The sequence below is a fragment of the Leptinotarsa decemlineata genome, unplaced genomic scaffold, assembly GCF_025532065.1.
Source record: "Leptinotarsa decemlineata unplaced genomic scaffold, Ldec_3_MD MMD2_tig00000199_RagTag_RagTag, whole genome shotgun sequence".
Classification (NCBI taxonomy): Eukaryota; Metazoa; Arthropoda; class Insecta; order Coleoptera; family Chrysomelidae; genus Leptinotarsa; species Leptinotarsa decemlineata.
Window position 1 is genome coordinate 18,093,754 of NW_027412544.1, and position 72,089 is coordinate 18,165,842.

The following is a 72,089-nucleotide window of genomic DNA, read 5'->3' on the forward strand; positions in this document are numbered from 1 at the left end:
ATTTTTCAGTGGGCATGATAATTTGATAATCTTTGACTTTAAGAGAGTTATTGATTGATACGATTTTTTTATTACATTATTATTATGTTTTTGGTGTAGTTCCTGGTAAGTTATTATATACTGCTGAGATTATTAATGTCAGTTTTATTATTCATACAATCAGAAGAGTTATCAATTTCAACCATTTCAAGAAAAAGGCGTTTGGAAATATCGTATCAAGCAATAACTCTATTTAAAGTCAGATTATCAAATCATCATGCCCATTGAAAAATGACATCTATGTGAAGGTATGACATTTGTCAAATCAAAAAAATCGTATACATGTTTCAATTTCTTTCATCAATTTATATAATCAATCCATTGTTTTTCACTCCTTTTTAAAATAAGTAATTCAATGACGAAAAAATCCACAATTTAATAAATTATAGGCCCTCAAGAAAACATTTGAAAGATTTTTACAATTTTAAAATTACTTCACTGGCCATGCTTGGTAACTATATGGTTGCTACTATATATATATATAACTATATATATATATATATATATATATATATATATATATATATATATATAGGTTTTGATAAATGCCTGCCGGAAAACAACGGTGGATTTTGAATTATATTCAACAGACATGTATGTAAGATACCTCACAGAGGTTAGTATCGCAGATGTTTCTCGATCGTCCAGCAGCAGAGGACCATGCTAAAGTCATTCGAGTAGATCACCTACAACAGCACAGCGTTATCTGTTCTATTCTAATTATGATCTAGTAGTTTTGCTGTTTATCAAAAATTTCAATAATATTTCAATGTGTTATATTTTCAATTACATTAATGCACACTTTTTTCACAGTGTTGACAATCAATCCGGAAAAGAGCTTCGACAGTATTTAACGCATCTGAGCGAACAGGCAGCTGCTGGTGATAACAGTGTCTTACCATGTGTTGTAGTCTTAGATAACCTTCACAAAGCAGGAACTCTGGCAGATGCTCTTGGATCGCTTCCACGAAACCTACCTTGTCTTTTGGGAACTATGGCCCAAAGTGCATGCTCAGCAACTAGCTTGCAGCTTCAACATGGATTCAGATGGGTGCTCGTAGCCCCACATATGGAACCAGCAAGAGGACTACTGGGTAGGGTATTAAGAAGAAGGCTTGCAACACTAGAATTGGAACAAGGTCCTCAACCAGAACTTGCAGCTATTTTAGGGTGGTTACCTAGAGTATGGCAACATCTTAATGCCTTTTTGGAAACACATAGCAGTGGAGATGTGGCAATCGGTCCCAGATTGTTCCTTAGTGAGTATTTATGAAAAATATCCAGTTCAAAAGTGGAGAATATATCATCATCATATGACATAAATATTTTATCCTATTATCTATATAAGCTAGTGTCAGAATGTCTTATTAGACGAATAGATGATGATAAACTTACCTAAAGTCTGAAAAATAAAATTATTCAAAATGTGATACCTAAGTGGAAAATTAGAAATTTTCATTTGCTTTTTAGAACTAAACCTATTTTCAAAAATGATGACACAATTAGTAGAAATAGGTAAGATAATTTCATAACATTGAGTCCTACCCAATTCAGTCCTACTTCAAGTGATATGGGATTTTTTGCCATAAAATGAGTTCAATAACACGAATTAGACTATGGAAAAGTTATAATTCTAGAGAAAAATTACATGTTATAAAAATGTAAAAATAAATAAAACTGATGAATAAAAAATTGTCACTATCAATGACAGTAATAAGAATTTTCGAGCATAAGTTTCCCGATATTGATTTCAGAAAATAATCTCGCGTTTCAATAATGGTTTCATTGATTTTCCTTTCTGTTTCGTATGTATAAACAATAACTAATGCTAAGTTTTGCTGTCCGCTTTACTCAAATGTCAAAGGGACAAAAAGTTTATCAAAATAATGAAAACAAAATATTAAAGAAATTCATTACTTTTTATGAATGAATGAATTTAGCAATGAATACAATTCTGTTATTGCAATTTTCACCATCATGTTATTTTACCTATCTAGGCTGTCCACTTGAACTTGATGCAGCAAGAGCATGGTTCGCGAATGTATGGAACTACTCCCTTGCACCCTACCTTCGAGAAGCTGCAAGAGAAGGACTTCAATTATACGGGAGGCGAGCTCCTTGGACGGACCCAACCCAATTCATTTTGGAAACGTATCCGTGGCCTGGCGCAGCTCCGCAAGGTCTCACCACAATATCGGCCAAAGATGTAGGATTAGAAGTGGGTCCTACAGCCCAGGCAGACAATGAGGGTGATCCTCTCTTAAACATGTTGATGAGATTACAAGAAGCAGCAAACTATTCAAGTCCACATTCAAATGATTCGGATTGTAATAGTTTGGATTCAAATGTGACCCACGGAAGTAACGTTGGAGCAGAAAGTGTGTCATGAAATGAAATTACCAATATATTACCAAATATTGGGTAGAAATTATGAGCCTTACTGATTTTGAAGAAATGTTACTATACTATTGACAATATATAAACGTTTGCATATACCACCAATCGATACAATGCTTATACAGGCATTTGGTTGACAGATTTTTAAATTACTTTTTCATGTCAGACATTAACTCATTCAGCTGCTTCAAAACAAATCCTATGTGAATTTATTCATCCTTATCATTTCAATACACCTTATTACTCGCCTATTCATGTTAAATATGTTATTGAATTGCATTGTACAGTAAAATAATATATGAAAAATCATCTGAAATTTTAAAAAATGTGACTTCAAATTTAACGGTACAGACGATAATCAAAGCTGTAGTAAAATTGAAATATATAAATATGACTATAACAAAGTGCTTGCTACTAGTAGTAGGGTCGATATTATTTATTATTTATTTTTGAGAAATATACGATTTTGAAATTGTGCATGTAATTTTTGCTAAGTAGGAATGAATCTTGTGAAATTTCAGAGTGTCAAATCGACATGATATTTTAGAAAAGACTAAATCTAGTCAAGAATCAGTCGCCGTCACAATTTCTGGTATGTGTATTTCTCAGTTTTTCTGTGTTTTTACATGATTTTTTCTGGTCAAAGACAGCCATTTATGTACATATGTTATTTATTTATAAAAAATAAATGTTCTCTATAATTTGTTTATTGAATTTGTATTAACACTGTAAATGTTTATAATAACTTTTATACCAAACGTATAAAACTGCCATAAATTATTATTATAAAAAGGATGCTGGTTTGAATTATACCCCAACCATTCCTTTTCAGTCGTTTACATAATTATAGGTTAGCATCACAAAAATATTCAGTGTATTAAAAGATTTTAACGTTTTTCGTAAATATTTCCTCAACAGTTGACTTGACAGGAAAAATATATACCTTTTTTCTAAATATTGTCGAGACTTATTCATTCGTCATGAAATTCTTCACATTTTTATTCATTACCCGAGATATTCAAAGAGTAACATCAAATTTTACATTTATTTTTTCAAATATTTCCTAAACTATCAATTGCAACAGAAAAAAATATTTTCTTAGTAGACATTTCTTCCAAAGTAATTTTCGATACCTACAGTTGTTTCATAGTTATAAATGAAACTATGTTGTTTTCTGAACTATTAAAGTTACAGAATAATTGTAAACTCAGCACTTCGATGGCTCTTGAACTTCAGAACACTAGAAGGACAAATAGATAGGTGGATCGAAAAGTTACAAACTTATGATTTTGAAATTCAACGTCGGAAAGGAAATAGTCACGGAAACGCAGATAGGACAAGGGTACCCAGCTACCAGAAGAATAACTTCACACCAGACGTGATAAGGTAGCGAGCAGAGACTCCTTTATGGACAGCTCGGGTTCCTTCTGACCCGGAGGGTAGCAAGCTGTAAGGGTCCCTTGTCCAGGGTTACGGACGAACAATTTGAGGAATCACCTTACCACGGTGTAGTAAGGTGACGAGGCAAGACATTATCGTACCGCAGAAGGAGGATCCCATCTTGGAAACTGTGCGAGACTGGATTGCCAAAGGAGTGAGGCCGGAATGGCAAGAGATTTCCAAGCAGAGCCAGCAGGAAAACGGTCACTGGGATACCATGAGCATTTGAGATTATCTACTCACTCTGAAATGAGAAAGCCCGAATGGAAGAACCAAGAAATTCCAGATAATCCTTCATAAGACGTGTATCCCGAGTATCCTCTAACAGCTTCACGATGGTCGCACTGGAGGGCATTTCGGAGTGAATAGAACTCTAGCGAGAGGTACTATTGGGTCAATTGCCATCGAGACGTGGAAGAGTGGTGCAAGCGCTGTGACCTGTGCTCTTCGAGAAAGGGTCCAAAGACAAGGCAAAGAGGAAAGTTGAAGTAGTACCTAAGTGGGTGCTGTTGAGAGAGAATCGCAGTTAACATTTGACCACATCCGGTAACAAGTACCTTGTGGTTGTGATGGACTACTTTTCCAAATGACCTGAAGTAGTAGTCTTACCTTGAGAAGTGAAAGAAATCGTGTCCCACGATTTAGAAACCGCTGCTTTCATGGCAAAAATGGAAGATCATGTCAATAGGGTATGAGATTAGAAGGACGAAATGCCAAAAAAGAAGGGCGCGAGAGTAAGGGAAAATGTGTTGATGAGGGAAAGGTCGCGAAAGGGTCTGAACTCCCGATATTGGATATCACGAAAAAAGGATCTACCGTATATATGGGTAGGCAGGATCATATTCGTATATAAACATTTTTGGTGGTCATAAAGTCTGCCTGAGTCGCTTAGATTAGTGTATTGAAATTATGCGTACTATGATTTCCTTGTTTGGCTGGACAATTGATTGATAGGAATTTGATTACATAGAATTGGCTAATTGGTTGTCATATGATGCAGTTCATGCAGGATCAAAGAAGCAGCATGGAAATCGTGAAATTGGAGATATGGTGCGAATTCGAGAAAGGTTATACATCAAACTTCACAACTGAACTATTCAGTTGTAAAAGTAAATAGAACAGAACCTATAACGTATGCCCTCGAAGATGTGAATGGACAGCCGATCAAAGGATCCTTATATGAGATGGAATTGAATAAAACCAATGATCCCAATACATATTTGGAGAGTAGATGAACAACCAACCAGGGCTTTGGAACGGAAGTGGCTTATCAGTCGTGTTTCAAAACACATCAATCAAATGTTGTACTGGGTGTACACAGCGTCAAAGAAAAAACATGGCTGCCAGTGTTAAAGAGAAAAACATGGCTGCCATCGCGGTATAGAGGGTGTGTGCAGCATTATAGAAAAAAACATGGCTGTCAGCGTTAAAGAAAAAAAAACATGGCTGTGTGTTTGTAGCGTTAAAGAACAGTTGCCATGGATATACGGGTGTGCCAGCGTTAAAGAAAAAAACATGGCTGTTATGGAGGTGTAACGGGTGTGTTTGCAGCGTTGAAGGACAGTTGCCATGGAGGTATACAGGGTGTGCCAGCGTTAACGAAAAAACATAGCTGCCAGCGTTAAAGAAAAAACATGGCTGCTATAGAGGTATACAGGGTGTGTTTGCAGCGTTGAAGAAAAGTTACCATGGAGGTGTGCAAGGTGTGTAGTGATAAAGAAAAAACTTGGCTCCAGCGGTAAAGAAAAAACATGAATGCCATCGCAGTATATACATGTTGTGTGCAGCGTTAAAGAAAAAAAACATGATTGCTGACGTAACGTAATGATGATGGTGACCAAAATATGAATTAACATAGTTTCGGATCTTTACGATTCATCGAAAAATAAACACTTCCGGTTTATAAAAATTGAGATAGAAAGTAATGATGAATTCGCCCATATGGAGGAGAGTCCAAATCTACAATAATATGGTCATTTCCTATTTTCACATACGGCCGTCCGATTTCGATAATTTTGACATCAATGGATTCGTCTCGATTTATAGAAACATATTTGAGCATTTTCAGAAGTGTATGTAGCTTGCATTTTATTCATTTTGGTGGTATATAAAACCATTTTATATGAAATATCAACATTATTGAGACTGCAGGGAACGGACGTCTTTTGGAATGATGCATAGAGACGGTGTTGTTTCAAAACACGCCAATCAAATAGTATACAGGGCGTGTAGCATTAAAGAGAAAAAAATTGTTGCCAACGTTGAAGAATAAAACATGGCGTTAATGTGTATATGGTACAATAAAGTATAAGTTTGAAAATATCCGTATAGGACGAAACTGCAGTAACGTTAGTTACAAATAAAAGTGGTAAAAGCATAAAAAGATTCATTTCTCTTTCCTTCATTAGCAACTTTTTCTTTTTTTTTTCGAAATAGTTAGCTGACTCTATTCGCAATCAGTAAAAGCATGAACGAATAAAATTAAATTGTTTAAACGTTGGTTCTCGTGGCTATGATAAATTTTATCTGGTTATTTTGTTGAAGCACGTGGCTTCCACATCGTTATATTTAAATCGTCAAGTGTTAAAGCAATCATCAATGCTGCTAGATCAATGTCAATTCCAATGACAACTTTTTTATCCGGATTTTTTGTGCAAGATCTATAACTGTTTGAATAGTTAGTGTATCTGCATCTTTTTTAGCTTGCGAAATCGTTAAAATGGTGTCTGCTATGAGAGTTCTTAATTTAGTTATAAAACGGGACTTGTTTTTCACGTTCGATAAAAATAAGTATTTTTTTCTCTGTTAACTTCATATCCAATTCAAATGTGATTTCGAGAGCAACTTTTTTGAAAATTCATCTGTATCAATCATACGACTTAAACTCTTCTTCATAACCATTGAAAATGATAGAAGTTGTGTTCGAATAATGATTGAATATGTAACTCTTGTAATCAGCTATTATATCAGCAAACATTTTCTTCTCTTTCCATAAGACTTTATACAGAAGGAATCCTTCGTTAACTCTGATAAATTAAATAGCGAAACAGTCAGTGTATCCTATAACTCTAACTTTTTTGATTCACGCATGATACCAATATCGTCAAATAGAGCCATTGGAAACGGAGCTAGCTCAAACTACAGAGCTTTCTTAATTATCGATGAATTGTTCATTATTACAGCAGCAATCTGTTGAAATAGTAAAGACGTGTTTATGGCTTTTTTCTCCATCTAATTCTACTGTAGGTACGGTTTAAATCAACGTTTGGACAGCATTATACTTTGAATATTCATAGTTTTCAGCATTGAATCCTACCATACTTGCCATACTCGTCAATCCTTCAAGTATAGCTTTGTAACAATCAGTATTCGCGTCCCCTACTAATCCAGTCAATGAACTTTGTAGTTTTGGTGAATTAATGAATAGATTATGGCATTTGTTTGAAATCTTATTTGTTTATTACTTAAAGGAAAATTGAAGTGACTGTGTCCTATATCCATTGGTTTGTGATTTATTTTAATAACAATGATTGAGAACCATGAGGATCTGCCAAACGCAAAAATTTTAAATTATGAAAAAAATTGTGAAAAAATAAAGGAAATGTTTTTCACACAAAAAGTTACACATGATTGTTTTTGTTTTTTTTGGTAGTATTAAAAAATATATCGTGAAAATTGATTTGTTTAAAACAAATTGTTTAATAAATAAATGAAGAAAATATATACCTACATATATACATTTGTTATCAACAATTTATTAAACAAATAGAGCTAAAATTTATGAAAAATAATTTTTATATAACTTTAAATACCTAATAAGAATACGAATAAATTTGAATATTAAAAAAAATCAATTGCTTTTATTGAATTTTTCACTTTTTAACGTCTTTGATTATTAATAACAAATGGAAATTTTTTAATTTTTTCAACGGGAATCTTTTTTGAATGCTTTCAAGAAAAGTTCCGAGAAGTGAACAAAATTTTAGTTTTAAAATTATCAGGGTTTTTATGTAAATTTAGAACTTGTAAAAATTAGCAAAGGTCCGTATGGGTCAGTACGTGCGGGACACGCATCGCCCGCTTTTAGCGCTATTTTCGCCTCTAAATTAAAATTATAAATATTGGTGATAGAGTTCCGGGAGGTGAGACTTTTTTTTCAGATAATTTACTCGTCTCTAAGGATTTTTTTTCAAATTTCGTATATCTTTAATATTTTCCGAAATATTTGCAAAAAACTAAACTCCCTTTTTTTCACTACATGGTTTATAACTTTCGCAATTATTCATTCCAGTAAAGATAATGATATTGCAGAAGGTTACTCAAAGTCAAACTGAAAACGCACCCCAAAAGCCTCTTCGTCCATGCAGCTGAAGGTCTTTCAAAATTGAATCCTCCAAAATACTACCTCAAAGTCACCTTGCCTGCTTCGTGTGACGTAGGTCAGGTTCGTTCAAGGTCAAACTGAAAACAATCGTTCAAAGTCGCCTTGGTTGCGTTGGATCATGTAGGTCCAAAACTGGCTCGAGTTCATTCGAAATCAAAGTCACCTTGTCAAAGGTTGTTCAAAGTCAAACTCAAAACACCGTCTCAAAGTCGCCATAGCTACTTTGTGTGACGTATGTAGAGGTCATTTAAAGGTTAAAAGTGGTGGGGGAGATTCCGAAATCGACATAAACCATTTACTGATATGATATCAGAAAGAATGAATAAAATCCAAAATTAAAATGAATATATGAAAAAAACAATTAGGTATATTAATATTTTCTGAAATATTTGCATAAAACTAAACCCCCCCTTTTTTCACTACATGGTTTATAACTTTTGCAAATTTCCATACGACAAAGAACTGACCAATTGAGTTTGTCACAATGCTTGGATTCCTTCTCAAGAGAGAAAACTCTGGATGGAGATGAAAAACGAACGTGTTCGAGGGGCAAGGAAAGGAGAAAATGCATAAAGTCCCTATCAATCCATAAATTTCCCTGTATTTTAGTAATCCATTTAAAAAGATTCTCTTCAACAGAAAGATTCAGAGACAAATTGAATGTTGTCCTCGACTTTTCTTTTGAAGGATTAGATATGAGCAATTATGCAGCAGACAATGTGGCCCCTTGTCGTTATAATCTATCTGCACTTTCGACTCACAGTGGGACTACTTACAACGGGCATTACACAGCATATTGCAGACACCCATATAGTGGCGCGTGGCATGAATACAACGATTCACATGTGTCCCCAATTTCACCTAATTCGCTTGTGAGTGAGGAGGAGAGAACGAAGCAGCACTTTTGAGGTGTTTTTTTTCTCTTTTCTCTTAAATTCTGTTAATTTTCAATTGTTAATAAAATTCCCTGTAATTAAATTATATTAACAAAAAAACCTGAAATGAACTTACAATAAAATAAAAAATTGAGCGAAAAATTGAAAAATGAACAATTGGAAATAAATAAAAATCAAAACATTTTAGGCCAAGTTACTTCACGACGTTTTGATTGTTAGTATCCACAATCGTCTTCGGATGATGACTGGTCTATTCCTTCAAGAGATGACTATTTATAGGGGATTCAAATGCTTTCTCCTATCCCCTCTTTCCTTTCTCCGCCTCGCCGGTTTGGCAGGAGATGAAAGTTTGGCGGGAGTTGACCAATTGGCGGGAGTTGAGCGTTTTCCCCTTGATTATGGGTTTCCATATGTTGAGTATATCTAAGCTAGCTTGGCTGAATGCGTTATTGGACAACATATATCCGGCTTCTTTGAACTTCCTCTCAAACCAGTGTTCTTCCCTCTGGATGATTTCAGCTTGGGACTACTTGATGTTATCATGCTCTGTTATTCCCGATTTGCTGGTTTGCGTTTGGTGGCCTCGTTTTCATGAGGTTGTTATGGATAGTGTTTTCGGATTTGAAGCAGGTTCTGATGTTATACTTGGACCCACTTCTTCTTCTTGTTTTCGACAATCCTCAGATGTTGGGAAGTGCAAACACTGGTTGTTACAGCTTCTCTTCGTTGTGAGGCCCTTCCTGTGTTCTAGCCAAATTATGTCCACCATCACTTTGGAGTAACCATTCCGTTGATTTTTTTTGATGATGTCAACTTCCTTCTCGAGACCTTCCTAGCCAAATTCTGTTCCGTCATCACTTCGGAGTAACCATTTGTATTACAGAGCCCGAAAGCACGTTCTACTAGAGCAGTATTTCCCAAAGTTGGAGATAACGGCCCTATGTGGCCCTGGAGGCCTAGAGGGGGCGGTAAAGGTCCCAGATGTGATTCAAGGGGGTGATTGATGATTTGTAACTCAGCTACCTACTTCATATTTCAAAATTCATTGAAATTAAAATCCTCTTACTACACATCTGTTTATCAGTTCATATTTGTATCCTATTTTATTGTATAAACATAAAACAAAAATACATTGAATATTTATTATTTTTAATGTGTTCACTGTTCTATTCATATCTCAAGATATTCAGTAGGAGGCATCAAACACTGAAAAATATTCGTGTCTTCAAGTATCGCCGGTGAGCTCCCCACCTCCGAAGACACGTATTAAAAAATTGGTGTATCTATTGTTGCGGCTAAGCTGAGCACTTGCCGAACGCGGGATTTTTAATGTACCTAATCTAGTAAAAATAAAATTGAATATAGAAGGTTCAATTATAATTCACGTTTGGCGCGAACAAATATTGTACGATTTATTTATGCAATCCTGTATTATAGTTCGTCAACGTTCGTGCGGTGCGTGTTTGCGGAGTGGCACAGTAGAATAATACAACCATTCTCTCTCTCTTACCAAGTGATCCGCTCGAGTTGCCGGGGACCTTCAACCGCGGGCGCGAACTGCACGACATTGACATTTGTTCTTACTTGCTCAGTGCGATTGATCGTTAAATGAGATAAACGAGTTTGTGCATGTTTCTCTTATTCCCGCCGGTTCGTAATATATTTCAATGCGACCACGCCGCGTACCCCGCTTCGTAATTTTTCTTTTATTTCCATCAGTGGTTTCGCGCAGTCATTAAGCCAGTATGTACTCAAGCTCAACAATTTTCTAACGTAACTATGTCGCAAGCAAAAAAAAAGAGACGGCAATATAGCGCGGAATATATTAAATACGGATTTATTGAAAATGCCGCGAACCCTTCTTCATCTTTGTATCTTCTTTACCAAAAATCTTTTTTGAATGAAGCCAATTTTCAAGAGTTGGTGAAGAACCACAATGCTCAGTCAAGTGTGTCAAATCTTTTTTCGGTGGCTGCTAAGCAAGACGATGAAGGACTACGAGCTTCTTACAATATCTCTTTGTCAATTACTGAAACAGGTAAACCGCACACCATTGAACAATTTTTACCGGCAATAAAATGATTAATGACTACTGTACTCCATAAACCGACACCAGATCTGTATCTGTATCTGTGGCTGAGGCTGAGTGTAAGCCCACGCACTTAGGCCACATGTGACCCATTGTACATCCTCCCGAGGAGTTGTCCTCCTAGGTCGTCGTCCATCCTGTCCTTTCCAGGAAGGTGGACAGGTCACTGAGAGACATCTCCTTTATATCGGCAGGTGTAGGCCAAGACTCGCCGAACACACACTCTCTTATTGACGATAACTCCGCGGGCACTCGCACAGGACATGCCTGGCAGTCTCATCTTCCTGTTCACGCATCCTGCATAGAGGTGTGTCCACTAGCCCCATATTATGTAGGTGTTTCCTTAGCTGACAGTGGCCAGTCAGAAATCCTACTGTAAGGCGTAGATTTTTCCTGGTCATCGCCAGATATTTCTTCGGCGCCAGCTTCCCAGGGTCGCCCAAGGTGATCCTGGCAAGATTACATCCTTTGATTTCATCCCATCTCTTTAAAAATTGAGCATGGGTGTAACATTTGACTATTTCCGCAATTGTCGAAGTCATCAGGCCGTGGGTGCCACTTGGTCCTAAAATTCTTAGTCCAGCCGCTTCCTTGGCTAAAGAGTCGGCAATGCGATTACCTTTACTCCTGTCGTGCCCTTTAACCCACCTCAGGATAATGTTATTATCTACCGAGGTTTTGGCTAAATCTTGGTGGCACTCTAGTACTAGCCCTGAGGTAACACGGTGATTAATGACTACTGTACTCCATAAACCGACAGCAGATATTATCCGAAAATTCCCTTTGAGCAACAATATTGAGGAGTGGTTGTGCAATCATCTAAAGACTTGTACATTCTCAATTCACTTAGATGAGTCCACTTTACCAACTAATGAATAATTGTTGCTGTCTTCGTGGGGTTTATTAAAGACGAGAAAATGTATCAAGAACTATTATTTGCTAAAAATTTAGAAACAGACATAAAAGGAGAAACCATATTCAATACACTGAAAAAATGTGGTAATGAAAAAGAAATTCTCTTTAACAATATTATATCAGCTGCTACGATTGAGCTCCGGCTATGACTGGTTTTCGTGAAGGCTTCATTGAGTACTTAAAAAACAAAATTCCAGGCGTGCTGGCAATAGGTACACTGCGTCATTCATTGACAACATTTAGTCTTTATTCGCTAGAAATTTAAGTCAATCAAATCCGAAACGGTTCTTCAAAATGACAGACTATTTAATTAGCTTTGTGTTGCTAATGATGAAAATTTTACCCGATTGCTGTTTCACACAGAAATGCGTCTTTTTGACTCTGTGATAAGGTCTTGGAAAACAAAGACATTGTATAGAACTGCGTAACAAAACATCATCAAAGAACGATATCGCGTACCTACTTGACAGGCTTATACAGGTCATTTAACGATATAAATCACCAACTTCAAGGTGATGACTTGAACTTAATTAAAACAAAAAATGAAAAAACTTCCTATGTTTTTTACCATTTTTATCTGTAACTAATGTTACTGCAGTTTCGTCCTATAAGAATTTGAAAACAATTACAATAAACTAAAAATAAATCATTATGTTATCCCTTACATACCTACTGTACCTGAAATTTGTTTACCTACCTGTGGCAATGATGGATACGCTAATTTGATCATTTAGATCGATTTCATTATCATTTGATCATTTAGGAGATAACATACTTATGCTTGCCAATTTCTAAGAACTCCAAATAATTGAGTTTCCATCCTTTGTTTGCATAGTGCAAAATATTCGTATCGTTTAGATTCGGGCGAACTTGTGGTTGCATTCCAAGGAGTGGTTTGAAAACGTCGAATCATTTATACCTTGTCTGAACGACCTTTCATGTTCAGCATACTGTTTTGAGAAATTTCGCCCACATTTTTACACATTTTTATTTTATTGTAAGTTCATTTCGGGTTTTTTCGCTAAATATAATTGTTATTTTCGGCTATTCATTTTAATTTCCAATTTTATTTGTTCTTTCAGGGATTTTTAATCATATAATATCATATTAGTTGTTGCCTACGGCTTCGCCGGCGTTTAATATGGTTTGTCACATTAAGTTTCGTGACAGACCATTATAAACAATTAGTTACAATTTTTTTTTCCCAACCCAGCCCAAACCTTAAGGTTTCCAACTTCAAAACTGACGAAATTCAATACAACCCCTAGTTTTTCTCCTTGGGTGATGGCAATTTCTGATTCTCTTTCTTGATGCTCATTTACGCTATACAAAGAACCTTCCTGCATATTTCAAGATTCTTGTTTCAGTAGCTTCGGCTGTATGTTAATATAAGAGCGGGCAAGAGCTAGTAATTTATATTTTATATTTTAAGATATAGTAACTGAAAAAATATGCCCTCACGCATCTGCTCGCATTCGGGTCACGTTCTCGGCGATGGCGCTGCATTGCTTAGACCGCCCGTCTACCTCCGAAACACGTGCCTATTTTTGCACCGTCGATATCCGTCATATGTCCTCCATATCGAATTCCTTCTAATAGGTAATGAAACGCACTTTTGTCCATTTTTATATGATCAAAAAAAATTGCTGGTTGTTTCAGTAATTGCCGAAAGTATGATTCAACAAATTTTATTCGGTAGCAAAAAATATAGTTTGTGTGATATTTCTTCTTTTTCATCAATAATATCTGCAGATAAAAAAGTAAATTAATTCTGGTACAAACCCAAAATAACGTAACTGTCGAGTAGAGAGATTTATCTACAGCAAAACTCTTCAAATGTTCCCCTCGATAACGGCGCCATAGAGACTATATTTTTCAGCCGAATACGATACCGAATTGTTCTGTGGTGCCCCATGGAGTCTCTTTTCCTGCAAGAAGTTACAAACATATTTTTTCGAGAAATACTTTTCTCATTCAGAGTGTTTGAGAATTAGAAGAAATCAATATTTATTTTGTTCCTTTTTTTAATGTTTTTTGTAACGCCAATCTTTATTGAAATAATTGAAAAAACGACACGTAATTGTCAAACAATTATTTTCGAATTGTACAACATTTACGAAATAACAACAGTTTTAGAAGCTATAAGCAGCCCAGTTTCTTAGTAGAACAACGTAAGCGGTTCAGACTTTAGTTTCAATAACATAATTTGGTAGCAGAGTGGTTACCACCATAAAAAACAACACAGAATTACCTTGTTTTCTCCACATTGACGTAAGGAAAACAATAATACTTTATTAATTTTGACATTTAGACAGTTTAAAGTATTCAGTAAAAACATATAATTTATATACATTATATAAAACTATATCCATCAAGAATAAATATATTTTTGTCAGAAACTAGTGAAATCTTCTGTTTGTTTTTGTTCCGTGAGTGAACTTATCGGTTATTTTTCCGTCATCAGAAAATATGCCAACCTGGGCATCAAATTTGTCAAAATCTTGTCTTCATCTAAAAAAGTAAAAATCGGGCTACCCTTTCGATGTGTATAATCGCTGTCAGCGCCATCCGTGTTGCTTGTTTCAAGCTTTTTGATTAGGTTAGATTTAATTTAGAGTCATAGTCACAGTTAAATGAGTTGTCAGGTTCGTGTTTGAAATGTAATTTCAAAAGGAAATTATAAGAAAAATGGTATGTTGATATTATTTGGTAGAATAAATGCATAGCTATTATTATTATTGATGTTTTAGTCAGCCCTCTTCAATTTCCAAAGTTTACTGACAGTGACATTATTGTTGATTTGTACTTGTGCTTATTTGAGGGGTCTGTTTCCAAGTATAATGGACAGGAACAAGGTTGGGTATGTTTGTTACCACAAATAAAGACTGCAGAGATAAGTAAATTATTATATTTTACAGGTTAACGGGAACTTTTTGGAAGTGTGCAAGAATTGGCGAAAGAATGTCCCCTTTTATTGGAACTTTTTGTATAGTAATGGCTGTTTCTATATTATTTTTCAATTAGTGTAAAGTTAATTTTTCAATAACTTTTTTATTACAATCAATACATAAGTAAAAAATAATCCCTAAATTTCATTTATGGACAAGTTTTGAAAGAAATGTGGACACTACAGGATATTTATTAAGATATCAATCAATTATCACTATCTTTATGAAAATTAAAACTCCATGACTTCTAATGTAGCTTAATATTGGGTCCTTTGTATAGCACACTAGCAATATATTCAACACCTACCTACCAAAAGACAACCTGTACAGTTAACTTCCTGCTATTAATATCATTCACCTTACCATACCTCTTATGGCTCAACAAAATGTTCAGATGTTGAAAAACCTAGGCAACTAATAAATCCAAATGAAAGAATGAAACAAAGATTTGTATTATGGTAATATATTTAATAACTGTCAAAAAGCTTGGCATTTGAGACAACACCAACATTTTTTAGTTTTTGATGTATGTGAAATTTTATAATGACTCTTTTATATATGATGTTGTGTAGCATTCCTGTGAATTCTATTTGTTTCAATTCCAAAACTAATACTTGAAGTATGAAAGGTCACGGTAAAGATGGCCTTTCAATTTTTTTAAAAAATGAAGAATGAATAATGTTATTTTCATGAATTCCAGCCCAAATATTAACTTTTCTGTGAATTCTATTTGTTTCAATTCCAAAACTAATACTTGAAGTATGAAAGGTCACGGTAAAGTTCATGAATTCCAGCCCAAATATTAACTTTTCTAGCCTTTGTACATGCCTTTCTCAAATCCTATGTGGTCTTCTGCCACTCTTGTCACTGTTTAGTTACTTTGCCATTCAGAAAAAATTAACATTTATCATTGAAACAGATATTGTTATATATTCTGGTATTGTTTGAAAGGAACTGGTTGCCTCTGCCAAGAACATATTTGTGGCTTACATTAAACTTTATTTTTCTTTCATTAACAAATAAGGAATACCCTTCAAGTGCACATTTCAACCTCTCCACAGAAGACACATTTTGTTGGATTCTAGGTCGAGTTGAACTAGGATTAAAATGAACTTGTGATCCAACACCAGACCCGCCAGGGCTCATATGTAGTGCTAGGATGAACCACCGATGTGTTCTGAAAAAACACCTGAATGTGAAAGCGATGACATCTTCTACAAAAATGCCATCTATGGGATCGACAAAAGACTCAATTTTTGAATACCAAAGATAAATGAGGCTCCCCAAAGCCAGCGACAAACGAGGTTAATCCTGTCTTCTCCTGCAAGGTAGCCTGTGGTCCAACACCAGATAACGCTGTTTTGACCTGCCAAGTCTCCATCTGAAGATGGCGTCTTCGTAGATGGCATCTAAAGATGACGTATTCGTAGGGGAATGTGTCATGGCCTTTACATTCAAGTTTGTTCTGTTCAGAACAGTTCAGGGGTTCAGCCCAGCACAACTGACGAGACCTGGTGGGTCAAAACAGTGCTGTCTGGTGTTGGATCATTGCTGTTATGCAGTGGAAGACAAATCCTGTTTGGCGGTCGATGTCGAATCATGGCTTTGCAACTGATCGCCTTTGGGAGCCTTGTTTATCTTTGATATTCTATGATTGAGTATTCAATCTCGATCCCTTAGATAGCGTTTTCATAGATGTCATCCCTTCACATTTAGAATTAAAATGAGGGAATCATTAGACCACTAGATCTGCAAAATCTTTTCAAAAAATCAAAAAGCCAAATTTGATTACATGAATAAAATTTTAATATAAAAGTACATATCAAGGGATATACAATCTACAATTGGGATATAGATATATATATATATATATATATATATATATATATATATATATATATATATATATATATATATATAATATATATGTATGTATATAATCAAAAAATTGCAGTAGGTTAATAAACTCAAACAATTGAATTATGCCATTCTAATGTGAATAATTTATCGTTTTCATAATGCTACCTCCTTATATCATAGAAATTTTCTGGAGTAAACATAGATTACAATCAAAGAATATAGTGAATTTAAAATAATCGAAATTGCCATAGACAATGACCCATACAATAATTTATATTTGAAATTAAATATCAATTTCAACATTTTAGTTTCATTTTCTTCAAATACAAACCTAATTCTCAGTAAATCACACCTCAAAGTTTGTAATAATGACAAGTAAAATCTCAATTGATTAACCACTATAAAAGTTATGAGTATATAAATTTCATTATAAATTATTCAACGAAAATGGTATGCCATCCATTAGAACAAGAAGAACAAAACAGGCTGCATTTCTAAATATGAATTTCTTCTTTACTCTCTAAAAATATTAGAAACCCCTAATAGTAGGAAACTTAACTCCACTGATATAAAAATATTACAATAGGCTGATATATTTGAAGATAGTAAAATAAGAAAACGTACATTCTTCTAGATTTTTCCATAACTACACAAACTACACAACAACTATACTGACAGTCTTTAAATAAAGTCCAAATCATTCTGTTTGAAATTACAATGTTTGTAAACTCAATTTGTAAATGTTGAATCAAAATTGATAATAACCAACTTCTGTTCATTACAAAGTGGTGTACTGTTTGTAAATAATATTTCTTGGTTGAGAAGGATGGCTAACTTTATTATTGATCCTTATTTAATATCTGATATATGCAGAATATCAACCTAACTGAAAAGTTAACAGAGTATGTTTCATCACTTCTCGTATCATTGTTAAAAAGATTTGGTACAACTGCTTAAAACAAAGATCAGTCTTTTCAGTTACTACTTTATGAATTTAAAATTAAATATAGAGGGTGATTTGAAAAAGTGGAGATCTCAATATTTCATTAATGATTATACTACCTATCCAAAATAAGGAGGACCAGGAAGAGAAAATCTTAAACCAATGGAGATACAAAGTTGGTTCAATTAGGTTCAAAAGTACTTGTTGATTTATTTTTCCGTTATTTAATAAGGAGATATTAAAAACATAAAAAAAAATTTTATTGACCCTATTCAGGCTGTACAAGATTTTTTTATTTGATGTTTCATCTCTGAAAAATTATCACATACATAATCGAAATTTCCTAACTTTTGTGTTGCTTACACTTTCCGATTTTCTCATTGGGCCCTCCTTATCTAGGACACACTGCATATTCCAATCATCCAAGCGTTTGGCAAACTATTATAAAAATAGTTTTCTCAGCAAATCTATGTATTTTTTGGGGTTCTATTTTGTCACACGTCAGCTTCATATTGAAAATAATAAAAAACCTAAAAATATCAGTTTTTCAACTATAACTGAAAAACCAACTGTAGAGCGAAATTTTATTGAAATATTCAATATTTGTTGGTCATTTTTAAGGAATTGGCATAAGTTAATGAAGCTGATTGTCGATAGACCTGCTTGTTCAAAGGAAATCTGCCAAATTACTCTCTCCTCATTTCAAGAGATAGTGTCTCAACACTTTCGAAAAATGATAACAATCTGACTGAGTTATCGAACGTCAGTAAATACATCAAGAGCTGACAAATCATGTACTGATTCTACAAGGTGATACCGCGCCCCTAGACATCATTACACACTACTGTTGACATCATTACGTTTTTTGCTACTGCTAATTTCATCACTTGTTATATAGCATTTATGATGGAATCAGCTGATACTTGATGAAAATTCATGACTTATTCAAAAAACACTTCATTGTGAGATTTTCACATAACAGTTTTACAAAAACGGAACACGTTTCCCTGTACAATGGCTTCTTCAGGCGTGTCTTTACAGACTGCCATACAATGGCTGAAGAAGCCATTGTATGGCAAAACGTATGGCATTTTTGTAAAACTATTTAATGAAAATCTCACAATGAAGATTTTTTTTGAATATTATACAGGATTGTTTCTACCTGGTCTACCCAATAACTGAAATCAAGCCAGCGAACACAAGTAGGTGGCCTTGAGAAGATACCCTAAGGGGAGAAAAAGGAGCACAACAAAGGAATGTCGGATTATGGGTGGTTAGGAGTTTGACAGAAATTTAATTTATAAACTGAAATATGAATTCTTCATCGACATACAAGTTGAATCTGGAATTTAAGAACATTTGAAATCTTTAAAAAATGGAAACAAATCAAATTTTGCAATAACACACATATAGTTTCAACCTTAAGAACAATGCAGAGACCATTCAGAAGTGTTTATATGAATATAAATTGAATTAAGTCCATTTTACAAAAAGGATTAGAAAACTAGGGTGACACAATAAACAAAGTTATACAAACTATTGACAGCCACCTTTCTCATTTCCATTGGTTTTATTATTGGAAATATAATTCACTTCATTCAAAATAATCAGATACTTTTAGTTATATCGGGAAGAATAGTTGAACCAATTTCTTTTAAACTAGCGCCTTTGTCGATCATGAGCCTCATTAGTTCTCACCAATTATCCAATAATGACCTAGGTATAATAGGAATTCAAATAAAATATGATTTCATTTATATAAGTACACCACTGCAGAGTGGCTTCTTTTTCTTTTTCCCCCAAGAGCCAAATGAGGCTTCTATCAGTGCGCTCTGGCGGAGTCAAATAATATCTAAATTTTAAAGTTGATACATGCATTTAATAAGAAATTATATCTGCCTAAATTTTGTATGCAATGAGTTCCTTCAAAAAACGTTTAGTTTTTGAATTATGGTGTAAAAACAAATTGAAAAGTGACAAAATTTTAGATATTTTTTTCAACTTCGGATGATTGGACTAATATAGAATTTGAGTATAATATTTGTACAGCTATATTATTGAGTGAATGAGTGAGGTAATGGCACTAATAATTCATGTTTACACAATGCAGAACGTATGAAATGAATGTTTTCATTGGTCGATCTTTCCAATAAATATTATAGAAAGCTATTTCAATATTTCCAACAGAAAATACAATCTTATCACAATTCTCAACTGATACTTCCCAAAATAGCAAATGTTCACAAGAATTTCTAAGGCGACTAGGTTTGCTGTTGAAACACTCCTGTAAACACTTGTTTATATTGCCGCACCAAATAAACCGAGATAAGTTTAATAAAATAAGAATAATTTGGAAATGGTGAACAAGCTGATTTATCACACTGAGCACATACTTTACAAAATGTTCATAAACTAGTCTCAAATCAAAAAAACAACAATAAAATAAAGTTGAAATTGAGTGGTTAGTACATTTCCAATTAATAAAGAACATGTTGAAATCTGATTATTACAATGGTGAATTTGAAGACAAGAATTATTTGGGAAGCCCAGTAAGTCAGATAACTGTTACACATATTGAAAAAAGTCTACTCATTTTAAATAATCTCTGAAATAATAATGAATTTTAAGGAAAAAAATCAAATTTCATATAGGATAATTGTAAGTCACAATGAGAGTTCTTTTCGTATAATTGTGAATTAATTGTGATCCAATAAATAAATTGGAATCTCAACCAAAAGTATAACATATTAATGACAAAAAGGTAATTTCAAAAGGTTTTTTTTTTTCACTTTCTCCATTTCAGTATAAAGGACAGTACATTACCCAAAAAACTAACTAATTAAATAATTCTTTTCTCCACTAGACAGTAACATTCCAAAACGAATGATTCGTTAAATTAGAGATCACTTTGAAGATAGATATATATTAAAAAAAATGAAAAAATCCTACTATACATTTTAAATTCGCAACTTGGCCATCTGAAAGTTGGCAGAGTAGAATACACATTAAATTGAAGTTAACAGCGATACTGCAACTAAACAATTTTGAAATGTTAAATGAAATATTGAAAATGATGTGCAAGCTACTCTTCATAAAATAAGCATTGAATATGATCATAATTTTGAAAGTCTGATTCAAAACAGTATAAAGGAACATTTGGAGATCAATCAGATTGAACACAAGGCCTAATGAACAGATGTGGTTCAAAAAAATATAAAAATCAAAATCAGCCTAAATCCATTATATAAAAAACCCTGCATAATAAAATAAAACTACTGACTTTGCTTCTATTCCTGAAAGCTGGGATACATTTCTCTTCTAAACTATTATCTAATCATTTCCAAATATTTCTGTTTGTGCTTGGCCAACATATCAGCTACAGTGACTAAAGTTTTTATGTTTGAATTGATTTTAGCCACTGCTTGGAGCTCTGTAAGATGAGCAACACAGATGTGATGTAGTGTAGCAAGTTCTTTGGCAGTGTCTAGTTTAGAAGTGATTCTTGATTCACCTGGATCTCCGGCCATAGATAATTGATCAAGAAACACAACCATCCTCTCTTTATTTTTCAGAATGAACGGATTAACTACTTCCATATATGGTTCCTGAAAGATAACATATGTTCATAAAAGGTCATTTGTTCTGAAATCAAAATATATTATTTAATCTATAATAAGATTTTAATCATTTGGTTTGTTAATGTAAAATTAATTAATGGGAATACTAGGAGGATCTATTTTAGGACTAGTTATTCTTTCTGCATAGAAATGACAAACTCAACGTCGAGACATGACAGATTTAAACAGGATCTTATACAGTGTGGAATGGTGAAATGGAATCAATTCATTATTTAAATTAATATGCATATTTATGAAAAATCCTGAAACACGTCAATTTTCGCTTTTAAAATTTTTCCTATTACTCAAATGGAATGAAGGTTCAATTCAATACACCTCGAAGTACTTCTCTTTCATTTGCAGAATGGTGTACAGAATGAGTACAGTGCTTGAACATATCTGCTTAAAAATAATACAGTATCAGTGAATATCTCAAATATTGGTGGTACCTGATACTTCTCAATAAATCAATGTAAACTGTCTGAAAAATTTCAATCATCTCCTGATAATGCTAATTTTGTTAGCTATACGCCCGTCGAGAGACAGTATTGTAGTTTTGTGAGAAAAGTGTTTCCATTAGATGCCTTATAATCCAGCCATTTTAGGTTTTTTAAACCTCAATCTGCGGAAAAATTTCTACTGAACTGAATTTTGGTATACACCTTCATTATGGCGTTTTAATGAAGATGTGAAAAATCGACATTGATATCGTGCCGGCTAAAAAAGTTATAAGGGTCAAAAGGTCACAAAAATCAGTTTTTCGCGAATATCTCTTATGGCTCGGAGGTCAATAAAGGTCACTATAAAAATTATTCCTCATACGATTCTCTACAAAAATATCACTTGCATGTTTCTGTAAAGTCAACCGTTTTCGGACTAGAGCGCTGAGAAAGAGAGTAGAATGCACTCACATATGCACACATATGGCGTCAACTCTATTGCTTTTTATGAATGTATTTAAGTTTTCTTAAAACTTCTAAATTCTACTCGGGCGTTTTGTGACAAATATACTTATATTATAGAGATTTCAGAACTTAGTAAAATCTACTATATATAATACAAATGACCACCACCAGCAAATGTTCCGTTTCTCGAGGAAGGAGTACTCATGAAAGCGTCTTATGTAAGTGGATATATGGCATGCATGCAACAAATGCAATTTGTGAAGAAATTGAAAAATTTTGCGATCATTCATTTGATACCGCGGATCAATATGTCGACTCAAGAGATTCACGCATTGAAAGAGATAATAATGACATTGAAAAACTTGTAGAGTGGTTTACTTTACATAATCCTTTTTCAACTTGCAATGAAGTAGTTTCTATATCAACAGGAATTGTTGGCAATCATCAAATCAACTGTTATAATGCCAAAGAAATTGGTCTGCAGTCAATTAAAAAAATGATAGGTGTAACGTTCGACAAAATTACATTAAAACGCATTAACAGAGTTCTTCCATTATCATCAGAGAACACTTCTATCATGGTTCATAACTCTCAGGTACCCATCGATCCGTTATTGTTATTTCAACGAATTATTTTAAATGAAAAATTTGAGGAAAATCTTTGTGAATATTTACAATATGAATTAAGTCCATATCCAACAGCACTATTTGATGATGTTGGCATAAGAAAAACTCTGAAATCAAAAATATGTCAATACTTGGAGCCAATTAATTATAAATTAGTTTGTGATAATGCAACATACATAATTGATGGTGGATTTCTTATGCATCGTGTTGTATGGCAAAAAAATGATACATTCAATATTATCATTAACAAATATATTAATTATTTAGCAAACAATTTTGGTCAAAATACTATTGTCATTTTTGATGGTTACCGATACCAGTAAAAATATCAAAGCGATGGAACAACTAAGACGAACCGCAGCCGTTTTTACATCTTGTGAAGTGAACTTCAATGAATCGATGGAAGTTCCTATCAGTCAAGAAAAATTTTTATTTAATCGATTTAACAAAAGAGAATTAATTGAAATGCTCATTGACAATTTCGAAAAAGTTAGCATTTCTACAAGACAATCACGTGATGATGCTGACGTCTTAATAGTTGAAACAGCAATTGAAAAATCAATAAATAATACTACAATTATCGTTGGCGAAGACATAGATCTATTGGTACTTCTCATAGCATGCACACAAATACTTGATGAAGCTACATCCATTTTTTTTAAGAAACCAGAGAAAAACAATGTTAAAAATATACTCGACTGAGAGCATCAAAAAGTATCCACACAGCAAGAAAAATATTCTGTTTTTACATGCTATGACCGAATGTGACACAACTTCAACACTTTTTGGGAAAGGAAAAATGAAAGTCATGAAGATGTTTGAAAAAAGACCCGATTTACACAATTCTGCAGAAATATTCCAACAAGAAAATTGCGCTCGAGATGCCCTTGTCAATGCTCCAAAATCAGAAAATTGAATTGACAATTACAGATGCTGTAGCTTTGCTGAACCAACAAGACAAAACACAGCCGTGAAATTTCGATTATTACCACCCACTTCTTCAGCAGTTCAACAGCATATTTATCGAGTCTATTATCAAATACAAACCTGGCTAGGAAAAGAAATTGATCCAGAACAGTGGGGTTGGGAGTTGAAAAATATATTACAACCAATAACAACTTTATTGCCACCAGCACCCGATGTTCTACTAAACACAATCTTTTCAAATTGTACAAAAGGTTATGGCGGCAAATGTGGATGTAAAAAAATTGGATTGAGATGTTCTAAAGCTTGTGGACATTGTCGAGATCAGTCATGCTTAAACGCAGAGTCCACTAGTGAAGAAAATGATGAAGATGTTGATTTAAATACAGCAATAAGTCCACTCGAGAAAATAAACGAATCCTAACAATATCAACCATTTTTCTGCCAGTTCTAGTTAAAGCATTTGAAAAAATTTTGTACAATCAAATCAATGAATACGTAATTAAACATAACATTATACCACCGATTCGGTCTGGGTTCAGGGTAGGATTTAGCACCACCACAGCTCTAACAAATATTGTTGATGATATTTTAAGGACAATTGATGAAGGAGAGGTTACTTGTCTAATCCTGCCGGATTACAGCAAGGCATTTGATACTATGGATCATGAGGTTTTCATTAGTAAATTAAAATTCTTCGGATTCCACCCTGATTCAGTGAAACTATTTGAATGTTACCTGAAGGGAAGAACGCAGAGAGAGAGAGTGGTTCATGACCTTGAATCCTCAGAGACCTTGCTTTGAGCCATGGCGTTCCGCATAGATCAATATTGGGCCCACTGTTATTCTCTTTGAACATCTCAGATTTTCATTCATTCTTCAAATACTGCCGCATACACCACTACGCGGACGATACCCAGCTGTACTTATCTTTCAATGAAGTGAAACCTGATGTTACCGCTGCTTTAAATTCGGATCTGGATTCCTTGATAAATGTATCTGCAGCACATAATCTGAAGTTGAACGCGAGTAAGTCCAATGCATTGTTTTTCGGACCGAAGTTCAAACGTAATCTAGCCAGTACCTCAATCGACATTGTTTTGGGTGGGGAAAAAGTTCCCATAAAAAATGAAACAAAAAACCTCGGACTCTGGTTAGACAATAAATTGAGGTTCACAAAACATGTCAATCAATTTTTCCGAGTTTCATATAATACACTCAAACAACTTTATCCAAGTAGACAATTCATGAGTTCCGCTCTGAAAATTCGTGTTTGTAAATCCCTCATATTATCGAAACTGGCTTACTGTGACTACATTTATGGATCTGCACTTCTGAGTGTTGACAGTAGTCGACTTCAAAAAATACAGAACTCTTGTATTTCCTTCGGAAATCGCAAATATGAGCACGTAAGTCATAAATATCGGGAAATGCGAAAACTGAAATTGCTAGATATGAGAAAATTACATCTATTAAATATGACTCATAAAGTACTGAAGTATATGACAAACTAATCAAAATAGGGAATCTGAGTGATTATAACAATCGTAACTCGGGGTAACTGGGAAAGTACAAACATAAAACCTTCATTTTTCAGCGATCTTTCACTTACAATACCTGTACGTTCTATAATCAACTTCCGCATGATTACAGTACATATACTCTGATGAACTTCAAAAAAAAGTTGGAATCCCTATCATCAGCTCAATATGATTAACAAATGTTGAACTCTGCATCTACAGAATGGATAATGATCGATCACTCACTTTATGAATTTAAGGTACTAATTAATTTGATAGATCTCAGACAGCAAAATTATTCTACAATATAAATGAATTATACTCATCATAGATATTATAGCTAAGATAATTAAGAAGATTGTAAATCAATATTGTATTTCCATTTATGATGCACTGCTTGGAACCTTTGGCGTAATGAATAATGAATATTACTGGAGTTTTTTCCCAACACCTAATCGTTATTTTTAATACCTCGACACGTGTTTCGATCACCAAGTGATCATCTTCGAGAGGAAGATTAAACTCAGTTTAGGAAAATCAAACTCAGTTTAATCTCCCTCTTGAAGATGATCACTTGGTGATCGAAACACGTGTCGAGGTGTTAAAAATAACGATTTGGTGTTGGGAAAAAAAAACTCCAGTAATATTCATTGTATTTCCATGATTAAGTTGAAAAACACCCTCGGGTGACACTTCGCCACTTTATCTTTGTTGAATACCTGTTATTGTTATCTCTTTACATGTGTGTTCAAAGATGAATAAAGAGGATTTATTATTATTACAACTGAAGGAATAATAACACTCTACAGATCCTGCTTGGGAAATGCTGAAGTTTTCTTGGCAAACCTGGAAAATTAATTAAATAAATATTTGAGAGGTAAAAAGAAAGTCATTATACTGGGTAATTTTAACATTAACTTCAAGTCCAACTCGAATGTCTGGCCTCACTATAATCATATCTGAATTCACCAGAATAACGGCATATTCATCTATCTGCATTGATAATGTATTGACAAGTATAGAGAAGCAGAACATGACTTCAGGTGTATTTTATCCATGTCTATCTGACCATATTGCACAGTATATAATCATAAACAAAATCACTGAATGTAAACCCGACATAATTATGAAAAGATCTTCATCATACTCCTCAATGGAAAAATTCAGAGAATTTCTCGAAAGTATTGATTGGGGTATCTTTGAAAATACAAATTTAGGTGCCAACTTTCTAGCAAATTTCTTGTGTACTCCCACATAATTATGCTAATTATGTGGAAGTACACTTTCCATATAAAAAGTGTAAAATTGGAGAAAAACCGCCAGTTATATGGTACAATGATTCTCTGAAGGAGAAGAGGGGCAAACTTTCAATAGTAAAATGTATTTATAATACAAAGAAAAATCCTACAATTCACTTAAGAAAAGCTACAGGAATGAATTGAAAGGAGCAAAAAGAAATGTATATGGAGATTATATCAGTACATCAGAAAACAAATCAAAAGCTAGTTGGCAAATTATAAACTATGAGTTTAATAGAAAAACTAAAAGTAACCCTGAAACTCCAATATGCGGAACCTCTTTCAACGCTCACTTCACAAATGTTGCTGAAAATATAATAAAGCAGTTACCCAAAATACCAGACAAGACTTAATCCAATACAAACATTTTCCTGTCCCATGCATTTTTTTTCTAACGGGAGTCACAAGCTATGAGGTTCTTGATGCAATTAATGCATTAAACAATTTCATGTCGGTAGATACACATGATTTGAATTAACATATCATAAGACAAACATCAGATCTAATTTTTGTACCATTAACATCAATGATCAATTTGATCTTCAGAGGTAAGCTTGAGAACAAATATTATAGTTTTTTCAATACCTAGATGGGCAAACCGAAAAGTTCTCAACAAATTTATTGAAGATATTAATATAAACATTTATCATGAAATTAAGGAAATGCAAAATATTGTATTTTTGCATGTCAATTCAATACTGAATTACTCAATTTTTTTATTTAAAAAAGTTCTTATTTTTAAGTACGTAGGTGAAGTCAAATTGATGGAATCAATTTGACACTTGCCGTAGATGAATAATAAAAATGATAGATAAAAGTGGGGAAATAAAAGAGAACAATCAAACAAATTGGATCGGCAATGAAAGTGTTTATGAAACTGTTCATAACAAAAAGACTAGTAATATTGAATGTACTAATATTGCTCTTTCTAGTCAAGCAAAGTCAGATAACGATAATGAAAATTTCACTGTCGTTCAACAGAATATTTCCGAAAACGTCCTGTATAGACAATAATTTTACTTTAGATAATTTTATTTTATATTTCAATGCTCAAAGTGTACCTGCACATATTGATGAAATTAGGACTTTTGTGGATATAAAAAACCCTCAATAGTATGTTTGTCGGAAACGCATGTTACTGACGATATATTTAATTCAGAAATTAGTATAGAAAACTATATATTGACTAGAACCGACAGTAGTAGCAGACATACAGGGGGAACTTTATTATTGACTGAAGAAAGTTTAATGATAGTTGAAGTGTTCAAGGAGTGTATCGGTGTTATTCCAAAGAAAAACTTATATTGTCGTTGTTTTATACAGGTCTCCCAGTAGTAGCATAGCACGATTTTTGCAATTGTTTGAAGATTGATGTGAAAAAAATGTAACTGAAAGAACTTCCAGAATAATAATTTGTGGTAATTTTAATTTGGATTTTTTAGAATCAAATACAAATACTTTAAGACTAAAGAACTTTATGGACTGCTACACTGTATTTGATTCACCAAAAATAAGTACACATCGAAATATAAAAATAGCGTTACCGAACGTTCTACCAAAAGACACAAAAACAGTTATGAACTGATTGAGTCAAAATCAAAACTTATAAAGTGGAACTGCACAGAAAGGGATTTAAATCATAGATATGAACGATTTGTGGACAATGTATTGTCGATATTGAATGAAGTCGCTACAAAAAAAAAACGGTCAATATATTTCGACATTAAAAGGAATTCTGGAATGAGAAGGTGAGGCAAGCTACAAAAGAAAGGGATATGAGTTACAAACAGTATACAATCAATAAAACGGATAACTGGGAAAAGTATAAACAAAAAAGAAATATAGCAGTGAAACCAATTAGACAGGAAAGGAAGAACTATTTGGAACAATTCCACTGAAATGTGGAATACACTGAAGACATTAATACGGAATAATAACAAAGAATACAATTTTGCCTGGTATGGTGATCCAAAATATTTTCAAATGCGGTTTTTTCTATTGGTTGGGAAAGGGATCAAAAATATTCGTAGATAAACAATTTAGTTTTATGCCAACGCTTTGGACTTTATTATATACATCATCAGGGCTCTACAATAAAATAATTTAATTAGTGAACAGTATATGCCAATAAATATTGCAAAATTCATAAAGTTTATAAAATCTCATATAATGTAAAAGAGAAACAAACAGGTGCACTTACCAAACATTAGTTATCCATGTCAAAAAAACGTTTAAAATATAAGTGTCAGTCAACATAGGTACAAATGAAAATGAGGACTAATCAAATGAAAACACATACACCACAGACACATTAAAAATGAAAACGATATCTAGGGAGACAAACTGATTAGGAATGGCCGTTTTTGTTTACCTTTTAAAAAATAAAAAAATTATAAACAATAGAAGGATATCAGATTACACAGGATGGTGGAAACTTATGTGTATTAAAATATTAAGGAATACGATTTAGTAAATTAAAATAAGCACTATTCAGTCCTTCTATGTCCCTTCTAGTGTTAACACTTTTTTGTTTGAAAATGTGGATCATCTCACTAAACAGTCGTTTACCTAATAAAGGTTGAATATCTAAAATCTTGGGGTTTGCAACTGTGGTTGTTTTCTCTTGTGTGTTCAACGAGGGCTGTTGGATTGGCAACATTCAACTTCCTTGTATCTCTTTCATGTTCAGACAACCTGTTTTTTAAGTAACGTCCCGTTTGCCCTACATAACATTCTGGACAATCCTTGCATATTCATCGGAGTTTTTGTTTTTTGTTTCGAAAAAAATCTTTTACCTACAGTGTTATCATTTGCAAACGCAATTTTGATGTGTTCATTATTTAGAACTGATCCAAGTTCATTTTCAAACTTATACAATGTCCTTATAGGACGAAACTGCAGTAACGTTAGTTACAAATGAAAGTGGTAAAAAAATAGAAAGTTTCATTTCTCTTTTCCTCATTAATTAATCAATTGATTATAAAAAATTAAAAATTTTTGAGCATTTTTTTGAAATCATTTTTTTATAAATACAAGTATTCTACTTAAAAAACATACACTTATTTATTAGCACGCTTTTTCCTGAGCTTTTCAATTAATTAAGTTCAATGAATTAAAAAAAAAATTGTTGCACTTAACACCCCCTTAGAAAATCTGACGCGCACGATTAAATTTCTTTCTGTTCACTTTTAACCCTTACGTACAACCACCCACATCATGCAAACGATCAGATTAACATACCAACACTATTAAAAATACGTAGGTCATTGATGCTATCAATATCTGACGGTATGTCCATGCAACAGTATTTTTTTACATATTTAAAAATATATAGCCGCTTCCCCCACCGATGAAAAGGTATATATTATATAACATTTTTTTCTTGTTATCATCTAAGCTTTGCAACCTAATATGTCTCAATGACGCTCGATTAAATCCCCATTTTGCATCGTGGGCTCCCCTGCTATGACATAAGTAGATCAAACTTATTCCGCGACATTACAAAATCGTAATTCATGAATGAATTGTGTGTATTTTCTATAATGTTATCCAATTTTGGTAATGAAGAGCCTTAAGGCAAGTGTCTTACGGCGAAACATAGATGTCTACCAGTGAGGATGTCAATGTTCCATGTAAGTGCAATTTGTTCCCATTCATTTAAAGTAGAACTCCTGTGAATGATATCTGATTTTATTCCATAACGAATGTTTGGAATACAAACTGAGTAGAGAAAAGTATCTTCTGTATAATTCAGTGTTCATATAAAAGTATTTGTTTCGAAAGAATTTTTTCTTTGGTGTAATTCAATGTTTATATGAAAGTAGCTGTTTCAGGAGGGCTTTCTTCCAGTTTGTGTCTGAAAGTTACTTCTTTGCATGATCTACACATCCATGTATAGAGTTACTTATTTTCAAATTGATTACTTTCTTCCTTTCTTTGGAAGATTCCACATTTTTTTGTATCTATTTATATATTGACATGCCATAAATGTATCGATATATGTAACTTGGTGAAAATATATCTATCTATCTATCAAAGGCCATTCGCAAGCCTACCAATTTGTTGCGTTGCGGAGAGTACTGCTTCTTTACCTATAAAATTTATTTTCAATTTATTCAATTAATCTTGAGGGACATGGAACCACTGTTATGGGATAACTCTATCTTAAAGTATTTATTTATCAAAAATATCAATCTAAGAGTTAGGGTATGCTTGGATTCCTTTTGTATTAATTTCACTCATATCATGCTGTATTATTATACAATTTATTTATTGTTTCAAGTACTTCCTGTTCATTAGTATCGTAAAATACTACATTGTGGTAATGTACTGCGTACTATACCAGCTGTGGCAAATCATAACAAAATCACAAAATTTTGTTTGAGCACTCTGTTACGTTTTGTTTTATTATAAAACATAAGTATTACTTTTACTTTTAGGAAACATATAATTAAGATTGAGATTTTTAGGAATTTAATTGGTCGAGACATTGGATATCAGTATTCCAAAGGTCATTTCAACAACATGACTTCACCAATGCATTTTGATATCCAATGTGACACCCAATAAATTAATTGATTCAGCGAGTCGATTGTATGTTCTGAGTTTAAGTCAAGTTCTGCCACATTTTCATTCTTAACGAAACCTGACGCCGACGAAAGATAGAAGGGAAACCATTGCAACCATTACAAAACTTCATCTTTTGTGAAGAATTCAAGGCATTTTGTCGATCTACCAGGGGCAATCGAAGTCACAGAGCAAGATCAACTTATCAGTTTTGACGTGGAAAGTTTTTACACCAACGTTCCTATTAAAGAAACACTTTAAATCATACAGAGGAAGCTATTTGAAGACGGGGACCTGGAAGATAGAACGAATTTACCTGTACAAGTAATCATGGAATTACTAGGATGTTGTGTACAAATCTGCTATTTCCAACTGAAGATGAGGGACTGCCAATGGGATCGCCACTTTCCCCAGTTATAGCCAACATGTATATGGAGTGGTTTGAAACTCTGGCCATTGAAGACGCCCACAAAAAGCCCCGAGTCTAGTTGAGATACGTTGACGACACCTTCATAATATGGAAACATGGTAATACAGAACTAGACACCTTCCTGAAGCACATCAACAGCGTAAGACCTTCCATCACTTTCACAATGGAGATGGAAATCCACAATGAATTGCCAGACGTATTGGTGAAGAGGAACGACACTAAGTGAGAAACATCTTTATACCGAAAACCCACTCATTTGTATCTGAACCACAAATCCAATCACCATCAATCGACTAAAAGAGGAATCATCAAGACTCTAGTAGACCATGCTTTCAGGCTCTGTAATACGATGGAAGGTCTCTAGAAGGAACTAGGCATAATCAAAAATTATCTGGTACAGACTTTGACTAAAAGACAGCAAGAGCCTCACAAGGAAGAAAAGTCGCCACAACCAGTACATGCACTTCCCTACATCAGAGGATTGTCGGAAAGGATAAGAAGAATTAGGTCAAAATATAACATCAGAACAAGCTTCAGATCCGGAAACACTATCCGTGAAAATGAGAGGCCATTGAAAGTCCGCATGGCGAAGCACAAGGAACACATAAAGTGAGGAGAAACCAGCAAATCGGGAATAGCAGAGCATGTTTGGACTTAACATAATATCAAGTGGTCCCAAACTGAGATCATCCACAAAAAGGAACAATGGTTTAGGAAAAAATTTAAAGAACCGCATATATGTTGTCCAACAACGCATTTACGGCCTGGCCACGGGGATCGGCGATGCAAACGTTGAAGCGGGAGGCGAGGCGACCATTCGCGCGACACCGTTTGCGGGCCACGGTCAGTCACGTTCGCCGCCGCGACCAATATTCCGACAGCGAAATGTCTTTATCGAATTTATTTCGATATTCCTTGGAAAGTAATAGTTTTTTGGTTCAAGACCTAATATTTGTAAGAGATTGTGGAGTACATGATTTGAATAAGAATCGGGGTGTAGATGGAGAATTCCACAAGGAGTACGAGAAATACAGATTATATCCAGAAACATTTTTTGAGTATACCAGGATGAGTATTGAAACCTTCGATTATATTCTTATGAATATTCAACCAGAATTGAAGAAAACTTAATGCAAATAGTGCCGCTGAAAAATTGTTTTTGACATTAAGGTATGTACTTACCTATCTATACATATCCATCTATATTAATCTACATTACGTATTCATCTATATACCTAAATATAGAGGTAATACTTAATTAGCTGATCATATTTTGGAGAATTACCTATAGTATCCAACAGTATGAACAACTTTTCCCAAGAAAGTAATGGTCGCAAACGGATTTTTTTATAACTAAATTTATTTGGAACTATCTTTGCTCAAAATATTATCAGCTAATTAAATGTTACCCTGTATATTAATATTTCATGAAACAAAAACACTTTCAGATAATTATGTTATTTATTGCAAAAATCTAAATTAAATTTAGTAATTTTTCGTACAACTAAAACAAAAAACAACTTCTAACTTGTAATTGACTGTAGAATGAATTTCTAACGTTTTAATCAGTCTTCCAAATAGATGATCTAGCTAGTATTTCAGCAATAAAAGTCTCGGTGTTCATTTTTCGCAGCGAAAACAACTAAACTCGTTTGATCACTGCACTATTCGCCGCGACTGCCGTTCGACTTCGTGGCTCGCGCCGTACTGATTCAGGTATTTGTTTTACTCGCCCGTCGCGCTGCAAGTCGCCCACGCGGTACGCTTGGAACATTTCGCCGGCCGCTTCGCCGGTCGCCGTTGCGCGTGGCTTCATAAGTACATCGATATGCGTTTGTTTCAGTCGCTAGACGCTTCGCCGTCCGCACCGCGCGAATATTCGCATCGGCGAGTGTCCCGTGGCCAGGCTGTTAGCCAAGCTACTGTAGAGATACGCAACATATGAAAACCCATAATGAAGCGGAAAGCTGACAACTCCTGCTGAACGGTCAGCTCCCGCTAATCCGGTGAAGCGAAGAGAGGGAGGAGGGATAGGTAAAAGCACTCGAAAAACCTCTAAGTTGTCATCTCTCGAAGGGATAAGTCCAGTCATCACCCGAAGACGATTGTGGATGCTAACAATCGAAACGTCGTGAAGTAACTTGGCTTGAAATCTTTTAATTTATTATTTCTTTTTAATTGTTCAATTTTCAATTATTGCTTGATATAATTATTTTCAGTTATTCTTTTTATTTTATTCATTCTTTCAGGGACTTCGAATCATTTTATATCATATTAAACAATGAAGTCTGAACTAATGAAATTAACCATGAAACATTATCAACCACCTTCAAACAAAGGCAAAGAAAATCATTTTGAGTAACATATGGAGATTTTAATATAGTAGAGGTTAGAGAAGAGGAATTAATGGAATATCTATATAAAATAACAAACCCCAAGTTAAATACATTTATTTTATTTCATTCTAGAAATTAGGGAGATCATATTTAAAGTATTGATGTTTTTCATTCAAAATATATAAAAAATTTCGAATATTTCAGTAGTAATGGTAATTTTAAAACAAATACCAAATAGCCCAGGATAACTAATAAATATCCATAATCTGGATACGATTTTCTCAAATCTTTAGGTATCTCCTTAAGCTTCTTACAGCTGAAAAGCAGCATGCTTTCGAAAATTGTAGTGTATTTATCTTGTAATCATCAGTGGTCTTGCCCTATTAGTACTGATTGACTTTCAGCAGATTTAAATTCTAGCAAGAAGTCAAATTGTGGTGTTTTTATTAATTAAAAATAAACTAAAGTCATCTACATGAATCTATTATGGTTAATCAATATGCCTCAGAAAGTGTTAAGAGAATTAAACTAAGTGTCCACACCTGTACTATATTGGTAAATGTAGATTTTACACCATAATTTTCCATAATGTACTCAAATGCATCATTTTATTGAAACAGATTAAAAATAATTCAAATACTCTCACCTTTCCACCAAATTCCACCAGATTTGCAAGATTCTGTAAGCACTTAGCCACCATAACTAGGCTTCTAGTAGCAGAAGGTGATGGTTGTTCACTAACAAGACCAAACTGTCTTGGATTCAGTAATGCCGGGCACAACAATCTCAAAAAAATAAAACCTGACACCACCCTTGTTCGCACAAATCTTTCATCAGGCCACTTGGCAATAACAGCTTTTTGCAAACAGCCACATATGTATCTAACAGAACGGGGGCAGGCATCAGGAGACATGAATATACTCAGCGTAACCTGAGAAAAAATAAACAATTGATAATACAAATAAAAATCTATATAATTTCGGAAACCATGATATGACTTACCTGATCTAAAATTTGTAACAGGAATTCTGCGTTATTGCAGGCATCATCTAAATTATCCATTTTGGAGGGGTTCAGTTCAGCACTTTGTTTGCTTTCCAGGAGTCTGAGAACAGTTTCCAAAACAGCTGCTTGTAAAAATCCTCCACACTCTGCTTTCATATAAAGATCCATCAGTGTGGTCGACAACGAAGCAGCTCTAAACAATGTTGATGTTTCAGTCTCCCTGTTGATCTGAAATATTCATTATCAAAAACCAATATTACCCATGCACAATAATAATACCTCAGCAGAGTTTAGCTCTCTTAGAAGTTCCGTTTCTCTTCCCTCTGCTCTGAAAACTCTCAACAGTGCAGTGGCTAGAGGTCCCCTATCAGCATGACATATTTCAGCTAAAGTTTTAACAGAAGTGAGACCAGGTTCCAGTAACAATTGTTGAAGTGGGCTATATTCTTCAGCAGGCATAACCAAATCGTGTAAATACCTATAACAAATTGTCTATGCTCATAAGATTGCAAAAGTTCTTGAGTAAGAAAGATAGTCTATGGTTCTACAAAGTCCTGCTCCGGATTAGAAGAGGAAAGGTTGTGTTAGGTCAAAAGTAAGTGGGTGTGTTCAATCCTCTACCGAGAAAAAGTACAACCGGCGGTGAGGCTTATAGCCGCGATACTGTGATGAGAAATTTTGGCTAACATCACATCTTCGTATATCCCATCTGTATTGATCAAAAAAGATTCTTCAGAACCTGACTATTGTTGGCGTTATGAACATAGACACATTCCGAATCATAGATGAACAATGAATACATATCTACCACATTGAACACTCACCTGGTACGGAGTCTCAAAGAACCCCATTCTCCCATTGGAGTTAGCCCAGACAAAGTGTACCATTCTTCACGTTCCTCACCATTGCCCAAAGAAGCTAGCTCCACATGCAGTTCAGCTACTTCTTGTTCTTTTCCTCTTTTCCCTCTGTTATGTACAGTTAGAGTAAACGATAAAATATCACATGGCACATCACTGAAAAAAAGAGAATGTGGTATCAAAATGCTGAATTTCATATATGATAACATGTTTTTAATTGCATTCATATCCCTCGGAGAATAAATTTTAAATAAAAATACATAAAGAAAAAAATTTGTAACAAAATAATTGAGAACATATGTATATTTTTATAACAACTATTGAAGAATCACTTACTCAAAGACAAATTCTTCCTCCCAAACAGGATCGGGGCCAGATTTTGTTCTTGTTCTCGCTACCCTAACCTGATTATTGAGTTGTATGGTAACATACGGCTGTGGCACTAACTTGTAAGGCAAACGGTGTGCATCAAGAATATGCAACGTAAGACATCTGAGCTCTCTCAATCTTGGCACTTTGGAAGTAGCCTTACTGAGCTGAGGAACGCATAATGGTTTCAAAGAGTTCACCCAATCTTGGCAGTCCTCTGTTGAACGAGCTGCGAGATGGGTTACAGTCGCCAAACATGGAAGAGCCCGCTCCACTAATTGAAGACAATGTGAACGTTCCCATAAACTGTCATGTACCTGATGTAATGAAAAAATAAAAAACATTTGAAACAGTAATATAAAAAAAATAAAAATGTTAATTTCGAGGTCAAATGTTTGTGTCTATTCAGAATTAGCAGTTACAGCATCAGTGGAAAAAGTATAAGATATGATAATTTGAAGGTAATTTAAACGTAATTTTATTATCATTATATATGATTTCATTGTTTCGACTAGCATATCTCAGAAACAAAAATCTATCAATTTGATTATGAATACCGATCACAAATTTTCATAACTGGTTGTGCCCTTATACCCGTTTCATTCATTCAAGTATGCATTAGATTATGCTTATTTATGCAAGAATAATTTTCTTATTTTGGCATTCAAGTTGACAATGAAGGCACAGAAAACTATAGAATTGAATGTATAAAGTCCTTAGCTACCAGAGAAAAATCGATCAACATCCACAGTTTCTTTAACATATTGAACATCTCAAAGAATGTAGGTTGTGTGAATGCCATCTACAGTGACTTCTTCAAGTCATTTCACTCATAAAAAATTCTGGTTTCAGTAGTTTGAAGTTTTTCCAACTTATTATAAACAAGAAGTTAGAAATAAATAGACTAAAAATGAGAATATTTATTGAAGGCTATGAGGGTAATAAGTGCATTCGGGGGTAACTAGTGAAGAAAACAATTTGTTAAAAGGATGAAATGATGTAATAATTTTCATTTATGAATATACTGATCTAATAACTACAAAATGCCGTTCATTTGTTATTCAAAACCCAGATGTTGCTTTCATTATTTTCCGGTCAAATTATTTGACAGCCAAAACTTTAGTTGGAGATTAATGAAATGATAGCAGTAGGTTTGGGAGAATAAATAAATACATTGCTGTCATTTTTAGTTTCTATTAAACAATTTTGTATGAAATGACATTTTATGATCTTGAATCAATTTTTCAATTGAACGTTTATGATCTCAATAAATATACTTCAATAAGCAGGAATTATTATTGAAACACAGTTGTCACATGAAAGTACAAGTTTAATTTGTAGATGGTGAATCAATGGAATATCATGTCAGTTTTCAATCATCGGTAAATTAATAGCTATTTGTGATATGAGTGTTAAAAGTAAGGTTTTATTTTGTGAGTGAAAAAGTTTGCGAAACGAGCAATTTCACGAATATCATACAAAGTTTTTTTGTACAACTGTCTTGTTATCGCATTTGCTGTGAAGTGGCCGTGCCAGGTGACGCCGAATCACCTGGTTACCAACAAACAGTAGTGTTTACAGCTCACACGTTTTATTTAAAGTCACATTTAAAGTTCTTGCTGGTGTCTAATTTATATAATATATTTGTAACACAATTTAATTGTATCTATATCTATTGTTCACAATAAAACTTCCTTGAAAAGTGAATAATTATGTTTTGTACAGCAAAACTTTGATATTCTCAATATCTGAATCAAACCTGCTAAGAATGAAAGATGGAGATGAGTATAGTACACCAGTAAAACATCAACAGAAAGTAAGAGCCTTCAATATCATATTGCTTTTGTATACAAAATGCTTACGTCCAACAGCTTCCAATGGTTAAAGCCACTTTACCGCTGAATATGTTGGACGGTAAATGCTAAATCCAGCAGCTGCATGAAATTAAAGTACCTTTTAAAGTGCTTTTACGCTGCATACACCCATTTACTGACAGAGTAGTTCTTTGGGTGTAGCAATAGCTGAGGTACTGTCTCCTCAACTCGTACAACTCTCTTGGATCTATTATGAAAATAATAATAATTCATTTCCCAAGAGACAAAATATTGAATATGAATAGTCAAGTCCAGAAATGTTACATACAATGTAGATTTAACAAGTTCACATTCAGAGTTTTGGAATACAAAGACTCAACGTACAAAATTATAAACATATTAGAAATGTTATATGTGTGAGATATAACAGAAATATTGGTAAGAATATTCTTGTGAGATATCTTTTGAAAAGAATTCATCTGTTGAATAAAAACATATTGTAACAATAAATTTTTTGAGTTGCTTTTTGAAAGTCAATAAGGAAGAACAGTTTTTCAATTCATTTTGTAATTTATTGAATGCATGTAAGCCATTATTTCAGTCGGGATGTTCATCAATGCACATTCCTAAAATCTTGACATGGGTGGTAGATTTGGAAAGTGGTTTTGTAAACATTTTGGACGGTTGTGAAACCGAAGATATTGTGTCTAATCCACATTAAAAATAATCAGTTGTTATATGTCCAAGTTGCCAAAGATTGGATTAGGTCATTACATCATGTTCCAAGCATTTCATCAGAATGATCTGACACAAGTTTTACACAGTTTTTTAATATCATTAATATATAGCAGAAATAACACAGGACCCAAAATAGAACCATGTGGAACACCTATGTGGACACCAGCTAATGTAGAATTTGTAACCCTCAACTCATTGAATTGTTAATTTCTCCAACATGCAGCTTGTACAGTCGAAAGCTTGTAATCCATTACATTACATTATTTTTTACACTGTGATGGTATAGCCTCTTTATCAAAATATCATAATCCAAACAGTCAAATGCTCTGCTGAAATCACAAAATATTCCAACAGGGCACTCGCCAACATCAATAAGGCACGTTATTTCACTATAGAAGCGGTGTACTACAGACGTTGTTGACTTTCCCGGTCTGAACTCATGCTGATTTTCCGAGAATATTCTGCTATTATCAAGAAAACATGACAGGCGATCTAAAAATGAATATCCCAAAATTTTTGAAAATATAGATGGTATGTTTATTGGCCTATAGTTAGAAATTATGCCACGAATTCCCTTTTTATGGGTGGGAACAACAAAATCAAACCCCTTACTAATTAAATGGTGGTAATTAGACAAAAATGTTTTATTCATTTCATTAAAGTCTCATTTATATGTTGTCAATTCATTTTTACTTATGCTCCACTGAATTCATAAAAATTAGAAATATTAAAACTTATTCAATATTGTACTCAAGCCCACAAATTATAAGATTCTGCTGGAGTACGATTATGATCAAGCACAATTGTGATTGAATAAGTTGGTAATTATTTTCGATTTTTAAGCATTTCAAATTATTTGTAATTCCGATAGGATGGTTTACAAATATTATAAGATAATATGATGGAATGTGTTTATGATTTAATTCTATTATTATAAAGTTTCGTGTGATAAAGTACTTTATGATGGAATATATTATGACAGAGTACGTTTTGTAATGGTAGCGTTATGCCGCCTTAAATATCTGTCTTCCACTATATCAATTTTGATGTCTATTACTTAGTGTTATGATGGAGTATATTTCTCTGGTTTACGATTTCTGTGATGTACTTTATGATGCTTTAGCTGACACCATTTTGTCCAACAGAACAAACAATATTGACAAAAAGAAAATGATAATAATATTGTTACCATATTTTTCTCAAAATTCAATAAATGCTTTTGATTGTGTTGAAAATTTTGGATTAGTCTTTCCCATATAACGAAATATTTCATTATTGATTATAATGAAACCAGACTCGATATTTTTTCGTACAAGGACTAATAGATATTTTATATCACAACTGTTTCAAAATAGCAATTATAAAATACAATTACTTTGTTTGTAGGTCATGTATCAATTTTAATTGATCCAAACTATTTAAAGTTTTTTCATAGGGAGCTTTCAATAAATAATTTATCCCATAAATAAATAAGCCTGAGAATAAAAACATGAGAATCATATAACCTGGTATAAATATGCACAAGAAAGGTCTATGAGTCCTTTGGGTTTTGTTCTCTTTGGATTTTCATATAGGTACAAGTGAGTATCAGTTCCATCGACAAGTAATACAAAGTAGAGTAGTTTCCATTTTTTAGCAGCCTTATCAGATTTACGGTGCAGGTATCCTTGATGTTTGATTCCCCTCATTTTTTTCAATCCTGCTTGATCTCTGCACTCTCTCAAGGTGGCATAAATTTTTTCAGCTTCTGATTTTGCCTTTTGATTTTCTGGCACCCAATCGAGCTGCTTGGAACCATCAACAACTAGCTGAAACTAACTGTTGCAGATATTTGTTTGTAAGTTTAAATCAATGTATACAATACCGGATGCTGCAAAGTATATCCTTCGACAATTTGTTCTTTCCTGTATCTGTTGATAACGGCATCAAGACATTCAAATATCCTTCCACCCATAAGATATCGTACTCCTTTTTTCTCAATTCGAAAACGTTGAATTTGATTATTGATGTGGAAAAAAAGGGAATAGTCTCCAGGAGAGTTGTCGCTGGGACGTACTAGAAAACTTCCAGGGCCAGCTGAGGGAAAAGCAAAACAAAAATTTTAAGTTCAATTATTTTTCGACATTATACTTCAGATATTTCTGGTAAGTAAACTACAGGGTGGTCATTTTAAATGTTCCACCACCTCCCCTTTATAGAACACTTTTCGTTTCTATGAGTACTTTTGCTTAAAACTAGTGTGCCAAAATTTACAAGTGTTTGTAATACAACCATAAAAAATTCAGTTGTGAAAATTTTCATTATTTTTATTGAATGGACTATCGATCTGAATGCACCTTCTTTTATGGGGAAAATGTCATAAAACATTTTTCTATTGTATAAAATCAATATATCTAATGTAATAATAAAGTTGACTAGTCAGAAAAGTCGATTTTGCATTTTTATACATATTTATTGACCTAATTCGAATAGAAAACTTGATTGTTCAAAATTTTATGGTAAAACAATTGCAAAAATAAAAATAAGAGACAAACTGAGGTTTGTTATAAAGAAAAAAGTAAAGACTAGAAATAAAACTAGTGCTCATAATGCCAATAAAATACAGTAGTGAAATATGAATGAATTTAAATTCAAACGCCTAGATCGCTTCAAAAAAACACTTTCAATGAAACTTTACAAAATCTATTCCATCTACCTATTCTGTCAAACACGTTTCTGAAATATTTTTTCTTGACAATCAATGAAATTGTAGAAATGTATTATGTGTATAGATGTGCTATATGGAGTTATCTTCGTATTTACTAAAAAAATTGTTTTTTTTTCGGTGTCAATAGCATGGACTGCTATGTGTTTTGGATAGCAATGTTAATAACTGCCCGAGCCAACTAGGGAGTAAACAGTCCCAGTATATGGTAGGTAGCCGGTCGGTTCGACATGGGTGCTTTGTTGACTCACTCGAATTGACCGCCGTGTTTATCGATGGTTCAAGCCCCAGGCTGAACGATCGATTTTCACTTGCTATTGTCCAACCCGTGTTAGGAATCACACGTTAAAAGGTAAGACCTCGTTAATCCTTAGCTCGCACAAGTTTCGACTACCGAGGGTCGTCGTTCGTAGGGGTGCGACAGCTGGTTAACGAAAAAAAAGATTTTAACAGATTTTTTCAACAGATCAAAAATGTAAAAGAGCAGAATCAATCCAACTTCAATTAGACGAATTTCCTCGAAAAAATATTTGGTGCTTTATAAATTATTTCAAACTAGCGGACCCGGCGAACGTCGTTTTGCCCAAGAGACAAAGATTGAGCAAATTTAGGATTTTAAAATTTATATAAAATTAATAAATATTGAGTTATAAAGTTTTTATCATTATTATTATTAGCTTTATTGATGAAATATTATTTTTCAATACTTATAATTCTATTTCCGAAGAAGACAAAGTCAAAAACACAGAAATCATAAAAATTGGTACAGACGTTCTCGAGTTCTGTCATTATTATCATTATTATATCAGATTTCAACACTCATTATCCTATTCCCGAATAAAACAAATTCAAAAACACAAAAATCAAAAAAGTTGGTCCAGCTATTCAAGAGTTCATTTATTATTATTATCATTATTATTTTTATTGATGAAATATCATATTTTAATACTTATTACTTTATATTATCCTATTCCCAAAATTCATAAAAATTGATTCGGCTGTTCTTGAGTTATTTTATTGATAAAATATCATTATTCAATACTTATTATTTCATTCCCGACGAAGACAAATCCAAAAAGACACAAATCATAAAAATTGGTCCAGCCGTTCTCGAGTTCAGCCATTATTACTATAATATCATATTTCAACACTCATTATCCCATTCCCGAAGAAAACAAATCCAAAACACAAAAATAAAAAAAGTTGGTCCAGCTACTCTGGAGTTCATTTATTATTATTATTATCATTATTATTTTTATTGATGAAATATCATAATTATATACTTTTTATTCTATATTATCCTATTCCCAATGAAGACAATCCAATTCATAAAAATTGATTCGGCTGTTTTGAGGTTTTTTATTATTATTATCATTTAATGATAAAATATCATTTTTCAATACCTATTATTTTATTTCCGACGAATAAAAATCCAAAAAGACAAAAATCATAAAAATTGGTCTCTCCAGTTCATTTCTTTTTTTTTCACATTTACTCACCTTTTAAACTTTCCCTAGACTTCCACAAATAATTCAAAACCAAAATTAGCCAAATCGGTCCAGCCGTTCTCGAATTTTAGTGAGACCCAGGAACAGCAATAAATTTTTATATAATACTAAACTAACACCATTGTTTTATATATATATATATATATATATATATATATATATATATATATATATATATATATATATATATAGATTATAATATATAGATTCAACTAAGTAGATAATCAGCGAAACCATAGCTTACCATAAGTAAATAATAAAATCCCTATTGACGTGAAAAATAAAAAAAATAAATGAATAAAAAATAAATCAAATAACAAATGACAATAAAAAAGTATCTCCTCGGCGGGGAATCAAACCCCGGTCTCCCGCGTGACAGGCGGGGATACTGACCACTATACTACCGGGGACTTTTCTTATTTCATGTCAGATGCGTTTTTGATATACCACGTTTTATAGTGACTTCTTGGTGATTTCACGGAAATGCGGTCGAACGGGATAAAAAGTATACTATGTCCCTCTCCTTGTTCTGAGCTACCTCTCCACCAATTTTCAGCCAAATCGGTTCATCCGTTCTTGAGTTATAAATAGTGTAACTAACACCACTTTCTTTTATATATATATATATATATATATATATATATATATATATATATATATATATATATATATATATATAGATTAGTTTGAATTCAATTTATCTTTTCTTTGCTTATTAGTGTCTACTTTATATTTTTTTCAGAATTATTCAACATTAATGTCTACAAAGTTATAAGTATATCTTTACTATAGGTATAGAATTTTTAATAAAATACAATCTTCATAAAATCTTTTGAATATATCACAATCTTACCAAATCGTCTTCGTGTGATTTTATCAAGGAAAAAATAAAAAACTTGGATGTAACACAAGTACATATACAGTGTGTAAAAGCCAAATGGAATAAATTCATTATTTCGGTTACTATACATATTTAAAAAAAAACGAAACACGTCAAATGTTAATTGTAATTTGAAATTCGTCAACGTAAAAATGCCACCCCTACCTTCAACCTCCTTCGAATGTCCGGTACAACCCCTAATTTTTTAAATGGGAAGTATAGGTCTATGATATATCGTTTGAAAGGTCTCTTGAATCTCTATTCAAAAATTGTATCACTTTATTGCAACAATTAAAAGTTGTATCGAGGTATTGCCGGACATTAACTTGGTAATGTGGTGGTGCTCCATCCTGCTGAAACCATATCGTATTCACTGGAACTTGAGGGTTTCCTGGATCAGGATATAAATATGCTAAACTTGGAATGACATCATTTTGAAGTAGTGCCAAATAATTATCGCCATTCAAGTTGCCCTCAATGAAAAATGGATACGGTTTCCTACAATCCCCTCCCAAATATTAACCTTTTGAGGGTATTGCGTGTGTTCTTCTCTCATCCTATTAGGATTTTCCGTTGACCAGTAGCGGCAATTTTGCCGATTAGCATGACCGTTGAGAGACAAAGTAGACTTATCAGAAAACATAACGTATTCTAATTGGATGATATTGTTATCCAACATATCCATCATTTGCTCACAAAAATAAAAATCATCTTCCATGAGCTTCTGAGTAGGTATCATTTTATAGGGATGCATTTTATTTTCTTTTAATATGTTTACTATCGATGTATGGCTAACATTGAATGTAGTAGATGCCTGGGTTTTCCTCAAACTCAAGCATGACATCCAATTTGAGCTCATCACTCATTGCATTGGCAGCTGCTTTTTTTATCTGTCCCACATGACCAAGCTCACGAAAGTGCTTGTGTATTTTGCTTATTGTTCCTTGAGATATGGGCGGTAAAATAGAAAATTTCTCATGAAATAGGCGACCTACTTCTCGTTGCGTTCGTGTTTTATCCACGTAACCAGTCATTTGTAAAACTGTTATTTTATGCATTTCCGTTAATAATAATAATAATAATCTTGATTTGAAATAGGAAAATCCTAATTTACATACATTTCTAATATTTTTATTACAAATTTGTTACATATTGGAATTATTTAAAAAAATATGACAAACATTAGATGAATACATTTTAAAGTTGATCAATAAGATAGACATGATAATATCCCAAGAAAAAAAATTGTAGCTACAGGTAACAAACACATAATACGTATAATATTTGTACATTGAAAAAAAATTTCTCAAGTTTTTGAACATGTTCAGAGATGGACTATTTTTAATTACATTTGGTAATTTGTTGAACCGATCAAAACCCTTGAAAAACAAAGATTTTATGGTGTTTTTGTTTTTTGTTATGTTTATATATAAATTATTATTATTTCGAGTGAAGTGGTGGTGAATATCATGATGAAAGACAATGTACTGTTGAAAGAAGATGGTCCTAAATTGTTCAATATTTTGTATACGAAAATCATTGTGAAATATAATAGTCTTTGGAAAATGGATTGCCAATTTAAAACATCAAGCATAATAGTAATAGGGGTATCTCTACGGCACTTATTACTGGCAATTCTAGAGAAAAAGAATAATTTTTTTTGAAATCTTTTTATGAATATACTCAAAATTCTCATCAAATGATAGAGTGTTATCCATCAGGAATCCCAGATATTTAGTTGGATTCTAACCATTTGTCGAACTTTAAACTTTTAACTTAAATTAAAATACTGACAACTTGTAGAAGATATTTCTTTGTTAATTTTATTTATTTGTTTTAATACTTGTTAATACCCTGTATCATGGATACAATGTTATGTAAATAAAATCAGTTGTTATTCGAAAATAAATTTGTCAAGAGGAAAGTCTATCAGTTCTAATATAAAAAAGCACGCTATGGAATCCAAAAAAGTGCAAGAGAATGCTGCTCATGAAATTGGTCTGCGGAGAAGCAGTAGGTACAATAAAGGCAATCCTCCCGAAAAGATATTCCCGATCAGAATTGAATGCTGTTGAATTCTGTTCAAATGTGTCTTCATCTAGTATATGTTCTAAAACTAGAAGACAAGAGTTTTCTTCGATACAGAAAAATCCCTTTCTGGAAATGGTATTTGTGAGGTCGCTGATTTTAAGTACAATGTTTCTGAAAAAGTTGTTGATCCTGATTATGTTCCTGAGACTTCAGTCAAAGAAGTGAATTCGAACATAGGATCAGTTACTGGCAAGAAGTCCAAGTGGAACTTAGAACTCCAGATATTGAAAAAACAACAGAAAATTGAGGAAGAGGAAGAATAAGAAAAAATGAAAATTTTCCAGAGAAAACGTTTGAATTTAGCAAAAGAAATAGAACTGAAGAAAAGGATAATGGAAAGTTCTGAAAATAATAGTAAAAGCCCTTCGAAAAGTTTATATAATGATGAAATGTATTTAAACAAGTTGATTGAGGATTCCAAAAAGTGCATCAATTCTCAATTTTAAATTTTCAAAAAAAACTTTTGATGGATCCAAAATATGTGAATTTGGAAGCCACTCCAACTGCATATGTAGAAATTGCAGCAACGATACTTTTTCTGTGGGAGGTGGAGAAAGAAATAAATCCTTTTTCAATATTGCTCGAAAATGTATTGAAAACACAGCCACCGCAAATAAACTTCTACTCCGTCAAAAAGTTAAAGGCCTCAGATACTTTTCTGGTGAACTTTCGGAATGGCCAATCTTCATTAGTGAATTCAATAGATCCACCTCACAATACGAATTAACTGATGTAGACAATCTTATTCGGTTGTTCAGATCTCTGAAAGGGAAAGCCCGAGAAATAGTGAAAGCCCTTCTAACTTCACCTGTGAATGTGGCCAGAATCATCAAAATATTGCAAATGAACTTTGGAAGATCAGAATGGATTATTTTGGAGTTAATGGAAAAAGTGAAGAAAATTGGAGCAATAAAAGAAAATATTTAGAATTTTGTGTTACCTTTACAAATAAATGCTGTTACTAATATGGTGATAACTATGAAACATGTTGATGCTGAATATTATCTATTCAACCCAGAATTACTGAACAATCTGGTGGATAAACTGCCTCTAATACAAAAATACTCTTGGACAAAATACAAGTGTGAGCTAGAACTTGAAGCTAAACAAACGTCCCTGGAAGATTTTGCTGACTGGTTTGAGGAAGAAATGAATTATCTAGCTGCAATTAGCAATCCTTTTCAAAGAAATCAATTGAGACCTATCACTAGAAGAGAAAATGTCTTGGTGTCAAAGAAAAGTGACAAAAAATGAAAATAGGGTGATTCTAGTGGGTGTGCTTTTTGTAAAAACGAAAATCATATAGTCCAGGAATGCGGTGAATTTTAGGAAAAGACAACCATGAAAAAGAGAAAGATAGCATCTAACCTCAAACTTTGTTATTTATGTCTCCGAGTTGGTCATATGGTAAAAAGATGTTATTTTAAGGACAGACGTGGTGAAAACGGATATAAAAGCCGTCATAATAAGTTTCTTCATGTTGAAAGAAATATTAAGGGACCCAGAGAAGAAGTTAAACCTAGTAACCCGATAGATTTCTGTGCTAATTTGTCCGACAACAACAATGATGAAAAAACTGTATTGCTGAGAATTGCCTGTTAAAATACGTGGACTTGTAGGTGAAGTAACAATATTCGCTCTCTTTTATGAAGGTTCTATGTGTACGATGATTGAAGATAAGATAGCTGAACAACTTAAGCTACCAGGCCCGGTAGTTCCACATTGTTTTCAATGGAGCAATAATATAAGCCATTATGAAGATGACTCTAGGTTGAACTCAACTGAAATATCAGGAGCTAACGAAAATTCAGGTTTTTACAAAATAAGCCAGGCGAGAACTGTAAAAAATCTTAGTCTTCCTCAACAAAACATAAATGTGAACGAAGTGAAAAACAAATTTCCCTATTTAGACATTCAATTGTTGAAATCCATAAAAGAAGCATCCCCTCAATTATTGATTGGTCAAGATAACTGTGGTCTCATCGTTCCTTGAAAGGTAATTCAGCCAAAATTGAATGGGCTCATCATGTCAAGTCGAAACTTGGCTGGACAATTAATGGCATCATAACCAATAATGCATCAGACAAAATATCTTATCCAAGTCTTTGCTATCGTTTAATTAGTGATGAAGAACTCCATTTGTTAGTAAAAGACAATTTTCGACTAGATTCATTTGGAGTTAAGCCATCAGATCTCATCATTAAATCAGTAGAGGAAAAAAAGCCATTGAAATCATGGAAAAAACACTGAAAAGAATCGGACAGAAATACGAGATAGGACATCTCTGGAAAAATGAGGACATATAACTGCCGAATAGCCGTCCCAATGCAATAATACGTTTGTTGTGCATGGAACAAAAGATGGATGAAGACGAAAAATTTCCTTCTGAATATTGCAAGAAAATAGAAGAATATCTAACAAAGGGATATGCTAGAAAACTAACTCCTGAACAAGTTGAATCACCTAAAACTTGGTATCTACCTCATTTTGCAGTATGGAATGTGAAAAAAATAGGAAAACCAAGGCTTGTTTTTGATGCGGCGGCAAAATCTAAGGGGTCTTGCCTAAACGACTTTTTGCTTCAAGGTCCGGATTTTGTTCCTTCATTAATCTCTGTATTATGGCGCTTCAGGCAAGGTAAAATAGCTTTTAGCGGAGATACTTCTGAGATGTTCCATCAGGTATCAATTAAACAGGAAGATTAATGCGCACAACTTTTCTTGTGGCGTGGAAAGGACAGAAATCCTGATATATTCCAAATGAACGTGTTGATTTTTGGAGCGTTTCATCCCCTTCTGTGATAAAATATGTGAAAAATAGAAATGCTACTGAATTTGAGCAGCAGTTTCCAAGTGTAATAAGATGTATGGAGAAACAACATTATGTTGATGATTACCTAGATTCCTGTAGTACCGAAAAAAAAGCCATCAAGCAAATTGCAGATGTGATTCATGTTCATGAGCAAGGGGGTTTTGAAATGACAAAATGGATCAATAACTTCAAAGATGTGATAAAAAGCATTCCTGTAAGAATACGTTCTTCTACAGCTCATGGATTGAAAATAGATTCAGAGAATATAGAAAGAGTACTCGGACTTTTATGGCTACTCGAAACTGACAACTTCATATTTTCTCTGAACCTGAAGAAAATACCACCTTAAATCATTTGTGGTGAAAAAAGTCCAACAAAGAGAGAGGTTCATCAACTGTTAATGTCCATATTTGATCCTCTTGGCTTCCCCGCTTCGCTTATAATAAAAGGAAGAATTTTAATGCAAGAAATATGGAGAATTGGCATTGACTGGGACAGTGAAGTACCTGACACTCTATTTTTGGCGTGGAAGAAGTGGCTGACGGAAGTTCAAGTTTTATTACCCATTATTCTACCAAGATACTATTTTCCGAATTCAAGTTGTATAAAGGAAGTTGATCTGCATATTTTCTGCAATGCTAGCCATAAAGCTTATGCCTCAGTAGCTTATTCGAGATATGAAGAAGGAGAAATCATATTCAAATCATTTTTCTCTGCAAAATTCAAAGTAGCCCCATTAAATCAGCAAACCATTCCCAAGTTAGAATTACAAAGAGCAATTTTGGGCTGTCAGTTAGGAAAAACAATTCGTAATGAGCTTGAGTACAAAATAAGAAACATTCATTACTGGACAGATTCTAAAGTTGTCTTGAAACAACTAAGTTTGGAGTCTAGGCGATTTCCAATTTTTGTGGCTTGCAGAGTGGGAGAGATTCGAGAAAAAACTGATATTTCTCAATGGCACTGGGTTCCATCCGATTTGAATGTTGCTGATCAAGCCACAAAAGAACTGGCCAACATCAACTTCAGAATAGAGTACATGATTGAATGGTCCCAGTTTTTAAAATTTCCTGAAGAATCCTGGCCAAAAGAAAGAGAAGGCATATTAAGTGAAAAATGTGAAAGTATATTTGCAATTTTCGAACAAAAAAGTTTTGAGTTACCCGATATAAACAGGTCTACTGCTTGGGTGTTTCATTTCAAGAAATTTTCTAGAATTCCCAAATGTGAAAGGCCAAACGAAGTAAAAACGGATGTTGACATGATTGGGGAAGCTTGTCAAATGTGGTTACAAAAGGGCCAGTATGAATCTTTCGAAGAAATAGGTATATTGAAGCGAAATGTGGTACTTCCGAAGTCCAGCAGACTTTACAAATTGTCAGCACTTCTTGATGAAAATTGTATAATCCTGTTAGGAAGAAGATTTCCTGAAAATAGTTCATTAGATCTTGGATATGATGTTCGATATCCAATAATACTCAATCCCAAAAACAAATATACCCAATTGTTAATTGAACATTATCACCAGCAAGGTAGACATACTGGCATAGAGACGGTAATAAATAATCTGAGACTAAAATATTGGATCATCCATATGCGACAGTCAGTTAAAAAATTTATCAATACTTGCCTCACTTGCAAAATTAGAAAATGCCATCTGCTCCAGAAATGTTATTTTTACCACCAGAACGACTAGAATGTAATGTATTTCCATTTACTTACGTTGGGATTGACTTTTTTGGAACAATGACTGTTTCTATTGGAAGTAGAAGAGAAAAACGCTACGGAGTCCTTTTCACGTGCCTTACTGTCAGAGCAGTGCACATTGAGTTGGCAGCATCTCTATATACCGACAGTCAGTTAAAAAATTTTTCAATACTTGTCTCACTTGCAAAATTAGAAAATGCCATCTGCTCCAGAAATGTTACTTTTACCACCAGAACGACTAGAATGTAATGTATTTCCATTTACTTACGTTGGGATTGACTTTTTTGGAACAATGACTGTTTCTATTGGAAGTAGAAGAGAAAAACGCTACGGAGTCCTTTTCACGTGCCTTACTATCAGAGCAGTGCACATTGAGTTGGCAGCATCTCTAGATACCAGTTCTGCTATCCTTGCTATAAGGCGTTTCATATGTCGCCAGGGACAGCCAAAAAAAAATTCCATCGGACAATGGAACTAATTTCGTCGGAGCTGAACGGGAGTTACGAGAATCTATCAATTCCTTGAATATGGGAATGCATGGTACGTTCAATAAAAACAGCCCTGAAGGTATCACTCAAAGAAGGAACCCTAAGGAAGAAGTTCTTCTTACCCTTCTGTACGGAGCAGAATACATGGTGAACTCTAGGCCTCTAACTCATATATCAGTTATTCCAATGATCCAGAGGCAATTATACCTAATAATTTCTTGCTTCTTCGACCTGGGGGTGTGCAGTCTTATGAAGGTTACCCAATAAAAAGCAGAAAACAATGGAGATTTTCACAAGCCTTAGCTGATTTATATTGGAAATGGTAGGTAAAAGAATATCGACCTACACTCATTCAACGACAGAAGTGGCATGGAAAAACTGCTCCGATCAAAGTTGGTGATATTGCAATAATAGTCAATGACAAGGCATCCCGAAATAATTGATTAGTGGGACGAGTGGAAGAAACATTTCCCGGAAAAGATGGAACAATACGTATAGCCAGAGTGAAAATCAAAAATGGATTGTACACCAGACCTGTATCAATGCTGTGTGTCTTACAAACTTCTACCAATGAAAAGTGAAGAGTACAGAGCTTCACGGGGTGGAGAATGTAGAAGATATTTCTTTGTTAATTTTATTTATTTGTTTTAATACTTGTTAATACCCTGTATAATGGATACGATTGATATTTGAAAACATGTTATGTAAATAAAAACAGTTGTTATTCGAAAATAAATTTGTCAAAAGGAAAGTCTGTCAGTTCTAATATAAAAAAAAAGCATTTTCTGCAAAAGTTTGAGCAGTTCGAAATGAAATTTTACACAACTAATGTTCTAACATACAAAACAAATTGACGAGGCGTTTTAAACTAACGTTGCCACAGAAATTATTTACAGTTTTTTAAAGGATACCATCTAAAAAGACCATTGCTATGGTTTTTACTTACTTTCTCATTATCAATTTTGGTCCTCTGACTTTTTTGTTGGTTAAACCGATATAATTTCCATCTTTATTAAATATCACTATCAAAGCTGCATTTTCAGGAAGCTCGGGGAGTGCCCTGAGTGAACTTAAATTCCTTTTGAAAGTCAAAACAAGATATACTGTGTTGGCTTCAAAGGTATTAAAAGTCTGGCCAATGCATTTAATGTCCCGCTCCTGCCTCTTTGGTCTCCTGGCGTAGATAAATCCAAAACAAGCACTTTTCTCGATCACCAAAAGAGCAATACTCTTCTCGACGCGCATTTCACCAACCAAGTTGACATATTCAGGAGATGAAGAAAACTGATGTCAATGTATCAAGTCACAAGTCAAATTAGGGACCTATAGTACTTATGGTTTCAACTCGATTATGAATTGCTCATATTATTTAAATCTTCACCAATTGTCTTGAAGAATTAATGTAATTGCAATAAAAGTACATACTTATCAGTTCATAACAATATAAAAAATGTCATTGTCTCTAGTTCACAACATTGAATGATTAACCTACCTTTGACAAGCAGATCAACAGCCTCATTTTTTGTACAATCTGGATGAAACCAAGGAAAGACAGTATTAGGATCTATACTATCATCTAAATCTTCTACTAGTTCACGAAAAATCATTCCTTGTTCACCGGTTCGATGTGCTGTAACCCACAACCAACCATTACCCATGTCATTGTGTACAAAAAATATATCTCCTTTTTTAAAAGTTAGTTCATCTGTATCGGGCATCTTTGTGTATGGCAAAATGGCAACCACTCTCTGGAAAAAAAAAAATTTTTAAAATTGACGTGTCAACAGTAATGAGCCTTTTCATATCAAAAAATAAGATTGACAAAGAAAATTCAAAGCATTTTATACCAATTTTACTTTTCTATAACAAATTTGTATTCTTCACAAGTTATGATTTATCATTTGCTTTTACGCAAATAATATTACTTTTTCTCTTACTCTTATTTCTATGTCGATACAATTACTACTTGAAAAAGTTCCAGATGTAAAAACACAACAATTATTTCAGACCCAAACAAATTTAGACCTCAAAAAACCTTCAAAATGCTAAGAGACTAACTAGCAGCATCAAACCCTTAGGACTTGAATAACTGCCAATAAACAATCGAATATATTGATTGTCGGTACCCTTTATTTACTGTATTATGTGTAGGTAATTTTATTTACTTCTTTCATACACACATGTACCTATTGATGTCAAATAAGTACTTACTTATCTTGTATCATGTTTATTTGTTTGTATTTCTTTTTTGCATTTGAAGTAAATAACAGTATTATTATCATCATTTGATAGAGATATAAGACTTGATTTACTTTAACATAAGTTTAAGTAAACCTTTGTGAGGTGGATGTAATAATTATTTATTATATGCTCTGACGAAATGAGCAATTAGAAGGAATATAATGAAAAAAATTCTTACTTTCTATAATGAAAATAAAAGTTTGGTAAAAACACAACAGAAAAGCAAATAGCAAAAAATCTACAAAAGAATGTTCAATATATACATATTTAAGAGAAGTTGTATATTAACAAAATAATTTGAATGACTGAGAATGTTGGTTACATTGTTAACATTGCCAGTAATTTTTCTGGTCCAAAGAACAATGATTTGTGATTTGATTACTTAATTCGTTGATTATTCATTTGAGTCTAAACTTTATATAATATTATTTACATACCTGAAGTCAGCATAATGTGCCAGCGCCCAAATCTAGAGTCCATCCCCACCCTTGAGTCCGATTTACATGGCACATATAAGGGAGTGGTATTATGAAGATAGCCAATTTGATTGGTCTTTGGCTTCGAATATATTAGTTTCAACTTATCGCAGAGTAACTTGGCATTAATTGAATTAATATGGCAAAATGAATTTATATTATAATAATTGAGTTGGCCGATACTTGATGAAAACCCATACTGAAACTAATTAATACTCTTTATTGTATGATTCTCACTATTAAGGGTTTTACAAAAACCCCGGCACATGTTTTGCTATACAATAGCTTTCTCAAGCTATAATGACTAAGGAAATTTTTTTTTGTATATATTCCTCATTGACAATTTACATTGTTAGGAATAGTCAGTCTTAGTGTAGATCACAAAAAACACAATATCTCAAAAAAAGTAAACTAACGGTAACAACACAATTAAAATTTAATAACAATTACAGCACACAACAATGTGGCTTCGTCTGAACCCAATATATGCAAGTAACATACATATCTTATTTAATTATTGGTTTGTGAAAAACTCATCCAATAAATATTATGCTTTTCCTTATAATATTTTAATGATTTCTTGAAATGAATTATATTAACACAGTTTTTGATATCAGTAAGAAGCGAGTAAAATATTTTAGGCCCTAGAATATATGGCGTACACTTAGTAACCTGGCAAATGGCACCTGTAGTTAATTTTTCTGGCTTGTATTCACTTTGTGATGAGAAAAGTTGGTTGTGAATTTGTTTTGATGTTTATACATATAGAGAAATTTCAAAAATATTTAGAAGAAAAATAATTTATTTATTCATCACTGAAGAATTTACATACAGGGTGTTTCAAATTCGATCCTCACCATTGAAATCTCAGAAACTATGAGAGATACGAAGATGGTTAAATTGGCGCAAAGTTGCGCATTTAGCTGACTAACAATATACCGTTGAGAAATTTCTGAAATTCCGAGTATATCCGAAGATATCCGGAAAAAACAGAAATTTCGGAAAATGGTTATTTTTTTCTGTCTTTATTTTTCAAAGGATTAGAAAATAAATTGCACTTCCATATTACCACTTTTTCCCTGCTTTTTCTTCCGGTCACCATCATCAACATTATTTTTTCTTATGGGCGCTTCAATGGATTCTTTCTGTTTTGAATAGAACCAAATTTTACCTTTTCAATGATGTATCATACATCATTATTCTTTTTCGAAATGTTGGAGATATTGAAAAAATTAATTCTTATCATAATAGGCTTTGACTTTGATGTTTCTTAATTAGACTTTCAATTTGTTACACTCAATAACATGTTGTTATTGTACAAGTCATTGAATTTTTTCGCGAATGAAGAAAAAGTGATATGATACAAATTTATTACAAATACGATAGAAACAGTGTTAGGACATCGGAAATGTATTTAAATTTGTATCCCGAAAGACGACAACCACATCGGACCATGTTCAAGTTATTGGATCAAAATCTCACCAAGTTTGGTTTGTTTGAAAAGCCAATGAAAAAAATAGGGATACAGAATCAACAATCAAAATTTGATAAATGAGGTGTGTATGAGGTATGTGTCCTTTTCAATGAAAATAGAACTTTGAACAAATAACAATAATTAACTAAAATGTATGCTCAAAATACTGGCCTTGTTCATGATAACATAACTGTGCCCTTCTTCGAATATTATTCACTGCACAATTAATTTTCCTCCTCCTCAAACATCCGAACTCTCTAATAATGCTATGTCGAAGGTCCTCAATATTTTGATATTCCCTCTGACCATAAACTCTATTTTTCAGTGTACCTCATTAGTATGTATCCATAACATTTAAGTCTGGAGACCTTGCTGGCCACCTCACCAGCCCATTATTCCCTATCCATTCATCACCAAACCTCTTAGTCAGGTAATCAGATACTCGTGTGCGGTGGAGCACCATCATGTTGAAACCAGATGTTGTCATAGTTAGCCAAAGGCAGATCATCCAAATAGTCTTCGAAAATCGACATTGAAAACTGGTGAAATACACATACCATTGGATTAAAATTCTCTACAATGTAGCGTCTAAAAACTCTTCAGTGGAGTAAAAGGAATGATTCATTAGATAACGAGTCAGAATATCCTTCAACACATTTGAACTCGCTGAACTTAAGTGTGGGAATATATTCATAAGTCGGTTATAGTACCTGATTCCTTGGTATATGTGAGAGTCCTGACCAATGCTCAATCTAGAGTATGGCTGGTGAATGATATCACTATTCCTCGTACTGTATTTGTGTACCCAGGTTACGAGCTACACCAACCATACATCTGATTATTTTCTTTTGCATGATGAAGACTTTATTTATATGTACTGAATTTCCTCAAAAAATCAACCCTTAACTCAATGCAGATTGTACAAGTCCAAAGTAAGCTAATTTAAGTGTGTCTAACGATATTGTGCCCTTGAGTTATCTGATAATGAAGCAAATTGTACTCAATTTATTTGTTAGATCATTATTATGAGGATCCCATGTTATTTTCCGATCTATTTTGACACCCAGAAATTTATTGAAATTTACCTGTTCTACCGATTTATCATTCACTCATATTGAAAAATTTATATCAAGATTTATATTTTTTGTTGTGAATACCATAAAGAAAGTTTTTAATAGGTACAGTCAGAATTTTATAATCCTTGAACAATGATCTGCACTAGAATGTTGAAGGTTTGCTAGCCATGAGGCGTAGTATTCATTTTCTGATTGAACCCCACATTATACATGAGGTATAATCTGACTCAAGGGTGGAGGGTGGATGCTGGAGGCTGACGCTAACTTCATGTAAGTCAATATTTCTAATAACATTTCTATTTATGTATTTACAATTTAATCTGGAACAGTCCATCACTTGAATAAAATAAGATTTTATGCACATATTTTCAAAACACAATTAATTATTGATCAACATGGAAAACATATTATTGAATACTACATGGGCAATGATACTACATATATTGTATCAATTAGGATTTCAATTATGAGAGATATTCATTTTTCTAACAAAGTAATACTGCAACCTCGGGCAAAAGGTGGTTTTTAACATCAGAATTACAAAATATTTTTTAGTGCCCTTATGTTCGAAATTATTATATTAATTTGCCTTCATATTGTTTATCTAAAGGTCTCTTTTCGATTATCACAAACCTTTTTATCATTCACGGGTTCTGGTGGAGCTACAGGCAATACTAATCTTTCTCTCTTGAGCAGATCACTACATTCCTTATAATAGCCAACTAAGTCATTCAACGAAACAAACTGCCGACCACCAATATAAAAATCCCCACACACTGCAGTTATCCTGAAATGGTTCATTCCACTTCTACCCAAATATGACAAAACATAACTACCCGGTTTCCTATCGCTCTCTCGCACTAAGTAAGCCCCCAATTTATTACACTGCCACAATCTTTCTTCGGCTTGATAACGATCAAGCCTTCCATGATACCAGAGAGTTTCAGGAGGTGCATAATGGGCACTGTCACCGAGATCAAGTTCCTCTGGCTCTGGTTTAATTGCAGCCTGAGTTTCTTGTTCGTTTCCGTCATCGCTTCCTGTACTGGGAGATCCCAATTTGTCTTTCATTAACCCAGCATTGTGTCCACTTCCTACACGAATTAATTCTGCCATATCGATTCAAAATGTAACTTAAGGCTCATATCAACCAACAGCTAGAATTTATTCTATTTCCTTTTCTTTATCTTATATTGATGAGTAATTAACCTACGGCATTTTTCAATTAAGAATTCTTCACTTTTTCTTTATTATCCAGTACTTACTGACATTTCATTGTTTGGCAGATTTGTCTTTATTTACTGTCAGCTGTCACTGATAGATATGTTCCAATAATCATCGATTGAGTCATTTTTATGTACTTCTTACTCTTCCATCTCTATATTCGGATATCTAAATGATGTCAATTTTGGTACTAGGGAAGTTCAGTTGTCAGTTGATTTTGTACATTTTATCCTGATGTTTCAGTTTTCACATATATATGTAAAAAAAAGTTTTTACATCTCATGTCCAGATCTGTCTTCATATAATTCGTCTGAATCTTGTACTTCTTGGCGAGGGCGAGACGACTGGTTCACTGGTTGTAATTTCCAGCATATAGCAATAAGAGGGACCCACGGAATTTGCAGTTCGGCCAGTTTTCATCAATATAAGAAAAATATTTCTATTTGAAAAAAAATCCGACGTCACTTTTCGAAATCAATTTGTCAAATCCTGAAGGAAAAATAATTATTTATTATACAAGGGAAAAAAGTCAAAAAATAAAAAATCAAACTCTCTTCTACTTTGCCAAGCTTTCGCTTCTATTGGGAAGATTCTTCAGGGCCTACAATTTAATGAGTTTAACGAATTTTTTTGCCATTGAATGACATTACAATTCATACTTACAGTAGAAATTAGTGAAAAACAATTATTGAACATATAAATTGACGAAAAAGTTAAACATGTATAGGATTTTTGTGGGTTTGACAAATGTCATACCTTCACATAAATATCATTTCTCAATGGGTATGATGATTTTATAATTTTTGACTCTAAAAAAAGATTGATACAATTATTATTATTATGTTTCTAATGTAGTTCTAGTAAGTTACTGTATATGCTGCTGAGATTATCAATGTCAGTTTTCTTATTCATACAATCAGAAGACATTAATTTCAACCATTTCAAGAAAAAGGCGTTTGGAAATATTTTTTTCTGTATGTAAAACTTTAATATTGGTGTAATTTAGTTTATGTCCTGTTTCTATAGAATGTTGTGCTAATGCACATGATTTCTTATTGAGCTTTATATCACTTTTATGTGAAGTTATTCTATCATTATGATAGAATATAACACACCACTTGTGACTCCATGAATAAATATTATTATTATAAGAAAAACTTTGTATCTGAGTAGTGGAAATTGTTCTTCTCTCTTCATGAAACTATTTTTTTCCAGATTTTGGAACCTCTGTATTTGAAACCCAGGAAAAAAAATCCCTGGGAAGGAGAAGGATTTAATCCAATGGAAATGTGTCATTAACGTCTCGTGAAAAAGAATTTACTGTTGAAGCTGAACACGAAATGCCATGTGAGACGGAGGAGAATAATGAAATATTCGACTCGGGATACTATTTGAATTCATTTGCCGAGAGTAACTTTCATGGGGAAACTGGAGTTTGTTCAAAAAATTTGAATGGAATAACTGATGTGGAATCTTTTGAAAAGAATCATACATGGAAGATACAACTTCATCAGTGTCAATTTTGCTCCAAGTCATTCAACCACAGATGTTGGTTGAAGAAGCATGAAAAAATTCATACCGGGCAAAAACCATTTCAAGAAAATATAAACAAAACATTTCCAAGCTTGTTTTGAGTGAAATGGCTGACATTGGGCTGACATACTTTCAGTTTTATAATCAAAACACCCTCGATCAGATTCCTGCACGTATTCTCTGAAATCGCAATCATACGATTTTTCAGAGTTTGCGGTGTTTCAATTTTTAGAACATGAAGTATTGGAGGTAATTGAATGTTTCCGTTCTGTTTCTGCTGGTGATTTAGATTATTTCACCCTAACCACATGCAAGACCTCATTAGTCACAGCTCTGGAAGTTCAGGACAGAAACTTCTTTCTTCTGTTTTAAAATTATGTAACTTCATTTTTACCGATAGGGTTTCTCCAGAAATTTGTCCTGTACTTTTTGGCGCTTCACTGTGTGCTCTCCGGAAAAAGGATGGAGGAGTAAGACCAATTGCTGTCGGTACCTATTAGCGTCGATTGGTAGCTAAACTTGGTTGTATGAGGATTAAAGACGAACAAGGATCGATGTTACGTCCTCTACAGTTTGGTTTTGGTACTGCAGGTGGATGTGAAGCTGTTGCTCATGCTGCTCGTAGATATAATTAATCTTCATCCAAATCCCGATTCAATAACTCTCCTGAAAATAGATTTAAAAAATGCCTTCAATATGATTGATAGAAACGTCATGCTTCGTAAGGTTAGAGATTCGTTTCCAGGATTATATCCCTTCTTAAATCAGTATTATAAATCAGATTTCTATGTGAGTGTTGGTGATCATCTGATTCTGCCTGAGAGAGGTGTTTAACAAGGCACTCCCTTAGGACCTGCTCTTTTTCGTCTGAACATCGATGAACTCACTAGAAAGTTTATCATTCGAATTTAATTGTTGGTATTTGAACGACGGCTCAATAGCCAGCGATGAAAACATTGTTTCAAAGGGCTTAGAAAAAATCATTGATTATTCAAAATATCTTGGACTTGGAATTTTGATAAATGCGAGTTGATTTTGAATTTGGCTCCTGGGATAAGAATTTTGGAAAAGTCTAAATGGAGTCTCCTGTGTGCTCCTTTTTCTAAAGATTCACTTTCAGAACATCTTCGAGAAAAATCAGAATCACTTAAATTGCTGACCACCAGATTGAATGAACTTCCTAAACACGTTGCATTTTTTTTTTGAAAAATTGTTCGGCGATTCCAAAACTCATGTACGCCCTCAGATGTTCCCCCACTTGTCAAGTCAATTAGAGCTTAACGAATTTGATAATTTACTCCGTAACATACGGAATATGTTACAAACAATTATTTCAAGAATGATTCATGTCTCCAAGCAACGCTTCCTGTAAACCTTAGCGGACTAAGCTACGCTCGGCTTCTTCCTTAGCTTTAACGGCTTTTCTGTCGTCAGTCAATAGTGTTTCTGATCTTATTGATTCCATCCTTTCTTCTATATCTATCAATATCAAAGATGTTTTTTATGCTGAATCACTTTGGCATGCCGCTACTAATATTGCTCCTCCTCTTCTGAATATTATAAATGATAAACTTCTGAAATCTACAAGTATATATAATAAGGCTCGTCTGAAAGCAGCAATGATATCGAGTGCTGGCTATGGTATCAGAGGATGTTCCTGCAATTCTGGAACCCTTAGGTACTAATCGAGATGATGATAAACGACCAAATGGTATGTCTCTCATACCATGGAAATACGGTAAACCTGTGGTATGTGACTTCACTTGCGTTGACACGGTCGCGGCTTCACATCTAGCCGAAAGTTCGAAGTCTGCTGGAACTGCAGCATTATCTGGCGAAAAATTAAAACAAAAAGAATATCAAAATCTTGGTAACAACTATCTGTTCCATCCAGTAGCGGTTGATACTTTTGGTGTTTATGGCCCGAAGTATCTGTTATTCGTTCATGAACTCGGAAGGAGATCAGGCCAAGCAACGAAAGATTACTGATCTACCTCTTTTTTTTATAGAAAGGATTAGTATTGCTATTCAACGTGGTAATGCTGCTTTGGTCATCCTTCACATAATTTTAATGAGATCATGCATTGCTCTCATTTCAGTACGGAACTGAAATATCTTCGAAACAAGTCGATAGATGTATATATTCATCAGTCTCCTATCAAGGTTAATTTGCAAGTGATTGATCCACCTTCTCCTTTTTCAGTGCGGTCAATGGACAAAGGTCATTGTTGCCCCCCCCAGATATGAGCTGCAGTTTTTGTAGTTCTGGTTCCCTTTCAGTAGAAGAGCTTCATGGAGCAAGAGCCGAATCGATCTCTCTTCGAAACCCTTCATCACTTGGAATGAGCGAGTGCAGATTGCGAAATGGTTCTGATGCAGATTATGTGAAACATGTTCCTCCTTACGAATCAGTAGACAGTTTTCCTGAAAATCTTGCGAAGAAAATTGGATTAGATAATTTAGTAAAAACACTTGCTACAAGAATAGCATTTTACAAATGTTGTTCATGACGAAGAATTTCAATATCGAGATTTTAACGATGAACGAGAATGTTTCCTACTTACTCACCAAACTCAAACACGTTCATGCAGCTGCAGTTTCGTAAGAATGTATCATTTTTCCCACCAACGTATTTCCTGTAGTCTTTGAAGAGATATGATTCTTCCGAATTCTTGGGATTCTTGTTGAATAATCTTCGTGAGCAGGAAAATAGCAGAATCAATACTCCTGACCGCTCTGAATCGAATGATTCCGTACAGTCTACCTCGTCTTGGGTTTGTAGATCTTTTGTTGAAAAAAATCCTCACTTGTTTACTTTGTAGTACCTACATGTTCAAGAGGTAGCAAAAACGTATGTGACATTCTGGTATATGACTGATAACCAGTCCGTGCAAAGCTTATTGTTAAATCATCTGAAAATAGAACTTTTAACGGGTGATGATCAACTGTATTGCCAAATATGCGCCAAACTAACTGACTTTTTATTATAAGACAAGTATAGCTGAGGTACCAGTCAATCCAATAATTACACTCGATCAAGTCGCCCCGGAGCGCCAATTACTTTTTGGTGTTGATTTGTATTCGACGATATGATTTTTTAGTTAATTACCATTGATTCGTGTTTCATCATGATGGAACAATACAAGAATCATTATAAATTTCTTCGTATGACTCATTCAAAAATCGAAAATAAGCAGGAACAGCAAATGGCGACAGAATGAACAAAACTGCAGGATATTAAAGTGCAATGGGCTCTTTTGCAAGAAAAATATGAATCTTTACAAGACGCCAAAAAAATAACTTCGCTTCTTATTTGGAAGCGAAATGAAGAAGAACTAGAAGCAGAGATGGATTATTGTGACACATATGAAAAAAAAATTAATGTATAGAAATATGGATATGAATAATTCAAAGAAGCAATAAACGACGGAGCTTCGGTTGTGAGTAGAATATCCAATAGGATGTGCGGAATAAAAAAATTTCAATGGGGATATGAGAAATTGGTTTTCTTTCTAATATTAATTTGAGAAAATACATGATGATTCAGATTCCTCTGACAAACAGTTCCAAACAGTATGGCTAGAGAAGGTGGAGAGTTTTCCTTCCAATATTGAGAATTATCAAAATGTTATTGATAGTTTAAAACCTCTTTTTCACAGGGGGGATCTCCAGATTACAGTATATGTATGATAACTTTTGAAACCCGTTTCAAATAATGCCATATCAGTAAAGAAACTAGATATTACCACACTATATGGTGAAATTGAGACAGAATTGCGATCACTCAAAATTTTAAGCGTTATCAGTGAAAATTGTACTGCGATATTGTTTCCATTAATATAATCGTGTTAGCCGGAGGATTTTCTGAGGTTGTGGCAGCATTATGTTAGTTTATGTAGGAAATTAATATTCGAGCTATATAGTTCTTCTTTGGTGTCTGAACAAACTTTGAAAAACCGAAGTAAAAAATGAGGAAACAATTTATTTTACTGCTACCGATAAATGTTCCAAAAAATGTGAACCAAAAGTATCTTATTTAAATCTAAAGCAGCGGTCCATTAGCGAGTGGTTTGATGAACTACAAAACTGTTGAATGTATTTTTTGTGGGGAAACGTATGAGAGTCAATTTAAAAGAACAAAAATATATCCTGTAAGAAAAAGAAATACACTGACCAAATTCTTGTAGCAAATCACATATTGTTTTGAAGTGTCCAGAATTACAATTTATAAATTTAATTCCGATCAGAAACCCGAGAATCAAGTTGAAGGAAATCATCATGGGAGCAATTTCATTTCCTATTGATTCACATTGATTTTTTAAAAAGAATTCATCTACATCTACACAATCCCACAAAAAGTTGGCTGTTATGCTCAAGGCTGATTTTGTCCATATTGGTCCAATTAAGATTTCTATATGTCTTAATACTTGTCATTGCGTTAGTTGTAGAATTATTCATCAAATTTACAGATATAATGGAATGGTCTGTGATTTTCTAAACATCATGAACTGCTGAAGTTACTTCGAAATTTGTAAGTACATAATCGAGAATAGTAGAACTAGTATTGGTACATCTTGTGAAACTTCAACATTTTGCGTGAGCCATACTTACGTATATGAATAGTCTTGATCCTTCTACAGTAAAAATTATTGGAAAGAGAATTCAATTTGAAATCACCTACTAATATACTTTTTCTTTTGTCAGTGAACATATCGTCATTGAAATCACCTACTAATATACTTTTTCTTTTGTCAGTGAACATATCGTCATAGAAATTTTCGAAGTCATTTATAAATACTGCACCACTTTGCACCAATAATTTCCTTTCATAATGAGAGTTCTGTGAACAGAATAATTTATGTTACGTCATACATATTGTGGTAAATTATACCCTAAAGAAAATAACGCCGGCCGCCACTGGTAGCCATAAACTAAGTGGACGTGGCGAAGAGCGCGCTCAGTTCGACCGACATTTCGCGGATATTATTATGACTTCGATGGAATTCCGAGGAATTTTCCAGAGCCTTCGATTGCCAAATATAAGCGCCATCCACTCGCCCATCGAGACAGTTAAGTGGAAGTTACAGTGCGGTATGCGAAGCGATCTACTAAGGCGATAGACATTCGAATAATAAATTAATGGATGTTACTGCAGTTTCGTCCTATAAGGACATTTTCAAACTCACATATTAAACTATAAATGATTGATTGCATGAGCTCTTATATAACACCATTGTAGCAGTGACGGCTCGTGTATTGGAGAACAGGGGAGGCTTATAAGTCATATAGACTATATACACACAGAAAAGCCCGCCGGAAGCGCAAAAATTTTTATGTTGTTGCACGCTTTGCTTAATACTAAAGTTAGAGCATGGGCATGACAATGCGGAAAAAGTGCATGAGGAGCTATGGACTTTATTTTAGTTTGAAAACCATTTAAATGGCCGGCCATGACCGCAGCCCCATCATAGGTTTGCGCAATCAACTTTTGCCTAAAATTATAGGTGTCACATGTACGAATTGAAAAATTGAACAAATCGTCAGCTGTGCGACCAGATGAAACATCATGAAAACCCATAAAACGTTCTACCATATTACCATCTTTGACATATCTAAAAACGATTGAAAGTTGTGATGTACAGGTAATATCGGTAGTTTCATCAATTTCCCATGCAAAAAAAGAAACACTTTCAATCTCCTTGCTTATATTTTCCTTAATAATATATGCCACACTGTCTCATTTTCGATGGTTTTTGAGGTGCCCGAAAAAACGCTACCGTTTAAAAAAGTGCCAGATTGTGAATCATATTTGTCCCATAACACGAGGTAAATTTTTAAAATCGGAGTATCCTATTTTAGACCACGTTTGGTATTCGGTTTGTACGGAAAATAAAACACAGGGCCAACAAAAAAGTTTTTCTCGTTTAATGGAGCCGGTTAACCAATCGCATTTATCGTACCAACTAATATTAAATCCTCGATTTTGACGATTATCTGACGATTTAATTGAAATCAAATTTGATTGAGGCCTTCCCAGAGTTTTAATAATGTAAAATTTATTATCATAAGATAAAGACTTAAAATTATTTGTCAGCAACCAATCGACTATATCGTCAGATTTTTTAATTTCGTCCAACTCATCCATAATAAATGAATAAAAAACTTACCGAAAAGTGAAAACCTGAAAACACCTTGAAATTGAAAGAAAACACTTTAAAAACACATTAAAAATATTACCAAAAAGCACTGCTACAATATAATATTGCCTGTTTTATACACAAATAACAAATATTATCAAGAAACACTAAAACGATTTACCGGAATATTTTTTAGTCCCGGTCCGTCACGGTATCCCGTCCGAATAATTAAATAAAAAACAAACGCATTCATACACTAACAGAGACCAACTGGAGGCTAGACTCCCCTGACGCTATAATTTCTGCAACTGAAATTACAAATCGGTACGTATGTCGCTGGTTGAATCGGTCTCGTGGAGCCAGTGTTTTTTAAAGCGGTAAGAGGCTTGGCTCCCTTGCAACGTATGTCATTTATTATTTCGGGTTGATAGTTTATTCATTATTCGTTCATGGGCGGTGCGTTTGAGTTTTGTTGATGCAGGAAACAGTGTGGTACGTACTACGTAGTGAGTGATAGTGTTTTTTCGCTCATATTATGTATTTATATTAGAAATTAATAGTGAAGTAATGATACCCAAGCATTTTTAGAAAAAAATAATCATAATTATTTGTCAATATCTTTTAATTTATTGCGATGAATAGCCTCAAATTTTATGGGGAGGCTAAGCCTCCCTTGCCTCCTCTGACGAGCCGCCGCTGCACTGTAGGTAATAACAAAGGTACTTAGCTTAATTGAGTACTTGCATTTTTTATCTGTGACAATGTGTATACGCTAATTTGAAAACAGGTGAGTAAACTAGATCGATTTGATCATTTAACAGTTTGCACCCGCAATTTTTATGCCTATGAAGTTCCAAGTATTCCAAATAATTGAGTTCGCAACCCTTCCCTTAATACTCGTAGTGCAAAATTTACGTATTGTTTAGATTTGGGAACTTATGGTTGCATCCCAAGCAACGGTTTGAAAACATCGGAGCATTTTTACATAGTTTGAAGCAGGCCCGTGCTGGGCCGCCGGGACACCGGAACGTGTCCCGGTGCGCCCTTTGGCCGGATGCGCCCTTTGGCCGGACCTTTCTGGCACCCTCCGGCCCCGAACCTTACAAATTTTACATTTAGAATGCCAACATTAAATGTTTAACAGCATAATTAACACCGTTTAAGTAAACAGAAAATTTAAATAATAAATATAATTAAATTTGGATCATTATAAGACGAAGCTTATCGTCGATATTGCCGAGCGGCCGGGTTGAGTGTTGCGGCTGTAGGCTACACAGAATGAACTACGACAGCGCCCTCAGGAAGTGTGGGGAGTGGGGGCGGTACGAGAGTCCCAATTTCGTCTACCTGTTCATGCTTGTATGTTACATGTTACTCACTAGTCAGTAAACTCATGCAGTCGGCCTGATTGTAACTTGTACTTGTGTAGTATTGTATTAGTGTTTTATTTCAAGTTATTCGGTGCTGTTACTGTTCTTCCCGTGCAAGTTTCAAACCCTTAATGTTAAAGGTAAGTGTTGTTATTATTCTTATTAGTGAGTTGAGGTTTGAGGTGGAAAAAGCACATAGATATAGATAACCTAAAGCAAAATACTAGGCATAGACCTAAGCCTTTTCTGCATAGCATAGACCTAAGCCTTTTCTCACAACAGTGGCTGGTAAATTTGAGAAAAAAACAGAGTATATATAAGGGGCGTCTAAGTTGGCCAAAGCATTTACTTTTACTAATCATCTCATCAAAATATTTTATACAGATCACATTAAAATTATTATTGGTAACATACTATGTTTGTTTATCTTTTACTCGAACTGTCAAATAGCCACATGTTGTCAAAGTATGCTCTTTTAATCTTGCATTTATTTAAAACTAAATCTTGTTTTTTTAAATACATAAAGTGATCAGTTAAATTTTTTTTAGCGGGTTACAAATCATGGACAAGAAAAATAAAAGGAAAAAAAGTGGACATGAATTTCGTCAAGAAAAGAAAAACAAACTTCTACTCGAGTCTGCAATATCATGTTCAAAAATAACAGCTTTGTTTAAAAAACCAGACGGCCCATCTGAAGATGAAAATCTTGAATCACATGCACAAAACAAAACGTTTGAGGAAGCAGAATTTGTTAGCTTCAACTTGTCTTCACCATCAAGCTCATCAAATCTTGATTGTTCCAAAATGATTTATGATAATCAGTTTTCCGATCTCAGTTCTGATAGATTTCAGGGGTTCAAATTAGTTGAAAATTTACAAACTGAAGAGCAAGACCCGAATTATCTTAGTCCTCGTAAACTGGAAGCACCTTCACTTGACACAGGAAATTCGGCTCGAAGATGTTATTCTTCAGTAGAAGAATCTCAAGTACATATAATCAATTACTTCGAAAAACCAAGCGAAAGACATTTATCGGCATATCTTGATTATCATCCAATACAACCTGATGAAAGAGAGTTGCCTTTTAATGACAAAAAACCCTTATACACTGTAAAACGAAACGATGGAGAAACCTTTCAGAGACATTGGATTTCATATGACGAAAATTCAAAGAAACTGTTCTGTTTTATTTGCATCGTTTACAGCAGCAACTCCAATTCAACCTTTTGTACAGGGTTTGAAGACTGGAAACATGTCCACCAAAGAGTTAATGAACATGAAATGTCCAAAGCTCATTTTCAATCCGTCGAGGCTTTTATGGTAGCCAAACGTAAGAAAAGTACTCGTGACCTTCTTTTTTGTGATCAACTAGATAAGAGGAAACAAGAAGTCTTAGAAAGGAGACATGTGGTGAAAATTGTAATAGATGTCTTGAAGCTTATAGGAAAGCAAGGATTGGCTTTTCGTGCATCAAAGGAAGCTGCTTACTCTCTTAAAGATGACACAATCAACCATGGCAACTTCTTAGAAATTATTATGTTAATGTCCAAGTATGATCCACAGTTAGAGAAACACTTGAAAAAGGCTATTGAAGAAAGTGATACGCGCATGTCTAAGAGGTCAACAAAAAAAACAGACGTGGAACACGAAAAAAAAGGCAAAAACAAAAGGGTGGGCAGAGGAAGTGCCGTGACATTTCTAAGTAACAACACGGTAGCAAAAATAATGATCTGTATGACAAAAGAAATCAAATCTGTCGTGGCAAATGAAATCAAATCGGCCGGCAAATACTCAGTTTTGATGGACACGACGATAGACATAAGTAGCAATGATCAATGTGCAATAGTTGCCAGGTATGTTAAAGGTCATGAAGTGTGCGAGAGACTACTGGCATTAAAAAGTGTGGTTTCTACTACAGGAGAGGCATTATTTGACACTCTCTCTGGTGTATTGACAGAACTTGAAATACCTTTGAGTGATTGCGTCGCAAATGCGTTTGATGGTGCGTCTAACATGAGCGGTCAGTATAATGGTTTGACTGCACAAATGGCCAGCAAAATCCCAAATCACATTCACACGTGGTGCTACGCGCACGTTTTGAATCTCGTAATATCTGATACAGCTCAATGCCTCACTGTAACAATCTCATTTTTCAGCATAATGCAAGAGACCCAGGTTTTTTTGAAGGATTCAATTAAAAGACTGGATATGTTTAGGAAGCAAAATCCTGAGTACAAGTTGGAAGCCATTGGGGCTACCAGATGGCGAAGCCGCAGCAATGCAGCAACGAAAATATTCGGCAGAATAGACATGTGGACCTCTTCTGAAGAACAGTCTTCAAACACAGCTAAACCTAACAAACACATTTATCTGGAGTTGGTATTGGCTCTGTTCAAAATTTCACATTCAGCTGATTTCAACGCCAAAGTGAGACATGAAGCAACTGCTTTACTTAAGAAGTATCTGGATTTTGAAACAGTACTTGTTGGCATGATATTCTTGCAATTGTTCAAAATCACTACGCCACTATCGGATTACCTCCAAACAAAGAATCTGGACTACGCCCAAGCGTGGAGGAATATTGAGTCTTCTCTTAGTAGGCTAAAACACCTAAGGGAGAAGTTTGATGAGACTTTGAATGCAGCACAACGCTTTGTTTTGAAAATGACGCAGAAACTCGAAGAAAGAGCAAAGGCCGATGAAACTCTTAATGAGATTGTTATTGGCAAAGCAATAACTGAGAAAAGAAAGAAGAAAGTAAAGAAAATGGCAGGAGAACTTGCTGAAGACGACAGTGTTGGAACTTCTCCGGAAGAAGAATTCAAAATAAAGATCTTCTTCGTAATTGTAGAGAGAGCTGTCCAAACTATGGAAAGCCGTTTTGTGCAGCACAAATCGCTATACTTGGATCTGGCATGTTTTGACCCAAAAACATTCAAATCCCAAGAATCTCTTCCACCTAAAGCATTGAAGAAAATAGGAGAATTAGTTTTGAACGTTGATGAAGAAAAGCTGAAAGAAGAACTTATCTCATTCGTAAATGTATGGCCCCAGATTTCAAATGCAAGTTTGAACGCCGACTATGAGAATGAAGATGTCTCAGACGAGAAAATCGATGCGCAAGAAGAAGAAGATGATGAAGACCACGAGGTCCAGTGCAAAGAGTCGGCATCATGCAATAGCTGTATCAAGTGTGCATATAAAGTTATATTAGAATATAACATGTACTGTTTACAATACCCAGAACTTTCAAAAGTGTATAAGTTTCTTCTAACTATCCCATTGACTCAAGTCTCTTGCGAACGAGCATTTTCAAAGTTGAAACTTATCAAAACCAGATTAAGATCGTCTTTGACAAATGACAATTTAGAATCATTACTGTTGATGCAATCAGAAGCTGATATTTTGAACTCCATAGATCCAGACAGCGTTATTGACTATCTTTGCAACTCCAGCTCCGAACTTAAAAGACTTCTTCAGGTTTAGATTCAGTTTGCAAATTGACTCAAAGAAGACCTACATTTGTGAATTATATATATTTTTTTATTTCCTTAAAAATTATGTAATAAGTGGTAACTTTTTTTTAAATGTATATATTGCATGTTATATGTGAAATGTTTACCGAAAATTACACTTATTACGTTTCAACTCCTACTTTCTCTTTTAATTATTTTATTTTAGCTTAAAAGCTTAAGCTTAAACATTTCTTCAAACGATATAAGTACGACAGTTATTTTCCCATTCCGCATTGCAAATATTTAAAATTACCGTTATTCTTGAGCAAACAATAAATGGCCATTTTGTTTGACAAATACTGGTACGATTGTGTAAGTGTGATCGTTCGCTCGTACGGTGACCAGATGCCAGAATAGCAAATTGAACCCAGCGTCATGAGCGATCAACACGCTAAAAAAACAGAGGTTAGGAATGGTGGAGGGGGGGGGGTGTTGGCGCCCTTTGGCTATGGCCGTCCACCGCCCTAAGAAAGGGTCCAGCACGGGCCTGGTTTGAAGGACCTTTTATGTTCAGCATACCGTTTTGAGAAACTTCGACCACATTGTCCCACATAAACACTATTACACTCCGGACACTTAAACTTATAAACAAACTCCAGATTTCTCCAACTTGCCCACTTTATCTTTGGAATTGAAAAGGAAATCAGAGTTAGAGTTACCCATGATTGTTTGATCTGGGGGTTTATTGATCTGTAAGTGAATTTACGCCTTTGTTTTCTGACTAACTTCTGGATTGTGTCTGCGTTGAAACCATTATTATGACCTGTTTTCAAACCATTCCTTGGCATGCAACCACAAGTTCCCGAATCTAAACGATACGGAAATTTTTCACTATGCAAGAAAGGGTTGCAAACTCAATTATTTGAAATCCTTGGAAATTCATAACCATAAAAATTGCGGGTGCAACTGTTAAATGATCAAATCGATCTAGTTCAGGCTCACTTATACGGTTTAATTCTGTTCGGTGTGAATTCGATTCGTTTTCGGTAGCGCCGAAAACGAATGAAAACTCTTCACACACACTCGGTTAGCATAATTTCACGACCGAATCATCGAATACGCAATCACCCACTTTGCCCACAATGCTCACTATGGAGAAAAAACAAATTGTTGCCATGTTATTTTTCTATAGAAAAATAAAAAACGAAAAATGAATAATCGACTTCATTGGGTATACCCTATCCTCACCAAACGGGTGGAGTTTGGTGCATTTTATACCCTATTTCCGAAATTAAGAGAGCACGAAGACAAATTTTCAAATTATTTCAGGATGTCTACGACATCATTTGATGAATTGCATATGAAGTTACAGGACTATATTCAACACCAAGATACATTCTCGCTTGCCGAAAACGTGACCGAACCGAAACTAAACCGTATATGTGTGAACGACCAATTGCTTGGACCCTAATCGAAACCGAACGAAACCGATTCGTGTCGAAGGAGCTTTCAGTTCTATCAGTTGTCTATTAGGTACCGAACACACACCGTTTCACACTTGTCCGGCGGCTACCGAAAACGAATCAAATACGCACCGAACCGAATTGAACCGTATAAATAAGTGTGAAACGAGCCTTACTCACCGGTTTTCAAATTAGCGTATCCACATTGTCACAGATGAAGAAAATTCAGGTTCTCAATTAAGCTAATTACCTCTATTATTACCTACAGTGGTGTTATACAGTGTATCTGCAAAATGTGGAATAAATTCGATATTTCCAAAACCAAAGGTCGTTTTACAAAGACCTGAAACACATCGATTTTTAATTTTAATATTCTACATGTTTTAACAAAATTTCATTATACAGGATGATCCATATTAATGTGATGATGTCATCGGTATTTTTTTTAAAAGCAACACCCTGTATTTGGTGTCAGTTTTAGATAATCCGTAACGAGCTGATTCCGAAAAGGTATGATATTTGGGGTCTTACG

General features: G+C 34.0%; 4 protein-coding genes across 7 annotated transcripts in view; 3 read left to right on the forward strand and 1 right to left on the reverse strand.

Moving 5' to 3' along the window:
• The window catches only part of sick (sickie), a 678,280-nt gene extending 675,051 nt beyond the window's left edge, over positions 1–3,229 (forward strand). For all 3 annotated transcript variants that reach the window (XM_074173106.1, XM_074173104.1, XM_074173105.1), the window contains 2 exons: positions 853–1,298; positions 2,037–3,229. In XM_074173106.1, the coding sequence (XP_074029207.1) occupies positions 853–1,298; positions 2,037–2,428 (838 nt within the window). In that variant the 3' untranslated portion in view covers positions 2,429–3,229. The remainder of the gene's footprint in view (positions 1–852; positions 1,299–2,036) is intronic.
• Positions 3,230–14,687: 11,458 nt separating this feature from the next.
• Positions 14,688–15,359, forward strand: ksh (transmembrane protein 167A-like protein ksh). The gene is made up of 3 exons (XM_074173107.1): positions 14,688–14,851; positions 14,911–15,020; positions 15,079–15,359. The coding sequence occupies exons 1-3, from the start codon at positions 14,849–14,851 to the stop codon at positions 15,182–15,184; spliced, it is 219 nt and encodes a 72-aa protein (XP_074029208.1). The 5' UTR covers positions 14,688–14,848; the 3' UTR covers positions 15,185–15,359.
• A 4,162-nt stretch (positions 15,360–19,521) lies between these two features.
• On the reverse strand, positions 19,522–57,908 carry vap (RAS p21 protein activator vap). 2 transcript variants are annotated; one of them, XM_023165463.2, is made up of 11 exons: positions 57,641–57,908; positions 57,009–57,584; positions 52,601–52,856; positions 40,784–40,995; positions 40,425–40,727; positions 36,335–36,684; positions 35,963–36,154; positions 35,418–35,616; positions 35,136–35,366; positions 34,780–35,064; positions 19,522–21,516 (listed from the first exon to the last, which is right to left on the reverse strand). In XM_023165463.2, the coding sequence occupies exons 2-11, from the start codon at positions 57,489–57,491 to the stop codon at positions 21,238–21,240; spliced, it is 2,790 nt and encodes a 929-aa protein (XP_023021231.1). In that variant the 5' UTR covers positions 57,492–57,584; positions 57,641–57,908; the 3' UTR covers positions 19,522–21,237. The 2 variants fall into 2 exon arrangements, with proteins under 2 accessions (XP_023021231.1, XP_023021230.1); XM_023165462.2 differs by lacking the exon at positions 57,641–57,908 and having other exon boundaries at positions 57,009–57,634.
• Positions 57,909–66,260: 8,352 nt separating this feature from the next.
• On the forward strand, positions 66,261–70,293 carry LOC141481485 (zinc finger MYM-type protein 1-like). The gene is made up of 2 exons (XM_074173108.1): positions 66,261–66,779; positions 67,188–70,293. Exon 2 carries the CDS (start codon positions 67,201–67,203, stop codon positions 70,123–70,125), a length of 2,925 nt encoding a protein of 974 aa, XP_074029209.1. The 5' UTR covers positions 66,261–66,779; positions 67,188–67,200; the 3' UTR covers positions 70,126–70,293.
• The last annotated feature ends 1,796 nt before the right edge of the window (positions 70,294–72,089 follow it).

What these genes read in the sequence shown, in the direction of transcription:
- LOC141481485 (XM_074173108.1), top strand. Translation starts at nt 67,201, where the DNA reads ATGGACAAGAAAAATAAAAGGAAAAAAAGTGGACATGAATTTCGTCAA.
- vap (XM_023165463.2), bottom strand. Translation starts at nt 57,491, where the DNA reads ATGGCAGAATTAATTCGTGTAGGAAGTGGACACAATGCTGGGTTAATG. An exon ending in AACCCGTGAATGATAAAAAG is followed by an intron (nt 52,857 to 57,008) that starts GTTTGTGATAAT and finishes TTTTTTTTCCAG; the next exon opens with AGAGTGGTTGCCATTTTGCC. An exon ending in GATATACTTTGCAGCATCCG is followed by an intron (nt 40,728 to 40,783) that starts GTATTGTATACA and finishes AGTTAGTTTCAG; the next exon opens with CTAGTTGTTGATGGTTCCAA.
- ksh (XM_074173107.1), top strand. An exon ending in ATGGACAGGAACAAGGTTGG is followed by an intron (nt 15,021 to 15,078) that starts GTATGTTTGTTA and finishes TATATTTTACAG; the next exon opens with GTTAACGGGAACTTTTTGGA.